This window comes from Triticum aestivum, chromosome 2B, assembly GCF_018294505.1.
Source record: "Triticum aestivum cultivar Chinese Spring chromosome 2B, IWGSC CS RefSeq v2.1, whole genome shotgun sequence".
In the NCBI taxonomy this organism is placed as follows: domain Eukaryota; kingdom Viridiplantae; phylum Streptophyta; class Magnoliopsida; order Poales; family Poaceae; genus Triticum; species Triticum aestivum.
Window position 1 is genome coordinate 246,490,047 of NC_057798.1, and position 72,089 is coordinate 246,562,135.

Consider the following 72,089-nt stretch of genomic DNA (forward strand, 5'->3'; position numbering starts at 1 on the left):
CCTTCTCTTTCCAAGAGGTGAGATGCATGGGGACACCAGATCTGAACTCAGGGGCCGCTGCCCATTTAGGGTCACCGGTGATGTAGAACCACCCCGATTGCCACCCCTTGACGGACTCCACGAAGGCCCCCTCGAGCCAGATGACGTTGGGCATTTTGCCCACCATGGCGCCTCCGCACTCCGCTTGGACGCCCTTCACTACCTTCGGCTTGACATTGAAGGTCTTTAGCCACAAGCCGAAGTGGGGCTGGATGCAGAGGAAGGCCTCGCACACGACGATAAACGCCGAGATGTTGAGGATGAAGTTTGGCGCCAGATCGTGGAAGTCCAGGCCATAGTAGTACATGAGCCCCCGGACGAAGGGATGCAACGGGAAGCCCAGTCCACGGAGGAAGTGGGGAAGGAATATGACCCTCTCATGGGGCCTGGGGGTGGGGATGAGCTGCCCCTTGTCGGGCAACCGGTGCGCGATGTCGCTGGACAGGTATCCGGCGCCGCGCAGCTTCTCAATGTGCTCCTCCGTAACGGAGGAGGCCAACCACTTGCCTCCCGCTCCGGACATGACTGGAGAAGGTCGAGACGAGATGTGCGGGCTTGGGCGCTGGAGCTCGAGTGCGCGGAGATGGATAAGCAAAGGAGGAAGAAGGCGTAGGTAGAAAGGTGGATCCTTATCCCCTTATATATGGACGGACGAAGACTATGCGTCCCCACCGGCCTGGTAAAACTCGCTTATCTCCCAAGCGCCACCAATGGCGCGGTTGGGTTACCCACGTCCGTATTGATGAGAATCCCGGAATAAGGGGAACACGATCTCTGCTTCGACAGGACGTGCCAAGGAAACCGCTTCGCTAAACGCGCTGAGGTGGTATGATAAAAAACGATTCAAGTAAAGGCTTGGTGGTGGTATGACGTCATGCCACAAGATACGTCAGCAAATTGAACTTGTGTACATATTATTCTCTCTACGGTGGAATGTGGAATTTATTTTGCAGAGCCGGACACTATCCTGGCGTTCACAATCTTCTTTGAGTTATTCGGAGGAGGAACCCGCCTTGCAATGCCGAACAATATGCGCGCCGGACTCATCGTCATTGAAGCCTGGTTCAGGGGCTACTGAGGGAGTCCTGGACTAGGGGGTGTCCGGATAGCCGGACTATCATCATCGGCCGAACTCCAAGACTATGAAGATACAAGATTGAAGACTTCGTCCCGTGTCCGGATGGGACTTTCCTTGGCGTGGAAGGCAAGCTTGGCGATACGGATATGTAGATCTCCTACCATTGTAACCGACTCTGTGTAACCCTAGCCCTCTCCGGTGTCTATATAAACCGGAGGGTTTTAGTCCGTAGGACGAACAACCATTACAACAATCATACCATAGGCTAGCTTCTAGGGTTTAGCCTCCTTGATCTCGTGGTAGATCCACTCTTGTACTACCCATATCATCAATATCAATCAAGCAGGAGTAGGGTTTTACCTCCATCGAGAGGGCCCGAACCTGGGTAAAAACATCGTGTCCCTTGTCTCCTGTTACCATCTGCCTAGACGCACAGTTCGGGACCCCCTACCCGAGATCCGCCGGTTTTGACACCGACAGCAAGGATAAGCTTCAAGAGGAGATTGATGCATTTGAAGAAGCTCCTAAGGCCTTGGTCAAGTGGGTTCCCAAGACTACATCAAGTTCTACTTCATCGAGTACGACTACAACTCCAAGGATTACCATCAAGATGATGTGGATCCTGAAGAAGAAGAACTAGAGAGTTCTTGAGGGTGACTCCGCCAACATACTTCACTCTTATCATTTTGGCAAGAACAAGTGCAATCAACTTCCACATCTTGCACTAGTTCATGGAGTCACAAACCCTCTTGTTGGTAAGGCAAGGGACAAGGTAACCTAATGCTTTCATAGACATCATCTTGTGTGTGCATCACTCTATGTCTATGGATATCCTTGTATGTTCCTTGTGGGACTAACCCGTGTAGGTATTGAAAGTGCAACTCACTCCAAAGGATTGCTCCAAATGATATACGTCAACATTGAGCATCCACATCTTCAACACCTACATGAAGTCATCATGGACAAAACCCAAGGTTAGTTCATCCCTCTTAGGGGGGATCTCACATCTAGGGGGAGCTTTACTCTAAGAATTGAGTCAAAGCAACTCTAATGGTGTGAACACAACAATGCTTTATGTAAAATTGGTAACCCCACTTGTGCTTAAACGATGAGTATGACCTATGATCAAATGTTCTCATTTGACTCCTAAGTCAATATACTCATATATACATGACCTAGTCATCACCAATTGCTTCATAGATGCTAGATTGGTTGTGCATGCTTTGCCACATATTCCATTTGCCATTTTATTGTGTGAGCATGTTGGTTGCATATTTTAGTCATTCGAGGACATCCACTTGTAGTTTTGATTGTTTGGTTTCTTTTCTTTTGCCAAGTGGATGGACAAGAATGCCTAAGAACCTTCTCTAGCTATCTATGCTTTTCTTGTCTCAAACTCTATCCATGCTACATCACAAAGTTTGATCAAGTCAGATTCGAACCACTCTGTGTGAGGAGCACTCGGAGTCCCCGATTTGTCATAGACTTAAACTTCCAAAACTTCTTTGTGTGTTTCGGTCTGATCGATTCTTCCATTTCGGTCATAGTGAGATTACTAAGTCGATCTAGGTTTTCAATCTCGGTGGAACCGATTTGAACTTTTCGGTCACACCGAGTTGCAGTAACTGCTTGCAGTTATGCATCTCGGTGCCACCGAGTTGTTCCACTCAGTCACACCGACAGGGTCAGGCTATATATATCCCCGGGTCAAAATTTGGAAATTTCTCCGAACCCCTTCGCCCGCGCTCAGCCTGCTCTGCCTCCCTGGGTCTCCGGATCGTCCTCCTCGCCGCCAGCTGCCTCCCGCCGCTGGTCTCCGCCGCCGTCAACGGGAATCGTCTCCGCCTTTGCCGTCGTAGCAGGTCCATCGCCGCACTAGGGTATGGACTTGATCCTTGTGCTAATATCACTCCGATTCCTAGCACATTGTTTTGCCATGTATCTTGCCACGATTGAGATCACCCTATCCAGCGAAATCACTCCGTAGTTTGGTTGTGCATTGAAAATTTAGGGTTAGGTTTCCGCCGAAATCATCTCGGACCAACTGAGTTGTAGAACTCGGTTCCACCGATTTTGCTAAGGCCATTGCACATGTGATTCTCGGTCTGACCGAGAATTGCAAATCGGTGTGACTGAGTTCAGGACTTTGTGAAACCCTAGCAGTCTTGGTGCCACCGAACTGTGACTCGGTCTGATCGAGTTCACTAGTTTAGGTTCCAAAAGCTGCTTCGGTATCACCGAGTTTTCAAATCGGTAGATCCGAAATGCTTTCTGTGGAAAACTAAAACTAAGTTTTTGACTCATTCTTTTGCAAAACCCTTGGTATTTTGTGATGCTCATCCTATCTATCTCATCTATATCCATTCACAGGGTCTGCTGTCAGTGTTTGCATCATGTCAGATCAGAGTGACAGTCAGAACTAGTCTGAGGAACAAGTTCAGATGAGTGAGGACACTAGTCCCTCTAGCAGCTATGATGATGGTAGCAGGAGCACACCCAGAAAGGTAGCCACCAGGGCCAGAAAGAAGAGAACCTCAGATTCTGAGGATGAAGACTATGTGGTTGTTGAGGATGAGGCCACTTCCAAGAAGAAAGTTCTGAAGAAGGAATATGGCACAACTGCTGCCACCAAGCCAGGAATGTAGAAGAAGGCACCTGCAAGAAGGATTCCCAGTTCCAAACCTAGGAAGGTTGACACTAGTGAAACCATGAAGTTCACCATTGAGTCTAAAGATGAAGCTACTGGCCAAGACAAGAAGAAGAAAAGAGTCAGAACCACTACTGCCAAGGTTCTTGGCAAGCCCTCTATGAGGAGAGACTCTGAAGAAGAAGAGGAAGAGGTTGTTGCACCAGCACCAAAAGCTCAGAAGCTTATGGGAGATGTCATAAGGTCAGGGGCTGCTCCATCCAAGCCCAAAGAAGCTCCCAAGGCAGCTGCTCCAAAGCCCAAGTCTGCACCCAAGAGGAATACAAGGAACATTCCTGCTGGAGAGAAGAACAAGGCCCCAGTGCTTGAAGCTGTTGTAGAAGAAGAAGAAGATGATGAGTCACATGTCTTGAGGAAGCTGAAGCCAAAAATTCTAGATCACAATGATGTTCATCCAGTAGCTGAGGGCGTGAAGCTCAGGAAGGATGCAGGACTCAGACAGTGGAGATTGACTGATCCCTATGCAGTCAGGAGGAGAACTACTGTGGACTACAGATTCCATACAAAGGAACAGCAGGACTTCTATGAGACAGTGTTGCTTGACAAGAAGCCAATAGTCTGTGATATGAGATGGGTGTATTGGAAGTACATCAGGGAAAATGAAGAGCACTATCCTGGAGTCTATGATAGTTTCAAGTCTTGTGGAGTAGAGGACTTTGTTGGGCAGAAGCTCACAAAGTGGAATGATGAGCTTATTATGCAGTTCTACTCCACAGCTCACTTCTACCCAGATGGAAGGATTGTCTGGATGTCTAAAGGTACTAGGTACCAATCAACACTTGAAGAATGGGAAAAAATGATCAAAGCTCCTAAGGAGAATGAGGATGACTTGGATGTCTATGCCAAGAAGAAGAAGGATCACAACTCCATGGCACATATGTACAGAGAGATCCCAGATGCAGCTGTTGAGACACACAAATTTGGATCAGTACATTACCTTCTGTCAAGTTTGCCAACAATCAATTGGATCCTCAGGCATACTCTATTGCCAAATCGGGTGATCACAAGATGATCAGAGGCCATGCAATTAACCTGCTTCACATATTTGATGTGCCTCAAAAGTTCAAAGTCATGAGCCTAATTGTGGAAACTATCAAGAGGACAGCTGCAGATTAGAAGAGAAGTTGTGGATATGCCCCACAGATCCAGGAGCTAATCAACTCCAAGATGGGCACTGGCACATATCTCTTGGACAAGGATCACATGCCCATCTACCCAGACTTTGAGGACAACACTATGGTGATGGATGAGAATGAACCATCCTCTGTGCAAGCTCAAGAAAAGAAGGAGAAGGCAAGGACTGAAAAGGCTGCAAAGATGCCAACCATTGATGAGGCATCTCAGTATTTCCTGAAGAACAAGCAAGATCATCTTGGCTACTTGATTGCCTCCACTCCGAGGATTGAGAAGGGATTGGCCACCCTGACTCAAAACCAGGAGAGCTTGGAGAGGATCATGGAGCAGAAGTTCTATGATTTGGATGTGAAGGTCACTAAGATATAGTCAGTTGTTGAGCAACTTCAGGATAAAGTGCAGGAGAAGAAGGGCAAGTCTACCACTGATGCTTTTGCTAGAGTGCCCAGGAGTCAGAGATCTGCTGCAGTGCTTGTTCCAGACACCAGAGCCACATCATCTGCACCAGCTACAGCTTCTGTGCATCCAACTCCAGCATCCACTCCACCAGCTCCATCTACATCTACTGTTGCCTTCGTCCTTGGAGTTCTATCTACACCACCACCTGAAGACCAAGCCTGAGAGTCGATCTAGCACTATGCATTTTTTATGAACTTTTGGTAACTTGTTACTAAAGGGGGAGAAAATGTATAGATCATAGGCTTCGAGAGAGAGTGTTGCTTTTGTTCTCTCTTGTTTTGATTTTTGGTGGTTGAACTTTGTTATTTGCTTGTTTGAGATACTCTATGCTTGTGTGAGATACTTGGATGATCATGTGTTTGATCATATGCTGTCTATCCTCATGCGCGGCCCGTCAAGCAGAAGGTCAGGAAGCAAGCTCTGGAGAGGCAGGAGTTCATCACGGAGGAAATGATAAAGCTAGAGGTGGCAGGCTTGGTGAGAGGGGTACTCCATCCGACGTGGTTGGCCAATCCGGTAGTAGTGCACAAGGCAAATGGGAAGTGGAGACTGTGTATTGATTACACAGACATCAATAAGGCCTGTCCAAAGGATCCCTTCCCGCTACCGCACATCGACAGATTATTGACTCCACGGCTGGATGTGACCTGTTATCATTCCTTGACGCCTACTCAGGATACCACCAGATCTTCATGACAAAAGGAGACGAGGAAAAGACAACATTCATCACCCCATGTCGTACGTATTGCTTTTTACGGATGCCTTTCGGGTTAAAGAGTGCTGGCTCAACCTTTGCAAGGGCAGTCCAAATTGGTTTTGAGCCCCAGCTACATAGAAATATGGAAGCTTATATGGATGACATAGTAGTCAAAACCAAGGACAAAGCAACCCTTGTGCAAGATCTGGAGGAAACATTTGCAAACCTGCGCAAGATCAACCTCAAATTGAACCCTGAGAAGTGTGTCTTCGGCGTCCTGTTTGGCAAGCTTCTCGGGTTCTTTGTGTCCCAGCGCGGGATTGAAGCAAACCCAGATAAGATCAAGGCCATCGAGCAGATTGAGGCACCCAAACGGATCAAGGACGTGCGCCGGCTCACTGGCTGCGTTGCTGCCATGAGCCGGTTCATCTCCAAGTCCATGGAGCATGCCCTTCATTTTTTCAAGATCTTGAAGAAGGCAGGGCCAGTGGAGTGGACCCCAGAGGCCGAGGTAGCGCTGCATGATTTGAAGAATTACCTCTCCTCTACCCCAGTGCCGGTTGCGCCCAAACCACAAGAACCGTTGCTGCTTTATTTAGCGGCAACAAATCAGGTGGTTAGCGCCACACTGGTGGCGCAGAGAGAGGTCGACGAGAAGGCAGCGGCAGCGGCAGAGTCAACAGATGGCAAGCCGGAACCCTCTCCGGCAGGGCTCGATCCCGGCACGACTGAGTCCCCGGCAGAGGCTGACGCCAGCGTTACAGGACCCACGCGACCGGGTGAAGAGGCGCATAAGAAGAAAATGGTACAGCACCTAGTTTACTTCATCAGCTCCATCTTGCAAGGGATAGGTCGAGGTACTCAGGTGTGCAAAAGCTGCTCTTCAGCCTCCTTATGGCTTCGAGGAAGCTACGCCATTACTTCCAAGCGCACGAGACCACAGTGGTCACCCGCCTCCCATTGCAATGGATACTGCATAACCCAGATGCAACGAGGAGGATCGTGGAATGGGCCCTGGAGCTGTCAAGTTTTGGTTTGAAGTTCGAAAGTACCTCGACGATTTAGAGCAGAGTCTTGGCGAAGTTTGTTGCGGAATGGACCTCGACGCCCGACGAAGAGGTGCATGAGACCACTCTCCCCGGCAAGGAAACGAGCCGCAACTGGATCATGTACTTTGATGGTGCCTTCTCGCTGCAAGGCGCCGGTGCTGGTGTGCTGCTTGTCACACCCACTGGAGAGCACCTCAAGTATGTCATCCAGATGCACTTCCCCCGGGAGATGTCAACCAACAACACTGCCGAGTATGAGGGTTTGCTTGCCGGTCACAGGATCGCGACAGACCTCGGAGTTAAAAAGCTCATCGTCAGGGGCGACTGACAGCTCGTCGTCAGGCAAATCAACAAAGATTATCAAAGCCCGTTGATGGAAGCTTACGTAGATGAGGTGAGGAAATTGGAGGAGCGCTTTCACGGTATACAAGTGGAGCATGTCCCTCGGGCGGAGAACGACATCGTCGACTACCTGTCAAAGCGCACTGCCCTCAAGCTACCTGTGGAACCAGGTACTTTTGTGCTTCAGTTAACTCAACCATGCGTTGAGCCATTGACCGGGCAGAACAAGCGGAGGAAGCTAGGCCCCGGCAAGTACTTCCCCACCGAGCTCCTCGGAGCCGTCGGCGAAGATGTTGCCGTGGATGCCGATCCTACCGCAGGATAGCCAACTCCGGCAGGACCTCAGGTCATGGCCGTGGAGACGACCGCTCCCGTGGCAGAAGAGATGCCTTTGGTCCTTGTCGTCGAGCCATAGGCTCCGGCATGGGCGCATCACACCGTCCGATTCCTTCAAAAAGGAGAGCTTCCTGAGGAGCAGGGAGAGGCAGAAAGAGTAGCCCGCCGGCCTGCTCTGTACCAATTCGTTGATAACGTATTGTATAGAAAAAGACCGAATGGGGTGAAATTGAAGTGCATCTCCTGGGAGGAAGGACTAAAGTTGTTGGTAGAGATACATGGAGGCATATGTGGCTCCCACATAGGGTCGAGGGCCCTTGCCGGCAAGGCTTTCCGGCAAGGTTTCTTCTGGCCCACCGCCCTCCAGGATGCGACGGCACTAGTAACCAAGTGTGAAGCGTGCCAGTTCCATTCGAAGAAGCTCCATCAACCAGCTCAAGCCCTTCAAACTATCCCTCTCTCCTGGCCCTTCTCGGTCTGGGGGCTCAACATATTGGGCCCTTTCCCCCGTGCTGTCGGGGGCTTTGAGTACTTGTATGTCGCAATCGACAAGTTCACAAAGTGGCCAGAAGTGGAAGCAGTGAAGAAGGTGACAGCGCAGTTAGCCATCAAGTTCTTCAAGGTACTAGTGTGCCATTTTGGGGTGCCCAACAAGATCATCACCGACAACGGCACACAGTTCACAAGCCATGCCTTCATGCAATACATTGAGGATCTCGACAGCAGGGTTTGTTTTGCTTCTGTGGCACATCCACGGAGCAACGGCCAAGCGGAGAGAGCAAATGTTGAAGTCCTGCGAGGCTTAAGAACGAAGACTTCTGCCAGGCTGCGCAAGAGTGGAAGGCGCTGGATTGATGAGTTGTCGGCGGTTCTTTGGTCGATCAGAACGACGCCAAATCGAGCCACCGGCCAGACACCCTTTGCCCCGGTTTACGGGGCAGAAGCAGTTCTCCCCACAGAACTCATATACGGGTCACCTTGAGTGCTCGCTTATGATGAGCTTGAGCAAGAGCGATTGCGGCAAGATGACGCGATGCTCCTTGAGGAAGATCGTCTCCGGGCGGCTGTGAGAGCAGCACGCTACCAGCAAGCCTTGCGCCGCTACCATAGCTGCAAGATTCGTGCCCGGAGCTTTGAGGAAGGCGACCTTGTTCTTCGGCATGTTCAGTCGGCCAAGAATTCCAACAAGTTGACACCAAAGTGGGAAGGCCCTTATCGGGTAACACGAGTCACCAGGCCCGGCGCAGTCCGGCTGGAGACCGAAGATGCCGTTCCAGTGAGCATGAGCAACTCCTGGAACATAGAGCATCTCTGCAAGTTTTACCCATAAGGCGCGGCTGTCGGGCCTCCCGGCAAGCCACCCTTTTGTACAAGCCTTGTCGGCAAATCATGTAACCCTTTGTACAAAGCCAGGCGCAGACCCTGAGCATAAATAAATGAAGCGCTGGCGCCCTAAGTTATAGCATGCATGCTAGGTTGAGTCTCTTCCTTGGTTAGGGTTGATAGTGCTTAGCGGCGGCTAACCCATAGCTTAGAGGCCGAGTGCGCGTCTCTCTGTTCTTCTGTGTCTTCTTTGGTTCGCAGGACACATGAGTATTCTTGTCGAACTGCTTTGGAAGAAAGGGGACAGACCGACGTCCGGGCCCCGACAAGCCAAAGTTGCCGGGTGCTACAAGAGCAAGGATCCATCCGCGGCAAGCCAAGGTTGCCGGGGGCTGCAGATCCAGATAAGTCTTCTATCCTCTATCATGCATTTCGTTATGGACTGAGGTATGTGAAACCTCATTTTATCCTTAGGCTACCGTGCTCCCCTCATTCCGGACCCTAGGACTCATCTCCTGGGGCCGAGTTTGGTCGTAGTCGAGGCAGCAAGGAAATGAAACAAGGAGCCTAAGCCCACCTCATTCCTGCCTCCGCCAAGGGCGTGAGAAAGGTCGAGCGAAGTGGGGGGACGGCAAGGCCTGTTGCCGGGCGAAAAAACGTTTATCTTAAAGGTAACAAGGATTCACTCCTTGTTGTGGGTTCCACCTGCAAACGAAAACCCCGGCAAACATCCCTTTTTCAGTAAAAAACATCCCGTACAGGTACAGTTAATACGAAATGAAAAACATGAGCAAGGGGATTACAAGTTATAAAGTTAACAGAGGCCCGAAGCCTTACAAGACTAAAAAGAGATAAGGTGCCCGTAATCCCTTTCTTGTCCCTCTCCTTAGGAAATGGAACAAGAAAGCAGAAGGGCAAAAGGGGCGCCTAGGCGAGCTACGAGTGGCAGAAGACACCAAGAGAACATCCCGGTGGCCGTCTGATACGTCTCCAACGTATCTATAATTTTTGATTGCTCCATGCTACTTTATCTACTGTTTTGGACTATATTGGGCTTTATTTTCCACTTTTATATTACTTTTGGGACTAACCTATTAACTGGAGGCCCAGCCCAGAATTGTTGTTTTTGCCTATTTCAGTGTTTCGAAGAAACAGAATATCAAACGGAGTCCAAACGGAATGAAACCTCCGGGATCGTGATTTTCCAACCGAACGTGATCCAGGAGACTTGGACCCTACTCCAAGCACTGTCCGAGGAGGTCACGAGGGTGGAGGGCGCGCCCCCCTGGACGCGCCCCCTACCTCGTGGGCCCCTCAAAGCTCCACCGACGTACTCCTTCCTCCTATATATACCTATGTATCCTTGAACGATCAGAACGGGATCCAAAAACCTAATTCCACCGCCGCAACCTTCTGTATCCACGAGATCCCATCTTGGGGCCTATTCCGGAGCTCCGCCGGAGGGGGCATCCACCACGGAGGGCTTCTACATCATCACCATAGCCCCTCCGATGAAGTGTGAGTAGTTTACTTCAGACCTTTAGGTCCATAGCTTGTTCTCTTTTTTTGGATCTCAATACAATGTTCTCCCCCTCTCTCGTGGAAATCTATTCGATGTAATCTTCTTTTTGCGGTGTGTTTGTTGAGACCGGTGAATTGTGGGTTTATGATCCAGTATTATCTATGGAAAATATTTGATTCTTCTCTGAATTCTTTTATGTATGATTGAGTTATCTTTGCAAGTCTCTTCGAATTATCTTTTTTGGTTTGGCCAACTAGATTGGTAGTTCTTGCAATGGGAGAAGTGCTTAGCTTTGGGTTCAATCTTGCGGTGTCCTTACCCAGTGACAGAAGGGGTAGCAAGGCACGTATTGTATTGTTGCCATCGAGGATAACAAGATGGTTTTTTTTATCATATTGCATGAATTTATCCCTCTACATCATGTCATCTTTCTTACGGCGTTACTCTGTTTTTAACTTAATACTCTAAATGCATGCTGGATAGCGGTCGATGAGTGGAGTAATAGTAGTAGATGCAGAATCGTTTCGATCTACTTGTTTTGGACGTGATGCCTATATACATGATCATTGCCTAGATATACTCATAACTATGCTCAATTCTGTCAATTGCTCAACAGTAATTTGTTCACCCATCGTAGAATACTTATGCTCTTGAGAGAAGCCACTAGTGAAACCTATGGCCCCCGGGTCTATTCTCATCATATCAATCCCTATCACTTTATTTACTTGCTTTGTTTTTACTTTGCCTTTTACTTTTTACTTTGCATCTATCTATCAAAAATACCAAAAATATTATCTCTATCAGATCTCACTCTCGTAAGTGACCGTGAAGGGATTGACAACCCCTAAGCGTTGGTTGCGAGTTGCTATCGTTTTGTGTAGGTACGAGGGACTTGTGTGTGGTCTCCTACTGGATTGATACCTTGGTTCTCAAAAACTCAGGGAAATACTTACGCTACTTTGCTGCATCATCCTCTCCTCTTCGGGGAAATCCAACGCAGTGCTCAAGAGGTAGCAAGAAGAATTTCTGGCGCCGTTGCCGGGGAGGCTCACACAAGCAAGTCAACCATACCAAGTACCCATCGCAATCCCTATATCTCGCATTACATTTTTTGCCATTTGCCTCTCATTTTCCTCTCCCCCACTTCACCTTTGCTGTTTTATTTGCCCTCTCTTTCCCAATCTCCTCCTCTCTTTCCCGTTTGCCTTTTCTCGTTGCCTTTCTGCTTGCTCGTGTGTTACTTTGCCTATTTGTTGCGATGGCTCTACCTAGATTTGGTGACCTTCACCTTAAAAAGGCTAGAGGATATCGAAAGCAATGTTAGGAAGTTTATGGTTCTGCAATTTGAGCACAATAATTTCTTTAGAAACGAACTTAAGGAACAAAAAAGTTTTATGAGCTTTATGAATAAAGAACTCGATGATATGTCTAAAGAATTTGATGGTATAAGGGCCTAAATTGCTCGTCTTGAAAAGATGACCGCTGAAATTTCGGATATGCAAGCTACCTTAGTCAATAAGATGGCCGCTAAACCAAATTCCTACGAAAATCAAGATGAAGATCTAAAAGTTATTGATGTGTCCCCCATTAAATCTTTTTTTTTGCAATATGAATCTTGATGAATCTGAATATGATCTTCCTTTACCTAGAAGGCGTTCTAAGAATTCGGAGTTTCTAGATCTTGATGATGAAATTGATGAAAGTGGGATTGAAATAAATAAAAATCGTGATGTTGCTAAACCCACTATTTTGGATCTCAAGGAATTTAATTATGAGAATTGCTCTTTGATTGGTTGTATTTCCTTGTTGCAATCCGTGCTAGATTCTCCTCATGCTTATAGTCATAATAAGGCCTTTACCGAACATATTGTTGATGCTTTGATGCAATCTTATGAAGAAAAACTTGAGTTGAAAATTTCTATCCCTAGAAAACTCTATGATGAGTGGGAACCTACTATTAAAATTAAAATTAAAGATTTTGTCTTTCATGCTTTGTGTGATTTGGGTGCTAGTGTCTCTACTATTCCCAAAACTTTATGTGATTTGCTAGATTTCCGTGATTTTGATGATTGCTCTCTAAACTTGCATCTTGCGGATTCCACTATTAAAAAATCTATGAGAAGAATTAATGATGTTCTTATTGTTGCAAATAGGAATTATGTGCCCGTAGATTTTATCGTTCTTGATATAGATTGCAATCCTTCATGTCCTATTATTCTTGGTAGACCTTTCCTTAGAACGATTGGTGCAATTATTGATATGAAGGAAGGGAATAATAGATTCCAATTTCCCTTAAAGAAGGGTATGGAACACTTCCCTAGAAAGAAAATAAAATTACCATATGAATCTATCATGAGATCCACTTATGGATTGCCTACCAAAGATGGCAATACCTAGATCTATCCTTGTTTTTATGCCTAGCTAGGGACGTTAAACGATAGTGCTTGTTGGGAGGCAACCCAATTTTATTTTGTGTTTTTTGTTTTTGCTTCTGTTTAGGAAAAAATAATCCATGTACTTTCTGTTTGGATGTGGTTTTATGTTTTAATTAGTGTTTGTGCCAAGTAGAACCTATAGGATGACCTACGATGATAGTTGACTTGATTCTGCTGAAAAACAGAAACTTTGCACGCACGAATTTAGTTATGATAAATCACAGGGACGTACTTTTGCGTTGATTCTTTTGATGATGATCAATAAACAAATTGTCCAGGACTTCTATTTTGGTAGAATTTTTAGAGTTCCATAAGTTTGCGTTAGTTACAGATTGCTACAGACTGTTCTGTTTTTGAAAAATTCTGTTTTTCGTGTGTTGTTTGCTTATTTTGATGAATCTATGGCTAGTAAATTAGTTTATAAACCATAGAGAAGTTGGAATACAGTAGGTTTAACACCAATCTCTACTCCTAATGGAGCAGTTGGTAGGTCGCGTTCCGGGTTTTATTTTCGTCCCACCTAACCCGGCCTATTTTGGTACTTCTTTGGTACTACTTCCCACCTCCCTCCCAACCGCGGAAAACCAAAAAAAACCCGAGATGGAGTCCCGCACCCGCACAACCTCCCGTTATTATCATCTGAGATGAACGAAAAAATAGAAAAACCACCGGCCACGGACCGGCGAAGATTAACCAGCGAAAAAAACGGGATTGGTCTCGAACGAGTACTCGTGCCCTGTTCTTGCGAGTACCAAACGCAGACATCGCCCTCCTTCGCCCGCTGCCGCCCATCGGTCCTTCCCCGCCATCCCACCGCCTGACTCCATTGCTCCGGCGCTGGTCCTGTGCACAACTCCCCGCTGAGCGCTTCGAGGATCCGGCGCGGATCAAAACCGCCGGTATCCATCGCGCCGGCGCGGATCCCCTTCTGGACCTGAAGCTGGACAGGTCCAGGACGTGGCGCCAACGCCAACGGCGTACAAGATCCGCCCTCCAGGTATCACATATCTGAAATTTACATCCATACACAAATACAATGGTATGAACCTACAACCTACATAACAAACAGGTCCAGGACGTGGCGCCAGCGCCGACGGCGTACAAGATTCGCCCTCCAGGTATCACATATCTGGAATTTACATCCATACACAAATACAATGGTATGGACCTACATAGCAGATCTGAAATTTACATGATTTCATATACACAGCCATCACATACATACTGCCAGCACATACACACTGCCATCGCATACACACATTGGATACTTTGTCGTAGCCTGCCATCGCATACACACTGCCAGCACATACACACAGCCATCGCATACACACATTAAATACTTTGTCGTAGCCTGCCATCGCATACACACTGCCAGCACATACACACAGCCATCGCATACACACTTTGCATACTTTGTCGTAGCCTGGGTCCAGTTGGAGCACCATGATCCTTAGAAGAAAGGTGGAGGGCTGGCCTGACTAATAAATGACCCATAAGTAAGAATACCATCACCAAACGGCATTGCAAGGAATGAAAAGATGGAACCAATGTCCCTAATAATTTTGAATTGTAGCTGTTATTTTGAATTGCATATTATGATGGAACCAATGTCCCTAATAATGTTTCAAAGATGAAGCTCTCAAAGATGTACTTGTGCCTTTTGCTGAATGTGTTTTATGTTTAGATTACCATACTTGATTTGCTGTTAAGGCATGAATGAGAATGTGCAAGATCACATTGTTGCGGGGAGTATGTAAAGGGCTCAGCCTGCGGGAGTGTAGCGGCCGGAAAAAAACATCATCTAAGATGCAACTTTTGATGAAAAAAAGAAGGAGAAGTATTTTTTCTTTTATATTTTTTGCGAGAAAGTAGGAGCTATAACTTAAAGATCATGTCAACATAGCAACTTAAAAATGCTTTGAATGCATGCTTCAGCGAAGTCATCTCATAGATGAAGGAAAGAAGGAGCTATAACTTAAAGAGCATGTCAACATAGCTACTTACAAATGCTTTGACTGCATGCTTCAGCGAAGTCATCTCATAGATGAAGCAGCCTAAAAATCGCAGATATTAGCCAAGAGAACAAGCAAGCAAGACATGCAACTGAATGTTAGATAGGAATGCTTGCCTAGCAACCATATGTTGGACTTGGAGCCATACGAAATATAAGCAACAAGTTCAGTTATTTCAAGTATTTTTCCTAAATGATTTTCTTAGAGCATACTTACCGAGCCATATATTTATTAGCTGAACAAATATTTCTTAGAGCATACTTAGTGAGTAACCTTCTAGTATTAAGTGAACTGTTACTATCAAATAAAGCTACTGCTTATCAGAAGCTGACCAAATAAAAATGCAGACAGACTTACTCAATTTATTAGCAATCTAACTAACCTGAAGAAGTCCGGTAAGTAGAACAAGTCGGGCAGGAGGCACAAGCATGAGTGAATCTACGAACTGTTGCACTCAAAATTTGCTTAAAGTTCAAGATAGAATAAAGTCGAGGAACTCAATGATTGACTATTGATGCTTTGAATTAAAGTACCTTCTTATTCATGCCTTCAAGTTCGCCATCTCTCTTGCGTTCATGTTGCATCTATTATATCCATCTGATCATCTCCCAGGCCTCAAAAACACCAGAGCTAGCGGTCATTTCATTTGCGAATGGGTAATGCAAGAAGCAAAGCCGGTGAACATGAACAAGAAGACGACATAGCTACAGGTAGTGTTCACTGTACTATGAATACTTGCTTTTCTGCTAATATTGCGCCTCTTGCATAATGTATTGCAGATCAGACGAGCGTAAAACATGCTGAAGAATACAATGCAAACTTGATACCCGTTGATGAACAAGTAGATGCTATTCGCGCAATTGAACCCGGTATATAAAGTGTGAAAATACTGTGATGTGATGCCTGACATGCAAGTCTAACAATGACTTGTACCATGCTTAATGTCTTGCAGCACCTACGAGCGAAACAAAAATGAAAGATGGTAATCCAAACATCATATCCATAGCTGCAGATGTTGATCCTTTTTACACGACGGAGACAGGTACATGATTGATTGCGTGCATACCAGACAAATATTGAAGTTGTATTCATGCTTACTATACTCTACAGATGGACCGGAAAGGGTAAGGCCTGGGTACCATGATGATGGTCAAACATTTGCACCTACGGATAGCCTAACACTCGATCATGGTATTCATAACATGCAGCTACGAGATAATTCTCAAGGTATCCATAGGCATGATATCCACCTTCCCAACCGTCGTTTTATTTGTTTTCTTATTTGTATTTATACATGCAGACGACACTGCTTCCGAACATCATGAAACTCTATCATTAAATAATGAATGCAATAAATATGCGGATAATGCATTGGAGCAGTACAATGCAAGGAAACGTGCAGCTTATCGGATTAAACGAAATGAGGATATTGTCAGCTTACAGAATGAGAATCAGCCGGTAGTTGCAAAATCTGGTAAGCTTGATGGACACTCTTAGTTTGATGTGTATACGTATGTTGCTTAGTAGGTAATATTGTGCTTATATCCCGGTTAACAGAATATACGATGCACAATAATTTGCCACTTGTTAGATCATAGGGATCTTATCAACGCTCGTAGGCGGGCTGCTTATCGCAACAAGTTGTCAGATGATTTGAGTAACCAACAAGTCATTGGGAAGTCCGCCCGTCGCCGGTCTCTATGTGATATCACAAATGTTCTCGAAGATAGGGAGAGAACTAAACCTAATGTCCAAGATGAAAATGCACTTGCCCTTCAATCATCAGGTAAGCTTAAAGAGTATTATCCATGATATTCGATATGTCAAAACCATTTAGCTGACATGTGTTTGGACAACTTTTTGTTCACCAGACAACCCAGCTAACTCTAACTATACAACATTCTCGCATGATGCGTCAACGTTTTCTATTACAACTACGGGCCTTTCTGGTCTCGTTAATGAGAATGAAAGTCAAGGTGATCATATTTTGAGTACTCATTCAACAAATTGCTCACATGTTTCTGTTATATTCTCTAATATTTGTGTTTGCCCCTAATGACATCTAATGCAGTAGCAGTCCATAATTACACCCAAGAAATAGAGGATAGAACGGAAGCAGAACGCAAGAGAGACCATAGAAACGCACTGAGAAGGGCCTCCTATCGGCAGAAAAAGCTACCTAATGTCCGAGATGAAATTGCAAAGACCCTTGTGTTAACAGGTATGGTTCAAAATGTTTTTAACATTATAGTTGGTATCGTCTTAACCAATTAGCATAATTTTGTTTGGTCAAATCTGGTTCACCAGACAACCCAACCAGCTCGGAGTCATTTCCAAGTTCAAATACGGTGTCATCTGGAATCATCTGTGACACCGAGCATCAAGGTGATCATATTGTTCCTAATCATCCACCAATTTCGTGGGTGTATCTGTTTTATTCTCTAATATTCGGGAATGTAATCTTGTAAGACACCCAAGAAGCAGAGCTTAAAACGGAAGAAGAACGCAAGAGAGACCATAGAAACGCCCTGAGGAGGGCTTCCTATCGGCAGAAGAAACAATCTACCGTACAAGTTGAACATGCACACAACCTGCATTTATCAGGTATGCTATTAATGATTTAACCATTATGTTAACAACCGTTTTTATCAATAAGCAATAATATGTCTGGACAACTTTTGTATGCAAGGCAACCACACTAGCTCTAACTATACATCATTCTCGGATGATGCGTCGGCATTTCCTGATTCAACGGAGGTCTCGACAGGGATCGTTAGTGACATAGAGCTACAAGGTATTGTAATTTTGTTCTACTATAACAGAAATTGCTTCCATCTTAGTTGCATGTTTTTTTATTTTCGGTAATGTTTGTAATGGCTCCAGACGGGATCTTGAATGACATACAAGAAACAGAAGAAAGAACTGAAGAAGAACGCAAGAGAGACCATAGAAACGCCCCGCGGCGAGCTGCTTATTGGAGGAACAAGGATAAGCATATCCAGGATCAAAACAAACATGCATCTGCTACTTCAGGTATGCGCTTACGTTTAGTATCTGTTTCTATGGCAGTCCCTGCTATTCTATATGTGACTCCTCCAAATCCGATAAATCAAAATTAACTAAATATGAATTTAACTTATTTTTGATCCAGACGACCAAAATAGCCCTAGCGTTACAGAATTAATGAAAGAGGGAGCAACATGTCCCCCTTCAACTTTACACGCGTCTGTCATTCAGGACACTGTTCTAGCTAGGAGGTAGACTGACAATAAGCGGAAACGTAATTTAACAAACGATCAAAGGGAGGCAAAAAACGCAAGGAGCAGAGCACGCCATCAGAAGAGATGTGACGAATTAACGTTGGAGGTCAGAGAAATAATGAACGAAAAAAGACGCGAGAGGAGCGTGCAACGCCGCAAACTCATGTCGGCGAATGAGAAGGGGGAGTCAAGTGCACAGAGGAAGGCCAATTATGACCGAAGGAAAAAAACGTGCAAAGAATGCATCGCAATCCCCCTTACAGACCTAGCAAACTCAGACTCCGAATGTCCCACATGCCCAAGCCGCGCATCACCCATCTCCCAGGCCGCAAAAGATGATTCATCTGATGACGATCCGAGGATGAATATGCCGACATACTCTGCCGGTGCCACTGGTAAGAATTTGCGATTGTCACTTTCTTAAGCTCATTCTCAGCATGTCGTTCTAACATGATTGTGTCCGTTGTCACTATCTGTATGATGACAATGTAGAAGACATCGATGTTTTCCAAAGCGGCACCATGCGTCATGAGCAGGAAGCACATGAATTGATTGATGAGGAGTACTACATGTTTTGCAACGAAGGTATTGCAAACCCTACACTATTGACACTTTGGAGCTCTATTGTTGTCTCATTTATTTGTTGTTAGTGAATTGTACGTGATTTTGCAACAAATCACCATAGGATCCGATAATGACATATTGGATGATGATGAGGAAGCGAGCAAGTCTACCGATAAACTTAGCGAGATTGATCCATTTGACACTGTCTACTCAAACATTCCAGACAGCACTCGCGTCCTGAAACTCGATGAAAATTGCAAACACTGTATGGCCAGGAAGTTTGAATCTGAGACTGACGGCTTCTGCTGTCGCAATGGCCAGATCCAGCTTAAGCAACCGGAACCAATCCCAGAGCTTGTGAGGCTATGGTCCAGCATGGATGCAGATTCGAGACATTTTCGGGAGAACATGCGGTTCTTCAACGGGCATTTCGCCTTCACCACCCTTGGCGTCAGCCTTGATGAAAACTACACAAACATGAGGTCTGGGGTGTACACATTCTGAGCTCACGACACCATCTACCACAATGTCCATTCGCTCGGGCCTAGCTCGCGTCCAGAACATCTGCAGTTGTACTTCTATGACGACGACCCTAACCTAGATCATCGTAAGGCGGCCACCAAGCAATTAGACCAAGATGTCGTGAAGAGGTTAGTAGACATACTCAAAGAAAACCCATACTCCCAGCAATTTAGGAGTTTGGGTGCACACAAAGACAACCTCGATGATTATAGGATAGACCTAAACACCGATAAGAGGATGGACCAAAGAAGGTATAATAGACCGGTGTCCTCTGAGGTCGCTGCAATTTGGGTTGAGGGCACTGACCTAGCAAAAAGGTTTGACCGCAAGATAACACTTTGTGGTAACAACAACGAAAGGCATAGTATTCGTGTGACCTCAGGGGCATACGACCCGTTGTCTTATCCATTATTCTATCCAATGGGGGAGCTAGGTTGGCATCCGAAGCTACCCAAACGTAATGTTGATTGGAATGTTGTCCAAAATCCTCGTTTGTCTCATGATGATGAGGATGATGCAGGTATGTCGTATTGTGTCCCACTTTGTTAAAAATATCTTGTTGTTTTTTAAGATAATGCTCACGCGATCTAAATCAAACGTGTGCAGAGGGGAATAGCAGGTTATGCGTCTCCGTTAGAGACTACTACTATTACATGTTGCAAACAAGGCCTGCAATCTTTAATCCAATTCTCTGTGGAGCACGCCTACTGCAGCAATGGGCGGTTGACATGTACATTAAGATTGAGAGATGTCAGTTGAGGTGGTACAGGAAGAACCAGACGCAGATCCGTGCCGATCTGTATAAAGGAGTTGTTGATGCGATAACATCCGAGGAGACCCGAGCAAGCGCTGTTGGGAAGAGAATAGTTCTCCCTGGAACTTACCCTGGTGGCGACCGCGACATGAAGAAGAGACATATGGATGCCATGGAAATTGTCCATACATACGGGAAGCCTGACATCTTCTTGACCATGACTTGCAACCCTAAATGGGAAGAGATAACAAATGAGTTGCTTCCTGGACAGACGGCGCAAGACCGACCAGATATTGTGGCTCGCGTGTTCTATGGCAAACTAGAGGCTATGAAATATTTGTTGCTCAAGAAGATGGTCCTGGGTGTTGTTGTTGCTTATGTTTACGTAGTCGAGTTCCAGAAGAGAGGCCTCCCCCACGCACATTTTTTGTTGATCGTGGATTCAAATTATAAGCTTCTTGTCCCAGAGCAGTATGACCGACTCATTTCCGCAGAGCTCCCAGACAAGCAGAAGTATCCGGAATTGTATGCAATGGTGGTAAAACATATGATGCACGGACCATGCGGTGCTCTCAACCCGAAGAATGTTTGCATGCAAGATAATGAATGAAAGTGCAGATACCCGCGGTCGTTCAATGAAAACACGATACAAGGCAAGGACTCATACCCAGTTTATCGTCGTAGAGACGATGGTAGACGCGCTAAGGTTCGAGGGAAAATGTTGGACAACCGATGGGTTGTGCCATATAACCCTTACCTTCTGCGGATGTTTAATTGCCACATCAACGTCGAGGTCTGCTCTAGCATAAAGGCTGTAAAATACATTTATAAGTACATTTATAAGGGCCATGATAAGGCTTCTTTCAGCATTGACTAGCCAAACGCTGATGGTAACATTGATGAGATCAAGAGATACATTGACGCAAGATGGGTCACCCCTCCGGAGGCTATGAGGAGGATATTTGGTTTCCCACTGTGTGCCAATTACCCGCCTGTCTTGCAGTTGCCTCTTCATCTCCCGAATATGCACAGGGTTACATTCAATGCACATGCTGACTTGAAGAATGTTGTATCCTCCGAGAATGCTTCAAAATCCATGTTAACGGAATATTTCAAGGCAAACGAAAAACACCCTTGGGCAAGGCATATATTGTACAAGGATTTCCTCGGAAGCTTCACGTGGGAGAAGAAAAAGAAGTTTTGGAAGATGCGGGTGGAGCGTTTTCAAATAGGTCATATCGTGTCTGCCAATCCTGCCGAGGGGGAGCGATACTACCTTCGTGTGTTGTTGAACCATGTTACGGGGAAAACATCATTTGAGGACTTGCTCACCGTCAACGGCGTGGTATGTGGGAGCTTTAGAGAGGCCGGTGAAAGGTTGGGACTCATCGAGGCAGACAACACGCTCAACAACTGTCTTACTGAGGCGGAGCAGTGGGCTATGCCATGTTCTCTTAGGAGGCTCTTTGCAACAATATTGGTGCATTGCGAGCCAGGCGACGTGCGTGGTTTATGGGATAGACACCTCGAGCCTATGTCCGATGACTACCGTCGGACACGCACATCCCCGAACGAGGTGGAGCAGATGGTGTTGCTTGACATTAGGGGGATGTTGCATTCTATGGGTAAAGACATTATTGATTTCGCTCTTCCAACGATCGATGATGTGTTTGACCCAACCGAGGGCGAGGCCAGAGAGATCATCGAGGAATCAACTGTTGAGTTTGACGAAAGTGACACTAAATTGTCATCTTCCCTGAATTTTGAGCAAAGGGCTGCATACGACGAAATACTAGCGTCTGTTGAACGTGGTGATGGGGGTATATTCTTTGTTGATGGTCCTGGAGGTACGGGGAAGACCTTCCTCTACAGAGCGATGCTCGCCAAGGTGAGGCGCAAGGGCAAGATTGCTATCGCTACCGCGACGTCGGGTGTCGCTGCTTCTATCATGCCTGGCGGCAGGACTGCCCACTCAAGGTTCAAAATCCCACTAAGTTGCGATGATGGAGCGTCGTGCAACTTCACCAAGCAGAGTGGGACCGCCAAGCTGCTAAGGGTGGCCTCATTGATACTATGGGACGAGGCCAGCATGACTAAGCGACAACCGGTTGAGGCATTAGACAATAGCATGCGCGACATCATGGGAATACGCGATCGACCCTTTGGAGGAAAGACTGTTGTTTTTGATGGGGACTTTAGGCAAGTGCTTCCAGTCGTCAGAAGGGGGTCACGGGGCCAGATAATTGATGCAAGCCTCCGAAGTTCTCATCTATGGAAGAGTATGCGGCAGCTTCGGCTCATCACCAACATGAGGGTTGGTAATGACACTTGGTTTGCAGATTACTTGCTCAGGGTCGGTAATGGCACTGAGGAAGCCGATGACCAAGGCAACATAATACTCCCTGATGATATTTGTCTGCCATCAACAGGTGAGGTTGACGACCTGGAGAAGCTGATTGACCACGTGTTTCCAAGTCTAGATGACAACATGGCAGATTCGAGTTACATGACATCTCGCGCAATCCTTTCCACGACAAATGACAATGTCGACAAGATAAAAATCCGCTTGATAGAGCGTTTCCAAGGAGATGAAGTAATCTACCATAGCTTTGACAGTGCGGAGGACGACCCATATGGCTACTACGCTCCTGAGTTTCTAAATGGATTGACTCCCAATGGTCTTCCTCCGCATGCACTCAAACTAAAGCTGAACTGCCCTGTGATACTTCTAAAGAACATTGATCCAGCTAATGGTCTGTGTAACAGGACTAGGCTTGTTGTTAGAGGTTTTGAGAGGAACACCATTGATGCAGAAATCGTGATTGGACAACACGTTGGTAGGAGGGTCTTCCTTCCTCGAATACCTCTATGCCCATCTGACAACGACATGTTTCCTTTCAAGTTTAAGAGGAAGCAATTTCCTATAAGGCTTAGCTTTGCTATGACGATTAACAAGGCTCAAGGGCAGACCACCCCCATTGTTGGTGTGTATCTACCTAATCCAGTGTTCTCTCATGGTCAACTCTATGTTGCTTTGTCTCGAGCCACCGCAAAGAGAAACATTAAAATACTTATTCAGAAGGAGAAGCCAAAGGATAAGGCCAACAAGCAACATAACAACCCGAAGAAGCGTAAAAGACCGACCGTTTCCTTGCTGACTTCAATGAAGAACATCGTCTACAAGGAAGTACTTACAGGATGAAGTTAGGTCTTATAAGACCTGGTGGATTTATATATGCAATTTACTCTTCTGATGGTCAAGAATTGCTGTAATTCGGTTGTATGACATATTTTTTCATTTGGTATCTCGGTTGTTAGAGGCATACACCAATAATTTCAAGTAATAAATCCATTTCAATAAATTTATACTGTGTTATGTGTAATCTGATTTTGTACATGTCACACAGCGTACTGTGTTATGTGTAAGACTAGAATCAGAAATAATGATTGGCTTCATGAAGATCTGCATCATGTTTAATTAATATTTAACCTTTATCACTGTTATTTGCTTTCCACTATCGCAATTTTTCTGGCAATTTATATGTCACACAGCGTACCATGTTATTTGTAATTTGATATTCCGAAATAATGTTTGGCTTCATATAGAGCCGCTACCTGTTACATTTACTTTGTACAGTTTGATTAAAACCTGTAGCATGCATGTGATGTCATCATTTAGCATGCATATTATATTTGATACATTGAATTTCAGTGTGTGTGATAAATTTATTTACATACTCATTAAATGGCTAAAATCTTACATGTTGGCCTACTGCCTTGAGCTTTATGAGTGTGTATGACTGTGTAATATATCCTTTGTTCAACCCAGTTTTATTTGGTGTACATTTTTCATGTACAGCTATAGCTATGAAGGTCTCTTTTTATTTAGTTCCCTAATTCTTGTTTATTTTTTGATGTTCTCATCCCTCTTTGAACAAGGAAATGTGCACAAACTTGAATGAAGTGTTAATGCATTCAACGTAGACTTGGAAATGTTACAGCAGGCACAAACAGTATTCAACGTAGTTCTAATAAAATCCGGTGTATAAGGAAATTTTAAAAGTGTTTATGAAAAATGTACAATACGTGCATGTTAACTATTTTATTTGCTTCCTTTTAAAAACATTCCTAATCGGTTTATCACACATGAAGTGTACGATGCGTCGCTTTGTTAAGGGTAACACACCAAAGCCAAAAATATTTAGGATGCATAATCACCTCGAGCCTATTAACCTGCCTATTAGTAGTACATATCCCGTTACGAAAGACGATAGGAAATAATGTTTGGGGGACGGTTGGGGTTCTAGAAACGATCTAATTTTGCAGGCAACCAAGGAAACATGTCGCTAATTAAAACTCTCATAGAGAAGATCAATCAGTTGGAACATAGGCTTGTGAAGCACATGCAAGCATGCGACAAGAAGACGGAAATGCCTTGAAAGGAGCATTCATGAGTAGTTATACAATATTCTTTACAGCTTTTTATGTTTTATGTTTCAACGCTACTTAAGAGCATTTTGCTTTGTAATCGATTTGGAGTCAAACTATGATAGTGTGAATAAAGAACAGATATTGTTTAATGCTTACCTTTGAGCTTTGTCGCCTAACATGCTATAATTTTTTTTCTTATATGAATACGCGGTACAAATGCTGTAGTCCGTACTTTTCTCGAAATTTTCTTTTTATTACAAATGGCATTGACTGCGTTTGTGCTATATTAACTAACTTACGTCATAAAATGCAGGCTTCTCAATTAAGCATGCTGGTTTTGAAAGTGCGGCTGTTACAATGTGCATATAGAATCAAATTAAAAAAGACACGCCAATTAAAAAACAGAACGAAACAAGCCATCAAAGATCGACTAAACTAATCATTACTATTGCTACTAACTTCGATTTAATTTTTTGTTACTATTTAAAATGCCCGTAACATAGTCGTTGCAAAGTAACAAAACGACGTCTCATCACATGTAATAAAATCAAATAAGTTGGGATTTTATAAAATAACATATATAGTATAATAAAAGCTGAGTAATTAATCGATTTTTACAATTGCAGCATGTTGGTAATTAACGGTAAAATATTTATTCGAAGAATCCATGGTAATATATTAATTGCATGACTACACTTACCTTAACGCACTATCACCTTAATTATTTTGATATATCCTATTATTGCGTTCCTAAATAAAAATCTGAAGTCATCGTTATATTCCCGCAGTTTGTTATATTGAATATAGCGTATTCAGAGGCGAAAAGGAAACAATGATACTGGTGAGATAATTGACATGATTTCGATCAAATTAAGAATCTAAAATTTCTATAAATAAATAATTGATTCAAAATGTTTTAGCAATAAATTATTTGTTGCCAAAGAACTCTCAGAACATACTATTTATTCGATAGTAGAGGTTTTTTGACATAACCGGCCACATTCAAATGTTGAAAGAATATTGATTATCCCGCCTGTTGGCCCCTTGGACTATATATATAAAAACCAGCACCTGTGCCCGTGCGCCCCTCTATCTTTCTTTAACACTTCATCCAATAGCTCCCTGACCATGGTGATATCTTACAGCTCGAGGCCCTCGAGGAGGGTGATGGCGAATCCACCGGATACCATCATGCCTCTGCCTACCATCCCTCCGATGAACAGGCAAGTGTACAGATCTTCATGCACGCTTATCTGACATCACCGTTTGTTGATCCCATCATTTCGGGTTATTTTATGTAGGTTCCTGAATTTTCAAAGTGTACAGATGGAACATATCTATCAAAGATGTTGGATCATCCGAGCACGGGTGATGTGGAAGTCCCATATCAGGGTGCATGCAATGGAAAACCCATACTTTCGTTGCATACTTCTGGACCAGGAAGTTAGTGATCACTAAATATAGCAAACTTTTTTAATGTATATACACAGTCTTGTTATCTGATTTTTTAAAAAATTCCAGGGAACAAAGATTGAAGCAATTGCCTTCAGCAACCAAGCTTATCGATTCAACGCCATTCTGCAGACCGGGCTAACTTATGACTTCAGTAGCGTCGGGATAAACCCCACGGAAATGCTAGATGGTCACTTCTGGTATCTATGCAAGGAGTTTGTCGTTCAACTAAATGATATAACCATGGTTAGGACATCGGTGCACAGTATTGCATCGACAATTTGTCCACCTTTTTTCCCACAACTTGGTGCCATATCCTTGCTACGGGACAAACAAATTACCGGTACAACATATTTTATTTTGTTTATGCATATTTATCGATTTAACATTTTGTCTCACCCAGACTTAATTTTTTCCAGATGTTCTTGGTATTCTTGTCTATGCTGGTAGGATACAACATAGGTGGGATTTAGTATATAGACGGCAGGTCCATTTTGTTGAGATAGGCATCATAAATTTTCAGTAAACTCCAATCAATTCTTGAGGTTTTATATGATTATTAATATTTGATAGTTGCCTACCATCAACATATCTTTATCATTGTAGACGGGAGATACTTTTTATACGCCTAAGCTAAGAGCATGCTGGTCGTCACTTGTACCACTTGCAGCGCACTGATAATTTGTTCGAGAAAATTGCAGTTACGTACATACAGGTTAACCGGAGGGATAAGTGCATGGAGACTATGAGGGAGAGCACATTCTTGTTCTCCCCCGATATTAATGATGATGTTCATCATCTTCAAGGTGAGTTCTATAAACTATTTCGATTTTTATGGCTTTTTTGTTCTTTTCTATATTACGATGTTATCAGTACTAACAAATTGTTTTTTCGTAGATATCCACGAAGCCTGCTTAATGACACTTGACGAAACAGTATCATATGTCAATGCTGCAGTTGTAGCCTGGAAAAATGGACAGTAGATGAATTTGTTTTTCCACACGGGTCAATCAGAAGCTCGTTTCCCTCGGTCCTTTTATCTACATTTGTAATAATAATGTATTCATACAGAACAAACATTTCTTTTAAAGTGTGTTTTCTTTTTGCTTGACAACTCTAGGTGTAGCCATTATGGCAATATGTATTTTCTGTACGCGTACTTACTTGGGGATATCTGGTTTTATAAAAAGGTTGTTTTTTTCTGATTCGTTGAGATTGAACTGGAAGAAAATATTCAACTATAAAAAAAGGAGAAAGATCTGATACACCCCCGTTACGTTTTTTATAATTAGAAAGAATCATTTACGTCTTAAGTACGACTGGACATATTTGACAGGCAATAAAAAGCATTACTAATATATCCTTTTATATATATGCTGCTTCGACATCCTAATTGGCAGCGCGCAAGATATGATCCGTCCAAAAGCTTAATTTATTTTATACTAGGAAATGAATAATATAGACATGCACGGATGGAATGATATGGGCACTTTCCATCGGCCTTATGTACCATCCGATGCTGAAAGTCAGGCGTAATTAAAACTTTGCTTATTATTTGGCTTACAACAATGGAAGTTTCCGTATTATTTGGACATCCTATAAGTCTATATGATGCAGCTGCCAAACAGGAAATGATCCTTTCATATAACCTCCGACGAGCTCCTGTTTGAACACCCACCCCAGTCTTCACCAATTTTCGATCACTCACGACTCTCATCAATGGAGGTTGTGCACGAGCCAGTTGATGTTCAGCTCGCACCACAAGAGGCTTTTCCCGCACCTCAGGAGGCTGCGGGCAACGTTAATGCCGTATAAGATGCCGTTGAATACATTTTTCAATTTATCACTGTTGTCTAGGACGATGAGGCACTAAAGTAAGTTGTATTGCTCTTCATATTACTCTCATACACATCAGGCTAGATATTAGTTGGGCAACACAGCAGGCTAGACATAATTAACCATAATAAATAACTATATTATGTTTGGTTGTCTAGGTGTTATTTATTTTAGTGTATATATTTTTTGCACTGTTACACCGTTTTTAAATATTTTATGTGTGACTCTGTATCCCAGGTTATTTTTATTCATCTATAACATTATTAAAGACAAAATAGCTAACAGGCAAAAGAGCTAGCATGTTTTAAATTAAGTAATTTTTTTCACTGCTTTATATTATACAAAATAGTTAGTCTAAATGTGATATAATGAGGGATAAATGCTATTTGGTAAAGATTGGTTTGCATTTTTTGGGCAGCACAATCTGGATTAGAAGCGAACGACCATATCATATTGAAATCAGCCTATGGATGCTCCAGGAAACAATTAGCCTTTTTGGAATAATTCATCCTGAGTGCTTCAATCTAGCAGTTCGTAAGCTTGCTAGCGCTGAAGTAGAGAGCAATGCAGGTACAAGAATGCTTGGAAACAAACATTTTTTCGACTTGCAGTTTCATTCTCTGGCACGGGCCCTCAGACACTCTTCGATGGAGCAAGAAACACGCACCACGGTGTTGATTGACAATGCCATTGTTCGGCCGTTTCCTAAATATGATGTGTTCAACTCTAACATTGTAAGATACTTATTCTTTAAATTTAATTTGCTTATTCTATTTTGTACTAACATGTGTCTATTGACGACAGTATCTACTACCATTTGTTTCCGTGGATTCTTCGTACGGACTACTTGTAGTCGACATGGAAACTAGGAGGGTTCTCCCAATCGATCCATCAATCGACGTCTATGGTGGACCATACAACTTTCATAACACTGAGACGAGGAAGGAAATCACAATGTTGAAAGAAGAGTTCAACAATGTGTTGCAGATGAGGATCCCTGGTTGGAATTCCAATCTCGATGACTGGTCAACGCACGGCATCGCTTCAAACGGCAGGCGGTAATATAGTAAATCGATCACACGCGTTATAAGCAGACCGTTATAGTTATAATATAGATATTTTTTTGTAACAACAAAGACTCCGCTTTACTTGTCCTACAGGAGATGGCTCACCAGAATGGTACTACTGATTCTGGTAGGAAGACCGCTCGCATAAGTACACAATAACGAGGTTTATCGTGCAATTTATTTTCGAGCAATTTATAAATTACTATTTTTCCATCTTCTCTAGGATTCAATACAGCTCAGAAAGAACCTGCTGGTCCAGATGCTGACGATAAAAAACAATGAAGCAGCTGGAAACATACCAGATGAAATTAAAGCGGCATTGAGGGTTTTATACGACTGAATATGGTCCATTGCATTTTCGTACGTCACAAATAAATGGCTATTACATCTTTGTTAGGGATCGTACTGAGAATTATCTATTTGGCAATACTTTTTTTGTTTTGGATATTAAACATTTGTTTTGCGACACACGCTATAACTCCTGTGCGTTAACGTCAATTATAACAGTAAAGTCATGAACTACATAATTGGCAATACAAACTATATATAACTAACATGTCAATGCCTACTTATCAACATCAGCGCTAAAAGAAAATCACTTGTCGTAAATCACGACGCCTAAAGGCGATAAATGTCAACTGTCCCCACACAGAAACCTTGAATGATTTGACACACCAGCCCATGCAGCTAAGGACAAAACTTCTTGTAGAAGGGAATAAAATACCCATCAGGGCCAAGAGGCTGCCTTCGGGTTGGCAGAGTTAATGACCTCCCAGATCTTCATCAGACAAAGGAATCATTAAGGCCTCATTCTCGGTGTTTGAGATCATGTTACAATTGTCCCATAGAAAGGGAGAGATAGAGAGACGACCCTACTGCTTAGCCCCCAAAAGAGAAGAGAAGAATTCCATAATGTGGGATATGATGAGGGATTGATCCGAAGCCCTAACTCCATTGATGATGAGGCTATCTAAAGCAACTTATTCTGGTGAGGGGTCTAGCTTCTCAAGCTAGCTTCACATTCCGGTTCCGATCAGTGTTGCAATCGAAATAAGATGAGGGAGAGAGACGCCATGATGCATCAAGGATAGAGGACGAGGGGGAAAAGTGGCATCAGTAGACTATGCACATACCGATCTTTAGTAGGGGAACCACAATATGTCCCTGTGTTTAAGTGGGCCAGGGCAGACCATCTTGGCTATTTCCTCACACTAAAGAAATAAAGCCTAACGCTTGTGACGTAGATATCTAAATATATGGTGGCTAAATGCATGATTAGCGCGTAGCGCTTTCCTGATAATTTTTCCTGAGGCGGCTGGGTTATGACGGGAGTGCAAGCTCAGACAGATTCACTCAACTAGGTCCAGGCTGTTAACACCAGCGACCTTGACCTCGCTGCCAATGGAGTGCTGTTCAAATAAATAATATTCTTTGCTAGATTAAACTTTACCCAAGTGGTATTTTCGTTTTGCCCCAGGATGTGTAATAAAGTAATGGATGCGTTAGCCCCAGTAATGTGGCAGGATCAAGCACCTGAGTTTGTGGACGCTCTTGTAGCTAGCGACTCTGCTGAGCTGTCTGGTTAATGGTAAGCTTGATTCCCGCCACAAAAAAAATGTTGGGAAAATATTTATTAGAGGAAAGGCACCGGCCCCCACTGTTGAAATCAGGGGGGGCAGATTTGATAGGGAAATAAATCAGGGCCCCACCATTCAAATCATGGGGTCGAAGATTTATTTAGAGGGGGACAAACACTGGGCCCCATAAAACACGCAACCATCAACGCTTTCCGGGTGGGCATCGAGTGTTGCACTCCCTCACGACAGAGTAAGTCCGGTTTCTTTTTTTTTGTTTGGGAAAGTTATGGGGTAAGGGAGACATAATTTAGGCAACATTTAATCTGTTACTGGTTTTATGCATAGTGTAATCAAAATAAATATCTTGCCGATTTTGTTGATAGTATTTTTTTATGGAAACATGCAAATAAGGAAGGACATGGTGCACCTTCCTAACTGTTGTCGCACAATTCCCCACGGCCTCATATCTACTCAATAAAATCCTACGGGCTCCTTCCTCTCTCGCTTTACCAGTTGTACGACCGACTTTTTGCCCCGTCAATGGAAGCAATGGCGAATTTTGGGGGAGTGCGACACGCAGTCGACTACGTGTACGATTTCATAGCACTTTCCTCAGACGAAGAAGTACTAGAGTAAGTTCTCACGGCCCGATAGATCTAATATTTTTTGCTCTTCATCGTCTAAGTCCACTGCCATGTACATGTATACTTTGCATTTAGAAGTTATACCCCCATAAAAAATCTTCCTGCCCTGTACATATATACTTTACGTTTAGATTAGAAGATATACCCTGGTCAGGATCACGTGATCTTTGTCTAAGTTCAGATTTCTGTTACAAAGGCTGAATGTGTAGTTATTTTTCTTATACAAGTATATAAATACATATTGAATGGTTGTTACTAGATATTATATTTGTATTGGTAAATTGTGTCTAAAACCAGTGTTTTGCGGCGTCTAACATAAATAGCTGATAAGTATGGAACAAAATACGTATGAAACTGTGGTCCAAAACTATGGGGTCTAACACCTTTTACAACAATGTTGAACAAGCTATAAACTACATGTTGAATTTTTCATCCAAAATCTACAACAATTTTTATGCAGGTCCATGTACTACTACGAAAACACTTCAATCTGTTAGTTTATTGCCCGTACATAATATTAAAAATACTTAACTTGGTAGAGATTACAATATCTTTTAGGTCATTTAATGTGATATATACTACTGTTTAATTATTCATATCTTATAGACAGCAACACAGTTTTATCGTTTGAGTTTAGGATTACTTGAAGTCATATAATTGGTATGAACCTTGATCTTCATTTTTACAGCACAATCTGGATTAGGAGCCCGCGCCCATTCCCTATCGAGATTAGCCTACGGATCATCCGAGACACCATACTAGGAGATGGACTTGTCCATCCGTTATGCTTCAATTTAGCTGTGTGTAAGATTACTACCGACGCAGCAGAGAGGAGCGCAGGCACCAACTCTGTTGGAAAGACACATTTTTTCAATTTGGGATTCCATGTGCAAGCACAGGTGCTAAGGCAGACTTGGTTAAGCCAAGAACAGCGCACGAATGCACTGATTAACAATGTCGTGCTTGAGCCTTTTCCAAGATACTGCGTGTTTCACACCCCTACAATTGTAAGTGTTCTCTTTCTTACAAATTAGTTGGTTACTTTGTTTGACATTTACCTTTGTCTACCAAATGCAGTATCTTCTACCACTGTCACTCGTGGATTCGTCCTACGGTCTTTTAGCAGTGAACATGGAAATGGAGAGGACTATCGTTATTGATTATTCGAACCAGGATGTGTTTCATTTTGAGGAGGACCCCCATGGCACTGAACTTCAGAGGGAAGCCCTTTTAGTGAAGCAAGAACTTAGCTCTGTATTGCAACAGGAGGCCCCTGATAGGAACAGCCAACTTGTGGAATGGCCCGAACAAGATAACATTCATGTTTCACCTCGGTGGTACTATTCTAAATTTGGCTTGCATATTAGTGTGTGCTCTAATATAGCTAATACAATATGTTTTGTTTGGTGACAGTATGGACTCCGGATTCAAAGTTCTACAGGAGATGGCCCATCTGTATGAAACCATCGGTAATGACATGGTTCATAACATGCCTAGGACTGACGTAAGTGATTTTGTAATGAGGTTACATATTGCATATATTTGCTAAATATATCTTCTGACTTTGTTTATGCATAATTTGTAGGATCCACAAAGTCTCAGGAAGCGACTAATGGTCCAGCTGTTGATGGTTAGGGATAACCAAGCAAAGGATAACATTCCAGAGCAAGTTAGAGCAGCGTTGAGATTTATTGGTGGCTAAGGATGACTTCTCCATCGATAAATACCTTATAATAAAATGATGTTTAGTTGCTTTCTAGGAAATATCTGTTTCAATGCCCGTGCTGATGATCAGTTGACATTTTCTCTTATATTTATGTTGGTTGGTATCCACTAGCTATAGATTGATGTTGGCATCCCCTAGCTTTGTTGGTTATATATCTATCCTTCCATCCGTCTAAATATTACGAGAAGAAGGCCATATTAGTTTGGACCAGGTTTGGTGCTCCAGGTGCACCGGCAGGTGATGTTTTCAGATATTCAGTGCCTCGCAACATATACTACTACTACCTCGTATAGTATAACTCCATCCATACATGCACTGCTATACTATACGAGGTTTTCTTCGTAGTAAAAAACACATTCCAGCTAGCGAGTAGTAAATAAAAATATGATTGTCATACGACACGTACCTTGCATATATTATATAAGTTTCAAGTTCTCCTTTATCTGCCTCTCTCGCCGATTCCTTCAATTCCATCCTTGCAAATAAACACTGATTATCTTTTATGTGTTCCTGAATAGAAAACAAAAATTAGAGAGAGCAATGGGTTTTCTTATTGATCAGTACATATAGATAAAACCTAAAACTAAAATGGTAGGTATGTTAGAGCCAGACATATATATATATATCGCATCTTTGACTAAGTATATTGGACGAAAACGAATCCTATTTGTGAGCTAGATGTCTATTTATCATGTTGCTATTTACCTCTTCAAGTGTTTGCCTTATTTTTTATTCTAATGTATGGCACTCTTATGGGCCCGCAGAAGGTTTCTTTGTATGCTTTACCCAAATTCATGTTTTTTTCCCGCCGAAGAAAAAACTACTCAACTTAGTTTTAAAATTTTGTCATGCCTATTAAAAAATTGTATATATGTATTTTGAAATATGTTCATCATGCATTCAAGAAAAATTTAACATGTACTAAACAAAGTAATGTTCAAAATTACTCTTACACTTGTACAAACACGTTCTTTATGTTTTTACATATTTATAGAGTGATGGAACCTATGTACCTCAGGTGCAAGTGTTTCTGAATTCCACCGATCATTTCCTGCATTATTTGCCTGCAGATTATAGTTTAACTTGACCCTATTAGAATGATGTAATGGACTCACTTATGAAAATTGAGTTGAGCATACTCTTACATTAGAAGGCTTCAAGGCTCCCCATGATTTTACATTCACCCAGTTTAGTTGATCAAGGGACACATTTGCACTGAAAACAGACATTTGTACAGGGAAATCAAATAGCCACCACGACACCAAAGTATAAGAATTTTGATTAAAAAAAGAGACTGATATTCAACAGCCAGATACATTTGAAATTATAAATTTGATTGACGCCATTGTTATTTAAAAAAAATATGATTATGCCATAATTGAGCTTAGCAATTTTAATATTTCAAATGAGGAAATCATCAAGCAATTTAGGTTTTAGTTCTCATTTAATTAAATTCGTAGTGTTTGTTATAAATTATTTGGAAAATAATGAACTCTATGGCTCTTATTACTAAACAGACTATCCTGCTAATGTTTTATATATGGGATTTGGGTTGGCTAATTGGATCCTAGCAAACCAAGACAACGATGCATCTTGCTTTGCACGTCAATGAGATTTTAACAAAGCAAACAATCTGTTTGTCTTACACAATTTGTGCATTTATCATCAAGCTTAACATATACAAGACCACTAACAATATCGAGACCCTCACATATATTATCCCAGGCCTGCATATCTGGTTCAGTGATTGTTCGACATAAACAAGACCACTCACAATACTACTACTAAGCTACTATACTAAGTTGATACCGTTTAGTCGTGTAGAGGATGTACCTGGCTGGTCAAATTTGCTGGAGTCAGCTCTGTCTCACCACAGTCTTCACCACCGTGGCCTTGTCATGGCCGTCGGGGATACCTCTTCGCCCAGGCCCTGCCTTTGAGGCCCGGTCACGGCACCTCGATACATCATCGAGGAGGATATCAGGTCTTGGAAGCAAAAAAAGGAATAATTTTCTTCAAGTTGATACCATGTAGTCGTGTAGAGGATGTACCGACCTGGGCAAAGTCGCTGGATTATGCTCTGTCACAAATGGTCTGCAACAGTTCCACGCCCCCTTGTGACCTACGGCCGCTTGTACCCAGACGATGTTGACGTTGTAACAGGTCGATGATGCATTAGATGCATCTGTGTTTTGATTGTGCATACAACAAAAACAGAAGGTTCTTAATTGCCATCTATCAGAAACAAAACATTTTAGATTATTTTAATGTTTATTTAACTTGATTTAAACGTATGAAAAGTCATGTTTACCTATTCAAACTGAACAATAATAAAAATAGAATCAATATTTAAATAGACAAATAAGATATTTGGTTTTTATATGGCATGCAATCAGTAAATTATCTGCCATGATAAGTTCTTTATTTAATTAATACAACAATTTAAATTTTTAGTAAGTTCTGATTTCTGACATCTTTTATAATTTATTATGAGGTGTGTTTGATGAAAAAAGGAAAGATATCTACAACATACGTAAGTATATATGGTAAAACTTGAAATATATCAGCTACTCAGCCTTCCCCTGCATGGCCTACCTATATATGTTAACCTCCTCTGCCATCCCTCACCCCCCCTCCTTACTCTCCCTTCGCCCATCACAGATAGCAAAGGATCATAATACCCATACTTGGAGCACCAATTCCCTAGGAGTACCTTATGTAAGCAAGGAGCACCAAGAAGGTGAGGTCCTCTAGGTATGTGAAAATTTCTGGATATTTGTATTCTGTAAAAGGGCAACAGTTACTAGATTAGGATCATGCTTTGGTCAGGCATACCATCAAAATCCAAAAAAAGAACACCATTGGAGATAGTGCGAGGTTAGAAAAATATCATAGCCAATACAATTGATTTTAGATCTAATCAAGCAGTCCTATTAGATGGGATGCAACTGAATACAAACAGCTATTTCAGATATTATAGGCTAACAGTCTATTCTGGACATCGCAAGTGTGGCATACACCTAACTGTTTAAGTTATGACCATGGTTTGAGCCAGAAAAACAAACAATTAACTTCTTAAGTGTTTCAACATGCCAGAAAACAAACAAATTAAATCATCTTCTGAAGATAAATATCATCAGAGTCATAATATAAAATCATTACATGTAATAGAATTTGCATGAGACATAATGCTTCGATGGAATAGTCTAAAAGTATTCATAAAGCCAAATTTATTAATGGCAGTGCTTCCTAATTTTACCCTAAGAAAGACATCTTGGCTGGACAGACTTAAGAAGGATTTCTCTCTCCTTACCTATAGGGTCAATGAAAAACACAAACATCTTATCCCTCTCATACTTGCCTCCATAGCTTAGTTCTCTCTCCACCCCCCAAAGTGGCGGGTAGATACATGTAAAGATATCATGTAAATTGTACAAAGTTTTTCTAATATAAGTTTAAAACAGTAGGAGGTTCTCCTACTATTCAAGGTTCAAAAAAAATAACACTAATGTCTAATATTATAAATAGCACAGAGTGGGTTGTAACACGATGGTATTTTACGTAGCATAGAACATTTAATATATTTAATATATCCAGAGAAGAGGTGAAGCACCGCTACAGTTTTATACCAACAAAATAAACAAACATGCAGATTCAAATTATAGCCATTGCATATGAAGGCAAGACCGCATTATAAAGAACATGTATTCTGCTCCTACAAATAGCATGTAAAGAAAACCTCACTATCGTCCTGGCGCTGGCCTGAGCGCTCCAGACAACGAGGATGCCGCTCCCGGTGCCGGCATCAACAACCACCTGACAGACCCACCGAATCAATCAAGCCGGAGCCAGCAAGATATATACATTGATCAATAATCAAATTTTCATTAATATACTGCGCTGACTTCCAGCACCATCTTATTGAGAGCATATTGCCAGTTCTTCTCTACTTTATTTCAACACTGTTGTCTGCTCACATATATTATAATAGACCAGAAAAAATAATCTACATAGTTTATTATGTCCACTACCACCAAGTTGGGAGTCAAAAATGTTACATACTGTGCGGCATCTTGAAAAAGTACTAGCTGAAAGAATAAGCAACTCGTTTGAGGCCATTGTAACCTACTTTTGATGTTGTTTGCACATGACCCGACCTCTCCCTCTCTCTTCCCCTAAAGCTAATAGTAGCAGTACACACTCACAATAGCTAGCACATACATTTGTACATCTCCCTCTACCTCTCCCTCTCTCTTCTCCTAATACTAATAGTAGCAGTACACGCTCACATAGCTAGCCACAAATTACAGCAAAACGTGGACCGTAGTCCATTCGCGGGTACTGGGCAGGGGGGAGGGGCCGTTTGTCTCACCTTGACGCGGAAGTGGTGGGGGTTGCCGAAGACGGCGGAGTGGTAGACGATGAAGACCACAGGCTGCACCACCGTGACCCGACCTCGTGGTGGTTCTTCTTGCCGGCGATGTGGACCACAGGCTGCACCACCGTGGCCGTGTCTTCGCCCTGGCCCTCCATGTGTGGCCGTGCCATGGCGCCTCGATAGAACAGCGAGGATGAGATCAGGTTAGGGAAGCAACAAATGGAAGAAGTAGAGGAGGAACCACCACGGATCGGCGTACCGGGGCTTCTGGCGTTGCAGATCAGTGTACCTTTTCTAATATGGAATCTTATGGAGCTCTAGGTGGTTAGACCAATACTCATCCAGGATAAGAAACCGTTCATGTGCTCTACCAAGAGCATATGCCGGGATAAGAACACGCCCCCCTTGAGAAACAGTGTTGTGGATGGCATCAGTGAAGCGCTTTTCTCTGACATGGCGGGGTTGGTGTTGCTGCACGCCATAAGTTGACTCAATAATGCAAATATCAGGGGAGAATTGGGGGATCTCAGCAGCTTTTAGGTGCCGGTCTTCTTCACGGGAGTAGTCACCGGTGTAAAGAATGCGAACACCGGCAATATCCACCATGAACATGGCAGCACCAAGTACATGGCCAGCAGTATAGCACCAGAAGCGTATGCCATTAACTTCAAGTGTTTGGTGGAAGTCTATGACCTGCATCACAATTATATATTAATACAATGTCCATTCTCCCTGTGGACTTTCAATCCTCACAAGCAGAATCAGGCCTCAGCTGTAAAGGTAAAAAATCCTGCTATTTCGAAGCAATGCCCAGATAATATAGGGTTCTTAAATCTTAATTTTACCAACAGCACAGCGACTTTTAAATGTTTTGACAATTCAGAATTAATACTGACACATAAGCGCTCAAAAGGCGGGAAGCAGGAGCTAGCTAGATGGGGGGGACTGAATCTAAGTTCACTTTAAAATATTACCCAAGCATGTAATATATATGTAGGCAACAACTCCATGTACCTAAAGAACAGAGTTTGACTGAATTTGTAGGAAAAACTATCAAGAACTACGATACCAAATTAATATCATTGGATACGCAACAAAAATATATATTCTTATTAATGTAGTTGTTGATGGTTTTTCCTACAAACATGATCAAACTATGCACCATTTGACTTCAGACAACATTTGTATGCCTTCTTTTCAGAGACAGGGGGAGTAGTATCTTTATTTGTTCTTCTTTTTCTTCTCTAAATATAGTGTTTCCAGTTTTCTACCGACCAGGCTTTATCAATCATCATCGTATTGGCTACAGGCATTCCATACCAAACCAAATGGGTCTAGTCGTTCACATTTACACATGCCCGAAACAACGAGATAAGCAAAAATAAGGTACTGTACCTCGATCTTGTCCATGGAACGGATGATGTCCTGCTCGTCAAACAGCATGTCCTCCACCGACACCTTGCTGACCTTGACGTAATCCGAGAGCAGCAGCCTGTAGATGGCCTTGGTGGCGTGGGTCATGAACACGCGGCCCTTGAACGTCGTCTCCAAACAAAAACAGAGCAAATTCAGGTACCAAACAGCATAAGAACATCGACCTCCGACGCGTATTACCTACCTACCTTCTCGAGGAAGTAGGGCAGCGAGGCGGCGTGGTCCAAGTGGAAGCTGCAATTCCAATCCAAGGCCGGAAATTAGGCGTTAGGAACGCAGATATGCGCAGGTGGGGATGGAGGCGCGGTTGCTTACTGGGTGACGAGGAGGACGTCGATGGCGGAGGGGTCGATCTCGTCAAAGTAGGGCAGCGCCGCCATGCCGGAGTAGGCCGGGTGGATGCCGCAGTCGAACCGGGCACCAGCGAAGAGTCAGTCAGTCGGATTCCCCCAACAAGATCCAAGTGGAAGCTGCAATTCCAATCCAAGGCCGGAAATTAGGCGTTAGGAACGCAGATATGCGCAGGTGGGGATGGAGGCGCGGTTGCTTACTGGGTGACGAGGAGGACGTCGATGGTGGAGGGGTCGATCTCATCAGAGTAGGGCAGCGCCGCCATGTCGGAGTAGGCCGGGTGGATGCCGCAGTCGAACTGGGCACCAGCGAAGAGCCAGTCAGTCGGATTCCTCCAACAAGAACAAGGAGAGCTAAGCGGGCAGAGAGAGGAGGGGTTTGGATGCGAACCAGGACGGTGCGGCCCTTGAAGTTGCCGAAGATGGCGGAGTGGTAGACGATGAAGGGGCGGAGGAGCGCGGCCGGCAGTTCGTCGACGCGCGCGGCGATGCGGCGGCGGAAGGGAAAGGGGCAGATGAAGTGAGTGGAGTGAGGAGTGAAAGGATAAGGTGAATGGGGCGGGGTAGGTGGCCACGAGTTATGCGGGAGGCGGGGGAGGTGTGCCGTGGCGCTAGGGAGGTGGGCCGTCGCGCGGGGGAGGTGTACTGTCGCGTGGGGAGGTGGGCCGTCGCCTTGATGCACTTGTGCTGGGCCTGGCCCAGCTTGTTCTGGCCCTGTGTAATACTGTGGATAAAAATCAACTGTGCATATATAATAAAAACTATACATACCTCACAAAATCAATAAAGGTGAATAATAATATACATGGTTCATACTAATATACATTTTTTATACTTACTAAATAAACCAAGGCCATCACAAAAAAATAAGAGGGGGTAAATAATAGAAAACACAAATATACTTTGTTAAAGAAGGTTTGTTTGCATGTTATATTTTCTTTTGTTGGACAGATTTCCACAGCCTACATAAATAATTTAAATAATTTTCAAATGATTACTTACTTATATAAGAACATTATATTTAGTTGTTTTTCCCGAATTTTCATGTGGTAGGACATTCATTTAATGGTAATGTATTTATAATAATACCAATTAGGTTTCTTTTTTGCATACAAATAGTTGTGTCAGTTTCACTTTTACTTTTATTATATATTATATATAATTATATGCTGTACTAGGAAATATTATTTTTATTTCATCATGGTATAGTTGTTATTAGTGCTGTGATGAAAATTTTTAAATTATTTTTATACCTCACAAAATAACATGTATATTTACATTATACATACCTAACAAAATGTACAAATTTTACAAAAGAGTAGGAAAAACAAATATAATTTGTTAATGTTGGTTTGTTTGTTTTAGTTTTTGTTTGACAATTTTCGCTATGCTATACAATTAATTAAAAATAATTTAAGCAATTTCAGACCCCTACTTACTTATATATAAACATTATAGTTTGTTGTTTTCCCAAAAATGTTGTGTTAGTGAAATGATTTTTAATATTTATTTTTCTAATAAAATCAAATGCCTTTTTTAGCAGATAAATCATTTGTGTTGGTTTCACATTCAGTTTTATTATATATTTTAAATAATATTATGATGCAGTGAAAATTATTAATTATATTTTACCATAGATATAAATTGATGGGTTCCGACATACACACTGATGCAACGATGACAGAACACACTGAAACACCACGAGAAGAGGTGCGTATAGCTAAACTTTCTTTGTACGTATCTTATAGATGATAATACAGAAGGTTTAATTTTGTATTTTTGTTATTTCAGATTACAGAAGTCATGGATATTGACTTTGAAGATGCACAGAAAGAATACATTGATGGTTCGGATGTGATGTCGCTGAAAGGGGACGAAAATTCACAACATAAAAATGTCGACGAGGTTATATGTCATAACAAACCCAAAAAGGATGCCAATTTACATGTTCTCCCACAAGGTTTTTTTATCATTATCAATTATTTTTTTGTGATATTTCCTTTTGTATTCAACTAATTTTGCTCATTTTGATTACTAAGTTGGCTCACTTTATTACCATTTCGACAGACTATGTTTGTACCCTTAGAGATATTACAGTCATCGAATCAATCAAGGCTGCCCCCAAGAATACGCAGTTTGTGGACATTGGAGATGCCTTGTTATCAACCGACGATTTGGAATGCCTTATGAAAGATGATATGTTCTTACATGATGGTGTAAGACCAAATGCACAAACTTTGTAATTAATAATTTGAACAAAATATAATATCATAAATTGTAAATATAATGTAAATGTTGGTTATAGGTGATAAATGCTTACATATATTGCATGCTTGCTCACGACCATCTAAAAGTCAGGGCGGGCGAAAAGGTAGAAATTGTTAGCATGTTTGTATCTGGCCAGATAAAAGAAGACAGGAAAAGAGACATAGACCCATCAAAATATTACCGTATCGTGCATCATGTCAATACTTACCTACAACAAGATATGGTTAGTTTTTGTATCGTTATCCATGCATATAATTATGGATTGTTTTTATTTAATTCAAAGTTATAATGAATTATTAATATTTATATCTAATCACGATCGTGACTTGTATGATATTTACACCAGTTATTCATTCCGATTAACATGCCGGGCTACCATTGGTATCTAGCAGTCGCCAATGCAAAAAAACGTGAGATTCAAGTATTGGACTCACTTGATTCTCGGGTCAAACGCAATGACCTTGCTACTACGGTAAGTATATTTTTTTTTACTCATCTTAACATATGTTTTGTTTGCCTTGTTCCCTAATATTTCTCATATATAAAATAGTTACTAGGACTTGAGAACCGTCTAAAATTTGTAGAGCATAGTCCGGAGTTTATCAGAGGTCATAAGTGGCCCGATCTTAATGTTACAAAATGGACGGTTGTAGAGCAGTTTCATGAGGCAATACAAACCGATGGGTAAGCACATGTTACAATGTTTTGTTTATTTGATTTATCTGTGTGGTATTGTAAAGGATTGTTTTATAATATTATAGTGTATCATGTGGACTGTTCATGTTAAATTATATGGAATACTGGACATCACATGGACTGTCAGACACGTTCACCCAGGTATTCCATTTTTATACATTATCTCGTTATTTTATCTCAAAATATTATACAAATTTATTTTATATATTTTTTGTAGGAGAATATGAAACATTTTAGGAAAAAATTGGCTGTCATTTTGCTCAATTCAGAGCTGAATAAGCTAAAAGGAGATCCCATATACCATCAACCTGACGTTGAAGAAACTTTAGCTAATTCTGATATCGAGATCCTGGAGAATCCATCAGACGTAGTCAAAGACAAATGTCCTGCCCCAATCACTATCATACCCATGGACCAACGTGAATTACTTGCCGGCCTCTGCAACTACATCATGTCTATCGATGATGCTGGGTGTTTGGAGTAAGTATCATGCATTAGTATTTAATGTGCGGAATTATAATATTATTCTTCTTATCATCCAATTTATAGGAAGGTATGGGTCCGGAGCTCGACACCCGATCAAATGGGCTTAAGTCTTAAGAAACTTCAGTGCATACTTAACATGGAGCAGACCATGGACAATGACTCAACACAGCCGTGCGTATGCTGGCATGTGACGAGGGAGTATTGTTCACATACCCTCCTGTGCACTACATGGATCTACGATTTTGTGTAAATTATCTTAACTCTTCATTCTATGTGTCATTATTATCAACATGTTGAAACAATATTTCTTTTTTTACTTAGTCCATGATGCTAGAGTCAACACGAGGTCAGAAGTTTTGCGAGAAGGAAACTATTCAGAGTTTGGCAACATTATTTGATAGCTGGCCTGAGATGGACAACGACATCTCATCGTGCAACAAGGTAAGTAAATTATTTTGTCAATTTTTATCATGGTTTATTGTTGTTTCTAATACCTGCACTTGTAGATTTATCTTCCCTATGCATCCATCGGCCGATACATTTTGTACGTCATCGATAAAGAAGCACGTCGTCTATATATTATGGATCCTATTCAAACATCACAATCGTTAGAGGAGAAAAATTTGAGGCATGCACTGAAATTAAAAAGTTTTGCAAGGGATTTCAAAGAAGCACTCGAAATTAAGCTGCCTAGTTGGAATTATGATCTATCTAAATGGCAACGTTTATTTCCGTCCGGTGTTCCAACGAGTATAGATGGGTAATGAATTCGTAACAAAAACATTTACTTTTGTTATTACTATATTCTTTACATTGTTAATTTAATGTTTTACAGGAATTTGTCTGGCTATTTTGTTTTTCATTTTATGCTCTGGTGGAACGGTGAAGATTTGGTCAAGCCGATTTGCGCAGTGAGTATTGTCCGTTACATGTTTTAAGACCTTCGGCATGAAATTTTCATACTAACTACATGTATGCGTTTGTGCAGGATGGGTATGAATTGAGGAAGCAGTTTTTGTTATACTTGCTAAAACATCGTGGGAATGAGGCTAAAGGAAACTTACCGGATATTGTGCAAGAATTTCTTAAGCGCATCATCTAGATATTAATAGCTTTGTAATAGATGTTTAGTTGGAACATCGCTCAGTTTGTTACATGGACATGTCTTTAATTTTTCTTATGTTATCAATTTACATTGCAAAAATAAAGTTCAGTTATTAAATAATTATGTTTCTATTATATTGTTTGTACGTGTGGAATTTAACATGTAACTCCTGCGAACTTTTTCAAGAGCCCGTGGCAACGCACGGGCACTCTACTAGTATAAATAAAGAATGAGTTCATTACAGTACCTTGAAGTAGTCTTTTGTTTTCTTTCTCTAACGGAGCTCACGAGATTTCTGTTGAGTTTTGTGTTGTGAAGTTTTCAAGTTTTGGGTGAATTCTTTTGATGGATTATGGAACAAGGAGTGGCAAGAGCTTAAGCTTGGGGATGCCCATGGCACCCCCAAGATAATCCAAGGACACCAAAAAGTCAAAGCTTGGGGATGCCCCGGAAGGCATCCCCTCTTTCGTCCACTTTCATCGGTAATTTACTTGGAGCTATATTTTTATTCACCAACATGATATGTCTTTTGCTTGGAGCATCTTGTATTATTTGTGTCTTTGCTTGTTAGTCTACCACAATCATCCTTGCTGTACACACCTTTTGAGAGAGCCATACATGATTTGGAATTTGTTAGAATACTCTATGTGCTTTACTTATATCTTTTGAGCTTGATAGATTCGCTCATAGTGCTTCACTTATATCTTTTGGGCGTGATAATTTTTGCTCTAGTGCTTCACTTAGATCTTTTAGAGCACGGTGGTGGATTTGTTTTAAAGAAACTATTGATCTCTCATGCTTCACTTAGATTATTTTGATAGTCGTTAATAGCATGGTAATTTGCTTGATGTTAATATACTTGGTGTTCAAGATATGTGAAACCTTCTTTTGAGTGCGTTGAATACTAAGATAAGTTTGATGCTTGATAATTGTTTTGAGATATGGAGATGATAATATCAAAGTCGAGCTAGTTGGGTGATTATGAATTTGAGAAATACTTGTGTTGAAGTTTACAAGTCCCGTAGCATGCACGTATGGTTAAAGTTGTGTAACAAATTTGAAACATGAAGTGTACCTGGCTTGTGCATCCTCATGAGTGGCGGTCGGGGACGAGCGATGGTCTTTTCCTACCAATCTATCCCCCTAGGAGCATGCGCGTAGTACTTGAATTTTTGATGGATTCTATATGTTTGCAATAAGTATATGAGTTCTTTTGACTAATGTTGAGTCCATGGATTATACGCACTCTTACCTTTCCGCCTTTGCTAGCCTCTTCGGTACCGTGCATTGCCCTTTCTCACCTTGAGAGTTGGCGCAAACTTCGCCGATGCATCCAAACCCCGTGATACCATATACTCTATCACACATAAACCTCCTTATATCTTCCTCAAAACAGCCACCATACCTACCTATCATGGCATTTTCATAGCCATTCCGAGATATATTGCCATCCAACTTCCACCATCATCATGACATACATTACTTTTGTCATATTGCCATTGCATATCATGTAGTTGACATCGTATTTGTGGCAAAGCCACCATGCATTATTTTCCATACATGTCACTATTGATTCATTGCACCATCCCGGTACACCACCGGAGGCATTCATATAGAGTCATATCTTGTTCTAAGTTTCGAGTTGTAATCCTTATGTTGTAATCAATAGAAGTGTGATGATCATCATTATTAGAGCATTGCCCAAATAAAAAAAGAGAAAGGCCAAAAAAAGGTCCAAAAAAAGAATATAAAAAGGGCAATGCTACTATCTCTTTTTCCACACTTGTGCTTCAAAGTAGCACCTAGTTCTTCATGTAGTCTCATATCTTGTGCTTCAAAGTAGCACCTTGTTCTTCATGTAGTGAGTCTCATATATTGTGCTTCAAAGTAGCACCTTGTTCCTCATGTAGTGAGTCTCATAAGTTGTCTTTTCATACTAGTGGGAATTTTTCATTATAGAACTTGGCTTGTATATTCCTACGATGGGCTTCCTCAAATGCCCTAGGTCTTCGTGAGCAAGCGAGTTGGATGCACACCCACCAGTTTTATTTTGTTGAGCATTCATAGCTCTAGTGCATCCGTTGCATGGCAATCCCTACTCCTCATGTTGACATCAATTGATGGGCATCTCCATAGCCCGTTGATTATCCTCGTCAATGTGAGACTTTCTCCTTTTTTGTCTTCTCCACACAATCCCCATCATCTTATTCTATTCCACCCATAGTGCTATATCCATGGCTCACGCTCATGTATTGGGTGAAGGTTGAAAAAGTTGGAGATTATTTAAGTATGAAACAATTGCTTGGCTTGTCATCGGGGGTATAGAAGTTGGGAACATCTTTGTGTTATGAAAATGAAGCATAGCCTAACTATATGATTTTGTAGGGATGAACTTTCTTTTGCCATGTTATGTTGAGAAGACATGATTGCTTTGCTTAGTATGCTTAAAGTATTATTATTTTTGCGTCAATATGAACTTTTGTCTTGAATCTTTCGGATCTGAATATTCATATCACAATTAAGAAGATTTACATTGAAATTATGCCAAAGTATCACTCCGCATAAAAAATTCTTTTTTATCATTTACCTACTCGAGGACGAGCTGGAATTAAGCTTGGGGATGCCTGATACATTTCCAACGTATCCATAATTTTTGATTGCTCCATGCTACTTTATCTACTATTTTGGACTATATTGGGCTTTATTTTCCACTTTTATATTACTTTTGGGACTAACCTATTAACCGGAAGCCCAGCCCAGAATTGATGTTTTTTGCCTATTTTAGTGTTTCGAAGAAACAGAATATCAAACGGAGTCCAAACGGAATGAAACCTTCGGGATCGTGATTTTCCAACCGAACGTGATCCTGGAGACTTGGACCCTACTCCAAGAAGTGTCCGAGGAGGTCACGAGGGTGGAGGGCGCGCCCCCCTACCTCGTGGGCCCCTTGAAGCTCCACCGACGTACTCCTTCCTCCTATATATACCTACGTATCCCCGAACGATCAGAACAGGAGCCAAAAACCTAATTCCACCGCCGCAACCTTCTGTATCCACAAGATCCCATCTTGGGGCCTGTTCCGGAGCTCCGCCGGAGGGGGCATCCACCACGGAGGGCTTCTACATCATCACCATAGCCCCTCCGATGAACTATGAGTAGTTTACTTCAGACCTTCGGGTCCATAGCTAGTAGCTAGATGGCTTCTTCTCTCTTTTTGGATCTCAATACAATGTTCTCCCCCTCTCTCGTGGAGATCTATTCGATGTAATCTTCTTTTCTCGGTGTGTTTGTTGAGACCGATGAATTGTGGGTTTATGATCCAGTATTATCTATGGAAAATATTTGATTCTTCTCTGAATTCTTTTATGTATGATTGAGTTATCTTTGCAAGTCTCTTCGAATTATCTTTTTTGGTTTGGCCAACTAGATTGGTAGTTCTTGCAATGGGAGAAGTGCTTAGCTTTGGGTTCAATCTTGCGGTGTCCTTACCCAGTGACAGAAGGGGCAGCAAGGCATGTATTGTATTGTTGCCATCGAGGATAACAAGATGGGGTTTTTATCATATTGCATGAATTTATCCCTCTACATCATGTCATCTTGCTTACGGCGTTACTCTGTTTTTAACTTAATACTCTAGATGCATGCTGTATAGCGGTCGATGAGTGGAGTAATAGTAGTAGATGCAGAATCGTTTCGATCTACTTGTTTTGGACGTGATGCCTATATACATGATCATTGCCTACATATACTCATAACTATGCTCAATTCTGTCAATTGCTCAACAGTAATTTGTTCACCCACCATAGAATACTTATGCTCTTGAGAGAAGCCACTAGTGAAACCTATGGCCCCCGGGTCTATTCTCATCATATCAATCCCTATCACTTTATTTACTTGCTTTGTTTTTACTTTGCCTTTTACTTTTTACTTTGCATCTATCTATCAAAAATACCAAAAATATTATCTCTATCAGATCTCACTCTCGTAAGTGACCGTGAAGGGATTGACAACCCCTAAGCGTTGGTTGCGAGTTGCTATCGTTTTGTGTAGGTACGAGGGACTTGTGCGTGGTCTCCTACTGGATTGATACCTTGGTTCTCAAAAACTGAGGGAAATACTTACGCTACTTTGCTGTGTCATCTTCTCCTCTTCGGGGAAATCCAACGCAGTGCTCAAGAGGTAGCACCGTCCGAGGGCTGGATGGCGATGGCGGCGTCGGAGGAAGAGCTCGAAGACGAGGCGGTAGGACGTCAATACGCGACGAAGGCGTCGGTGCCCGCGTACTCCGACTTGACGGCCTTGCCGCCCGCCGCCCTCCTCTTCCGCAGCCTCCCAATGACAGCCGCCCAAGGAGACAACCCCGAGAAGTTCAAGCAGCCGGCGACACATATGATGGGGTCGCCGGTGCGGCTTAGAGCGGCGCCCGACGCCTAGTCGGACCCGTCATCCTGCCGCCCGCTGGCCTCGTCATCGCTGCCGTTGTCTTCCTCGCCACTCTCGCTCGAGGAGGAATCTTCAACATCAGAAGAGCTCTCCACACAGCACCTTACGCGAGTCCCAAAGTGTCCGAAGATCTTGACGGAGAGGAGGCTACTCTCCATTAGTTTGAAATGGAGAGTGAGCCCCTCTGTCAAGCTGTGGAGGCGAGCGAAGGTCTTCCACCCTCGGTGGAGATACATGACGTGAGGGGCGGGGAACTCGACGTCGGCCCATGTGCCACTGTTCCCACAACCCCTCATGTGCAGCCGCAACACCTGCGGCGGATCCAGCTCCATCTCCCGCGCAAATGGAGTCGGGAGGCGAAGGCGATGACGCGGTGGCTAGCGCAGCCTGATGAAGAATTTGCAAGGGTTGTCCCCGGCGTGGCCCTCCACGGAGGAGGGGCTGTTGGCGGAGGCGAGGCTGATCTGCCGCCCCGTCCTCCTCTCCCTGGAGCACCACGACGGCCTTGACCTCGACCTAGCCTCGTCCCCCTTCCTCTAGCGGCTGGCTCCGCCGCTACGAGCTCTTGGGGAGGAGCGATACGCTGTCTGGCCAAAACCCTCGCCGCCACCGATGAAGCGTCGCCATGCCCCCTCGCCATGACAGAAGAAAGGAGGAAGCAGGAATGGGGAGAGGCAGGTGGTGAAGGGTTGAGAGGCACCGTCCCTCCCCTCCCCTCAATATAAAGGGGCGGGGGCGAGGCTCGGCCGCCCCCTCTCGGCCAATCCGGCCCATTGAAGTGATAGCGAGCGGGGCCGTCGACCGCCCTCCCCGCTCCATTGAAGGTGCGTGGGAATCGACCCATGTGCGCGCACAACTTCTCACATACCGCGTGCCTGTCATTCGCCCTGCGTCGTGCATGCAACGAGCGTGGCGCGAGGGATAGGTGTAGTGGGACGCGTGGAGCGACGGTTCCCAAGAGAGGGCAATAAATGAGCGGCGGCCCTGCGGCTTCAAGGAGACATGCAAGCCGCCTCTTTACTGTCCGCCATGGGATGACACCAGCATGCTTCCATCATGCGCGCGCACGACCCCCACGTCGTGCATTCAACGCGGGTCGTAGGGAAGCGCAGCGGACGGAGCAGTTACCGCCATAAAAATCTGCCCCAACTGCCCGCGCACCATTCTGGGCCTGGCCCAACAACGTGCTGCGCTTATGTATGGCCCAGGCCCGGGGGCTCCTGTCGGTGTACAAAAGTAGGGGCTCTCCTTTTGACCCCTTTACTTGTGCACGGGCAGTCAGAGCCACCCGCCATGGCCATGCATAACAGGGCAGGAAAGGGAAGCCGGAGAGAAGCCGAAGGCACAAGACAAACAAAGCAACGACAAGGACCAAGGCCACAAAGATTGGATGGACGAAGCAGGTTTCCCCGGCAAGGACCCTTGCCAAGGCAGCCTCAGCAGCCCCGGCAAGACCCTTGCCGGGGGAGCTCGCCTCCACCAGCCGAGCGAGACACCTTTGAGCCCACCAACGCTAGACAAACGCATTGGGACATGGCTCGGGAGGCACCTCCGTGGTGGCATGCAGATCTTTGTGAAGACAAAGAATAGTCAAGATCAAATGAGGATAGAAATGCAACAATCCTCACCAAGATCCTCACCGAAGAAACCCACAAGACCCCCGGCAAGATCCTTACCAAGGACGCCAGCGCGCCACGGCAAGACCCTTGCCGGGCCACCCGACAAGACCCTCGCCAAGCATGCCAGCAGGGCCACTGCCAGGCCCACGCCATCCAAGTCTCCGCCACCGTTCGCATGCAGCTGCCGACCCAACCAGCTGGGCAAGCACCTACGTGGCAACATGCAGCCCTTCATGGAGGCTCCACCACCGTGCCACCTCAGCTGCCTGCCTGCCTACATGGCACCGCATGCATCGCTAGCCAGGGTGCATGTCAAAGCAAGGAGGAGTGGCGACGGACGGGGCGGGCCTTGCTCCTGTCCCCGATAAAGTGAGGGACACCTAAGCCTCGCATTAAATGCACTTTGTCCTGTAATACCAGCGATAAGCTCACAACGCTGTAGCACTTTCCACCTTCTGTGTGCCACTGTGGCAGCCCCTTTCGCCTATAAAAGGAGGCCCATGGTGCACTGGAGAAGGATTCGGCTCTTTCGAACCTAGCAGCACCCAGAGCTGGTTCAAGAGCTCAAGAACACTAAATACATCCACCAAAGCAGGATCGTAGGGTTTTACGCATCTTTGCGGCCCGAACCTGGGTAAACCCCCTTTGTGCTGTCTACTAGTCCCGCTCTTCTCACGATCCCCGCGCCCCGCAACCGTAGTAGGGATTCCAGTGATCCCATAGGTGTCGTTTCCCACCGATGGAGGTCCTTGAAATCGACACATAGGCGCCAGGATTGTCCTTCTTTGGTACCATCACCAGGTTTGCTAGCCAGTCTGGGTGTTTTATTTCTCTGATGAATCCGGCTTCGAGTAACTTGGCTAGCTCCTCTCCCATGGGTTGTCGTTTAGGTTCTGAAAAATGCCGAAGAGTCTGCTTGACCGGCTTGTATCCCTTTAGTATGTTTAGGCTATGCTCGGCCAGCCTGCGTGGGATACCTGGAATGTCTGAAGAGTGCCAGGCGAAGATGTCCCAATTCTCGCGCAAGAACGCCCGCAATGCGGCGTCTATTGTGGGGTTCAGTTGTGCCCCGATGGATGTTGTTTTTGTAGAGTCCATTGGGTGGACTTGGAATTTGACTATTTTATCCGCTGGTTTGAAAGAGGTGGACTTTGATCGTTTGTCGAGTATCACGTCGTCCCTGTCCACTGTGGAGCGCAGCGCAGTTAGTTCTTCGGTCGCGAGGGCTTCGGATAATGCCTCAAGGGCCAGGGCGGCGGTTTTGTTTTCGGTGCGGAGTGCTACGTCCGGATCACTGGCTAGAGTGATGATTCCATTGGGCCCGGGCATCTTGAGCTTCACGTGCCCATAATGGGGTATAGCTTGGAAGCTCGTGAATGCATCCCGCCCTAAAAGGGCATGGTATCCGCTACTGAATGGGGCCACTTGGAATGTGATTTCTTCGGACCTGTAATTCTCCGGTGTGCCAAATACCACATCTAGTGTGATTTTTCCCGCACATCGTGCCTCCCGACTAGGGATAATTTCTCTGAAGGTCGTGTTGCTTTGCTCAATGCGGCTCTTGTCTATTTCCATTTTGTTGAGGGTTTCCTTGTAGATGAGGTTTAATCCGCTGCCACCGTCCATGAGCACTTTAGTAAGCCGGAAGCCGTCCACAATTAGACTAAGGACCAAAGCGGCTGGTGCTCGGACTGCTCGGAATTGAGGTTCATCACTGGCATTGAAGGTTATGGTCGTGTTGTTCCATGGATTTATTTCTGCAACATGGCAGACTTCGGCGAGGCTGCTGAGTGCTCTCTTACGCCTGTTATTTGAGGCGAAAGTCTTGAAGACTGTCAATATTGTATAGTTGTTTTCTGCGGGATGATGCTCTGCGGTATCGTTCATGAGGAGATCCTCGCCGCTCTTGGCCACCTGCCGAAGTATCCAACATGCTCTAAGGCTGTGTGTTGGTATGGTATCCGGTGTGCTGTGAATTTTGCATGGCCATTGAGCCATCCCTCCAATACGGTTCCACGCCCTGTAGTGGGCTTTGGTTTCTTTGTGATTGGATCAGGTGACTTGCGAGAGTGCACCATTTTAGTTCGGACAAGGGGTTTAGTGAGAGTCGGAGGATCCCAGAATTTTGCTTGGGTTTTCCAGGCGCTTTCCATCGCACAGTAATTCTGTACTATGGACGCCAAGTCAGTGAAGTGTGCTATGTCACGGTGACTTATAGTGTTGAGGATTCCCTTGTCCGTGCAATTTTTGCAAAAGAATGAGATTGTGTCTTCCTCGCGACAGTCCTTGACCTTGCTCATTACAAGGAGGAATCTGGCCCAAAAGTGATGTACTGTTTCTTGGGATTGTTGTCTAATGTGGGAAAGATCGCTTGTATCTGGGTGGGTGGGTGGATTTAAGTCCGAACCCTGACCCGATCCGAGACCCAGGGGCAAAGGAGCTTCCGAACCTGGCAGTTCGGGTTCCGGGATGTTGCCTAATTTTTCTCGCCCGCTGTCTGATTCTAAGTTCGGAGTTCGGGTCATGTCCTCCCGCAGACGGGTATCCGGCTTGGAGAGCTCGGGAATCTGGACATAGTTCGTCCTCAAAATATTGGAAGAATCACTGCATTGCTCCTCCACCACCGCTATCTGATGGGTGACCGGCAGAGAGTTAATCTCTCTTTGATCGGGTTTAAGCCCAAGCCGATCATAGTCCGTAGCGACTCCCAAGGCGGTGATGCAATCCAAGAGCTCGTTCAAGGACGAGATCTCCATTGGATCCATCTGCTCGGTGTATTCCGAGCTGGCGTGGATGCTATTTTTGATTACCCGAGAAGTCATTGTCGGCGCGGCGGCCGAACGGGCGGTCATGACGAAGCCGCCTAGTCGGAGGGTTTGGCCTAAAGCCAGGGCTCCCCCAGAGGTGATGTTGTCCTTTATAACAAGGCGAGCCATCAAGCCTTATTGTGACGGCACAGTGGAACTCTCAGTGAAAGCACCAATGTCGGTGTCAAAACCGACGGATCTCGGGTAGGGTGTCCCGAACTATGCGTCTAAGGCTAATGGTAACAGGAGGTGGGAGACACAATGTTTACCCAGGTTCGGGCCCTCTCTATGGAGGTAATACCCTACTTCCTGCTTGATTGATCTTGATGATATGAGTATTACAAGAGTTGATCTACCACATGATCGTAGAGGCTAAACCCTAGAAGCTAGCCTATGATTATGATTGTTCTTGTCCTACGGACTAAACCCTCCGGTTTATATAGACACCGGAGGGGGCTAGGGTTACACAGAGTCAGTTACAGAGAAGGAAATCTACATATCCGAATTGCCAAGCTTGACTTCCACGCAGAGAGTCCCACCTGGACACGGGACGAAGTCTTCAATCTTGTATCTTCATAGCCCAACAGTCCGGCACAAGTACGTAGTCCGGCTGTCCGAGGACCCCCTAATCCAGGACTCCCTCAGCGAGAGCTGGTCAACCACTCGATGACTCATCGGAATCTTCGCGATTCCCTCCATATTAAACGAAGGACCGTTACTCTGGTCACGTATGTAAACGCACTGTATTCGGATAACCGCGGACATACCAGGGACTATATAGTAGCCCCACCGTCAAACTCCTCTGGCTAAGTGAAAGTGCTGCCTAATTCGCCGCACTAACACCTCCTTAACGGACCAAGACGTTGGGTCAAGTGTGATCAAGCGCTTTTCCGAACACCCCGGCGTTATACGCGAGGGGGCTGAAGCCGACGACTGCAAACTTTCAGATTGTATAGGCAATAAAACTTTTCGGGCAAAAAGTATAAAAACATAGCCTTAAATATATGATAATATTGTTATTACAATTTTGATGCACCTCACTCGAACATTTTATTCTTCGAGCACTGGCCCTCTATTAAGTGGGCACCCTCTAGGACATCTTCAAAGTAATGTTCTAGCATGTTAAGGTCCTTGCCCTCAGGTGGACTCTGCGCTGCAACATCGGTGGCCTTCATCTTCGCCCAGTATATCTTGACACGGGCAAGGGCCATCCGTGCACCTTCAATGCATGTTAACCGCTTCACAGCGTCGATACGTGGCACCGCATTAACAAGTTGCTGCACCAAACCAAAATAACTATTTGGAATGGGCTCATTTGTCCACATCCGGGCTATGACGTCCTTCATGGCAGTACCGGACATCTTGTGGAGCTCAGCCCACTGGGCCATCTGGTCGTTCAACAGTGGACTCTTTGGCATGTCAAATTGCAACCAAAGTAGCTTTTCCATCGCATGTCCTTCTCGCGCTTGGAAAAATTGATTCGCATTAGCAGCACTCTTCGCCAGGTCCATAAAGTCGTTCGGAGAACTCCATAGTTGATTAAGCGGCGCATTCTTCGGATCGCCAAACTTAGTTTGCAATAAAACGGGCTTACCAGCCGCGATCTCCCCAGCTTGTCGGATCTCCTCCCGAGATGCTCTGGACTCAGACCGAGCTTCCTTCGCCTCTTGTAAGGCCTTGTCAAGATCGGCTGCTTTGGCTTTGTTATCTTTCTCAAGAACTTGGCATAGACTAGTGGCATCCTTCAGCTCAAGTGCAATAGTCGATATTCTCTCCTCGCACTGACGCCGAGCAGTCTACTCGGCTTTTAATTCGGCGGCTACCTTTTCAGCAGCCGCATTACTCATCCTGGCTTGCTCCTTGGCCCAGGCAAGTTCGGCCCGAAGGGTCTCAACTGCGGCGGCACTATTTGCAGTTATACATATACAAATTTTCAGTATCACACTCATTTCACAATATTAGCATGTACTGAGTGCCCCAGAGACATACCTTGCGCCTCGTCGAGCCGCCTGTTCATAAGCGTGATGTCATCATCCGCTACATCAACTTTCTGCTTTAGATGTGCTACCTCCGTAGCTTGGGCAGTTGCCATGGATGTAACAACATGTGTTTCAATTAGTCAGATCATCTCCTGGGCATACATTTTTGATCCTCTAATCGCATCCCTTTGGATGTCAACCAGAGTCTTAGGGGCTACTGTATATACACAGGTGCAAGTTGCACTTATAATATAATGGAAATTACACTATGTACCTCGAAGCCTCTTAGTAGGCTCGTGAGGGCTTCATTCAATCCACTTTTCGCGGACCGAAATCTTTCAACCACCGTACCCATCAAGGTACGGTGTTCCTCGGAGACGAAGTCATGTTGCAATATGCCCATCAGAGTATCCGGCGTCTCTAGATCCGGAACGAGATGCGTCATCCCTCCGACATTGGATAGTCCGGGACTTTTGTTGTTCCCCTTAGGGGCCGCATTCCCCGGACCCTGGGCGGCCGAAGCATTATCTTCGGCCCCGGACTTCACTACCTCTTGCGCCACTCGTTGATCGGGAAAGATCCTCTGGGATGACACCTCCGCGTCGTCTGCCTTACCAGGCATGGAAATCTGTGGAGGCGTCTCGCTCTCCATCATCTACGGAAGAAGATCCCCCGAAGAGGAGGACTATTGAGGAAGGCTGCGTGTCGGACTGCAAACATGTGTTTAAAATGTTACCCTTACAGCCAGGAAAGAACGGGATATGTGTAAAATGCCCCGGTTCACTTACGATCCGGCTAGGGGCTTATCTTTACGGAGTGACTGCATGTCACCATCCTCCCCTGACTGGGATGTCTTCCCCCGCTTTGAAGCTTCTCTCTTCAAGTCTTCGGAGGCGGTCTGCTTCTTCCCATGAGGAGAAGGGATGTCAGCTTGCCCTTCCCTTCCACTTTTGGAAGGGGAAGTTCCAATCTCCTCGGACAAATTGCCTGGTGTGTCTATAGAATGAAGGTCACCTTGGGCCTCTTCTCTCTCCTCCTTATCTTCCCCCGCCGACACTTGATATGGCGCCGGAGCCAGCATCCTTGTTAGCATCGGATCGGCATAGTCTTTGGGAAGAGGAGTCAGACACCTGATTCTCTCCGCCTTCTTTAGCCAACCCTGGCCGAGTGGAGTTTTATCAATACATTGTTATGAGTAATCTAACTAAACTGTGTTCGGGAGTCAAGTACTTATCGGAGTATCCGGATGATTGCAGTCAAGACCAAGGTCTTCTGTTGTATCCGGCCACTGTTTTCGTGCGCCGAAGAACAATTTCCACATCTCCCTGAGCATTATGTCAGAGAAGTGCTGAAGGGTCCGTGGACCTTCCGGATTGAACTCCCACATGCGGAGAGGACGCCTCTGGCACGGAAGAATCCGACGGACTAGCATTACTTGGACGATATTGGTGAGGCCGGTGCCCTTCTTAATGAGGCTCCGAATACGACTTTGCAATGTCTGCACTTCATCAATGGAACCCCAGTCCAACCCCTTGTTGACCCATGATGCAAGCTGAAGCAGAGGGTCAGATCGAAACGCAGGTACAGCTACCCGGTTTGTACCACGGGGTTCGGTAATGTAAAACCACTCTCGTTGCCATAGATCAGAAGATTCTGCGAAGGAGCCCTTCAGCCAGGGGGTAGTGGTAAGTTTGCTTATTGAAGCACCTCTGCACTCCGCTTGTTTCCTGCCGATTATGTTCGGTTTGACGCTAAAGTTCTTGAGCCATAAGCCGAAGTGTCGGGAGATACGGAGGAAGGCCTCACACATGGTGATAAATGCCGAGATGTGGAGGAAGGATTCTGGAGCTAGATCATGGAAACCTAGCACATAATAAAACATAAGCCCTCGAACAAAGGGATGGAGAGCAAACCCAAGCCCTCGGAGGAAGTGAGAGATGAACATGACCCTCTCACTGGATCTGGGAGTAGGAATAACCTGCCCTTGAGCAGGAAGCCTATGGTAAATTTCCGCGGTCAAGTATCTTGCCTCCCTGAGCTTTGAGATATCTTCCTCTGTGATAGAAGAGGCCATCCATCGGCCTTGAAGGCTAGATCCGGACATGGCTGGAGGCTCGGAGCGGCTGGATTGACCCTTGAGTGTTAGAACTTAAGGTGGAAGGTAGAAGGAAGAACTAGCATGGAAGAAAGAAGACAGGCCTTAACCCCTTTATAAAGGCGACGAATATCAAGCGTCCCCTCCGTGGCCTTAAAACATGCCTATTCCCAAGGAAACGTGCCAACAGAAAGGTTGGGTTACCCACGCCTGTGTTGATGGAAATCCCGCAATAAGGGGACACAATCTCTTCTTTGATAAGACGTGCCAATAAAAACCGCCTCTCGGAACATGGAGTGGCAGGTTAGAAAATGATTCAGAATAATGGTTGGGTGATGACGTCATGTCTTGCCACCAAGATTGTCAGCGGTTTGGACTCGTGAAATATTATATTCTTTATGGGTGCATGAATTCGTTTTGCAGAGCCGGACACGATTCTTGTGTTCGGAATTTACTTTGAAGTATTCAGAGATGGAACCCGCCTTGCAATGTCAAAGACAATCTGCGCGCCGCACTCATCATCATTGAAGCCTGGTTCAGGGGCTACTGAGGGAGTCCTGGACTAAGGGGTCCTCGGACAGCCGGACTATATACTTTGGTCGGACTATTGGACTATGAAGATACAAGATAGAAGACTTCGTCCCGTGTCCGGATGGGACTCTCCTTTCCGTGGAAGGCAAGCTTGGCGATTCGGATATGTAGATTCCTTTCTCTGTAACCGACTTTGTACAACCCTAGCCCCCCTCGGTGTCTATATAAACCGGAGGGTTTAGACTTCTAGGGTTTAGCAACAACGATCATAACCTCATAGGCTAGACTTCTAGGGTTTAGCCATTACGATCTCGTGGTAGATCAACTCTTGTAATACTCATATTTTCATCAAGATCCATCAAGCAGGAAGTAGGGTATTACCTCCATAGAGAGGGCCCGAACCTGGGTAAACATTGTGTCCCCCGCCTCCTGTTACCATTAGCCTTAGACGCACAGTTCGGGACCCCCTACCCGAGATCCGCCGGTTTTGACACCGACAACAGGGGCTACGGATTGAAGGAACATTGGCTAAGGACGAGGTGATGATGCATGTCGGAAATGGTTCCAAGGTCGATGTGATCGCCGTTGGCACGCTACCTCTACATCTACCTTCGGGATTAGTTTTAGACCTGAACAATTATTATTTGGTGCACGCGTTGAGCATGAACATTATATCTAGATCTTGTTTAATGTGAGACAGTTATTCATTTAAATCAGAGAATAATGGTTATTCTATTTTTATGAGTAATATCTTTTATGGTCATGCACCCTTGTTGAGTGGTCTATTTTTGTTGAATCTCAATTGTAGTGATACACATGTTCATAATATTGAAGCCAAAAGATGCAAAGTTGATAATGATAGTGCAACTTATTTGTGGCACTGTCGTTTAGGTCATATTGGTGTAAAGCACATGAAGAAACTCCATGCTGATGGGCTTTTGGGATCACTTGATTATGAATCACTTGGTGCTTGCGAACCATGCCTCATGGGCAAGATGGCTTAACCTCCGTTCTCCAGAACTATGGAACGAGCTACTGACTTATTGGAAATAATACATAATGATGTATGCGGTCCGATGAGTGTTGAGGCTCGTGGTGGTTATCGTTATTTTTTGACCTTCACAGATGATTTGAGCAGCTATGGGTATATCTACTTAATGAAACATAAGTGTGAAACATTTGAAAAGTTCAAAGAATTTCAGACTGAAGTGGAAAATCATCATAACAAGAAAATAAAGTTTCTACGATCTGATCATGGAGGCGAATATTTGAGCTACGAGTTTGGTCTTCATTTGAAACAATGTGGAATAGTTTCGCAACTCACGCCACCTAGAACACCACAGCATAATGGTGTGTCCGAATGTTGTAACAGTACTTTATTGGATATGGCGTGATCTATGATGTCTCTTACTGATTTACCTCTATCGTTTTGGGGTTATGCTTTAGAGATGGCTGCATTCACGTTAAATAGGGAACCATCAAAATTCGTTGAGACGACACCATATGAACTGTTGTTTGGCAAGAAACCCAAGTTGTCGTTTCTTAAAGTTTGGGGCTGCAATGCTTATGTGAAAAAGCTTCAACTTGATAAGCTCGAACCAAATCGGAGAAATGCATCTTCATAGGATACCCAAAGGAAACTGTTGGGTACACCTTCTATCACAAATCCAACGGCAAGATATTCGTTGCTAAGAATGGATCCTTTCTAGAGAGGGAGTTTCTCTCGAAAGAAGTGAGTGGGAGGAAAGTAGAACTTGATGAGGTAATTGTCCTGAATTGGAAAGTAGTTTATCACGGAAATCAGTTCCAACCTACACCAATTAGTGAGGAAGCTAATGATGATGATCATGAAACTTCGGATCAGATTACTACCAAACCTCGTAGGTCAACCAGAGTATGGTCCGCACCAGAGTGGTATGGTAATCCTATTCTGGAAGTCATGTTACTAGACCATGATGAACCTACAAACTTTGAGGAAGCGATGATGAGCCCAGATTCCACGAAATGGCTTGAGGCCATGAAATCTAAGATGGGATCCATGTATGGGAACAAAGTGTGGACTTTGGTGGACTTGCCCGATGATCGGCAAGCCATAGAAAATAAATGGATCTTCAAGAAGAAGACTGGCGCTGACGGTAATGTTACTGTCTACAAAGCTTGACTTGTTGCAAAAGGTTTTCGACAAGTTCATGGAGTTGACTATGATGAGATCTTCACACCCGTGGCGATGCTTAAGTCTGTCTGAATCATGTTAGCAATTGCTGCATTTTATGATTATGAAATTTGGCAAATGGAGGTCAAAACTGCATTCCTTAATGGATTTCTTAAATAAGAGTTGTATATGATGCAACCAAAAGGTTTTGTCGATCCAAAAGGTGCTAACAAAATGTGCAAACTCCAGTGATCCATTTATCGATTGGTGCAAGCCTCTCGGAGTTGGAATATACGCTTTGATAATGTGATCAAAGCATATGGTTTATACAGACTTTTGGAGAAGCCTGTATTTACAAGAAAGTGAGTGGGAGCTCTGTAGCATTTCTAAAATATTATATATGGATGACATATTGTTGATTGGAAATAATACAGAATTTCTGGATAGCATAAAAGGATACTTGAATAAAAAAAATTCAATGAAAGACCTCGGTGAAGCTACTTATATATTGGGCATCAAGATCTATAGAGATAGATCAAGACGCTTAATTGGACTTTCACAAAGAACATACCTTGATAAAGTTTTGAAGAAGTTCGAAATGGATCAGTCAAAGAAAGGGTTCTTGCCTGTGTTACAAGGTGTGAAGTTGAGTCAGACTCAATGCCCGACCACTGCAGAAGATAGAGAGAAAATGAAACTCATTCCCTATGCTTCAGCCATAGGTCCTATCATGTATGCAATGTTGTGTACCAGACCTGATGTGTGCCTTGCTATAAGTTTAGCAGGGAGGTACCAAAGTAATCCAGGAGTGGATCACTGGACAACGGTCAAGAACATCCTGAAATACCTAAAAATGACTAAGGATATGTTTCTCGTTTATGGAGGTGACAAAGAGCTTGTCGTAAATGGTTACATCAATGCAAGCTTTGACACTGATCCGGATGACTCTATGTCGCAAAGCAGATACGTATTTATATTGAATGGTGGAGTTGTCAGTTGGTGCAGTTCCAAGCCGAGCGTCGTGGCGGGATCTACGTGTGAAGTGGAGTACATAGCTGCTCCGGAAGCAGCAAATGAAGGAGTCTGGATGAAGGAGTTCATATCCGATCTAGGTGTAATACCTAGTGCATCGGGTCCAATGAAAATCTTTTGTGACAATACTGGTGCAATTGCCTTGGCAAAGGAATCCAATTTCACAAGAGAATCAAACACATCAAAAGACGCTTCAATTCCATCCGCAATCAAGTCAAGGAGGGAGACATAGAGATTTGCAAGATACATACGGATCTGAATGTTGCGGACCCGTTGACTAAGCCTCTTCCATGTGCAAAACATGATCAACACCAAGACTCCATGGGTGTTAGAATCATTACTATGTAATCTAGATTATTGACTCTGGTGCAAGTGGGAGACTGAAGGAAATATGCCCTAGAGGCAATAATAAAGTTGTTATTTATATTTCCTTATATCATGATAAATGTTTATTATTCATGCTAGAATTGTATTAACCAGAAACTTAGTACATGTGTGAATACATACACAAAACAAAGTGCCCCTAGTATGCCTCTACTTGACTAGCTCGTTAATCAAAGATGGTTATGTTTCCTGACCATAGACATGTGTTGTCATTTGATGAACGGGATCACATCATTAGAGAATGATGTGATGGACAAGTCCCATCCGTTAGCTTAGCATAACGATCGTTAAGTTTTATTGCTACTGCTCTCTTCATGACTTATACATGTTCCTCTGACTATGAGATTATGCAACTACCGAATACCGGAGGAACACCTTGTGTGCTATCAAACATCACAACGTAACTGGGTGATTATAAAGATGCTCTACAGGTGTCTCCGAAGGTGTTTGTTGGGTTGGCATAGGTCGAGGTTAGGATTTGTCACTCCGTGTATCAGAGAGGTATCTCTGGGCCCTCTCGGTAATGCTCATCACTATAAGCCTTGCAAGCAATGTGACTAATGAGTTAGTTGCGGGATGAAGCATTACGGAATGAGTAAATAGACTTGCCGGTAATGATATTGAACTAGGTATGAAGATATCGACGATCGAATCTCGGGCAAGTAACATACTGTCGGTGTCAAAACCGGCGGATCTCGGGTAGGGGGTCCCAAACTATGCGTCTAGGCGGATGGTAACAGGAGACAAGGGACACGATGTTTTACCCAGGTTCGGGCCCTCTTGATGGAGGTAAAACCCTACGTCCTGCTTGATTAATATTGATGATGTGTATTACAAGAGTGGATCTACCACGAGATCAAGGAGGCTAAACCCTAGAAGCTAGCCTATGGTATGATTGTTGTAATGGAGGTTATGTCCTACGGACTAAAGCCCTCCGGTTTATATAGACATCGGAGAGGGCTAGGGTTACACAGAGTCGGTTACAATGGTAGGAGATCTACATATCCGTATTGCCAAGCTTGCCTTCCACGCCAAGGAAAGTCCCATCCGGACACGGGACAGAGTCTTCAATCTTGTATCTTCGTAGTCTTGGAGTCCGGCGGACGATGATAGTCCGGCTGTCCGGACACCCCCTAGTCCAGGACTCCCTCAGTAGCCCCTGAACCTGGCTTCAATGACGATGACTCCGGCACGCATAATGTTCGGCATTGCAAGGCGGGTTCCTCCTGTGAATAATCCAGAGAAGATTGTGAACACCAGGATAGTGTCCGGCTCTGCAAAATAAATTCCACATTCCACCATAGAGATAATAATATATACACAAGTTCAATCTGCTGACGTATCTTGTGGCATGACGTCACACCACTACCAAGCCTTTACTTGAATCATTTTTTATTATACCACCTCAGTGCGTTTAGCGAAGCGGTTTCCTTGGCACGTCTTGTCGAAGCAGAGATCGTGTTCCCCTTATTCCGGGATTCTCATCAATACGGACGTGGGTAACCCAACCGTGCCCGTCGCCACGCCTCCTCCATCGAAGGTGAATCCCAAACGGTCACGGAGACGGCTCTTGGTATTCCCCTTCTTTATAACAGGACCAAGGCTCGTTCTTTTCTTCAATCTTCCACCGAATCTTCTCCTTGCTCCAAGTTCCAACACCCAGAGCCCCAGATTCAAGCGCTTCGGACCATCAACAATGTCCGGCTCCGACCTCCAGGGCCGGTGGATGCCCTCCTCCGTTACGGAGGAGGACGTGCTAAAGCTGCGAGAAGCCAAGTACCTGTCCTACGAGATCTCGCATAGGCTGCCCGCCGAAGGGCAGGCCATCCCTACCCCCGAGCCCGGCGAGTACGTCGTCTTTGTATCCCACCTCCGTCGGGGTTTAGGCTTCCCGATGGATCCTTTTGTGAGAGGACTCATGTTTTACTATGGGTTGGAATTCCACGACTTGGCTCCAGAGTCCATCCTCCATATTTCCGCATTTACTGTCGTCTGTGAAGCCTTCCTCCGCGTCACCCCCCACTTCGGCCTGTGGCTGAAGACTTCAATGTGGAGCCGAAGATGATCGAGGGGCGTCAAGCAGAGTGCGGCGGGGCGGCCGTAAGCAGGAGGGCCGATGCCCCGTGGCCCGAGGGCTCCTTCCAAGAGGAGCTCGGCTTGTGGCAGCAAGAGTGGTTCTATATTACCGCTCCGAAGGGCAGCAGGCAGAAGCCGCCGCCCTTATTCCGCTCGGGACCTCCATGACGGTTGATGTCGTGGGTCAACCAAGGGCTCAACTGGGGGCCGTCAAAGGACGTGCCCCTACTGCAGGGCCGGATTCAAGACCTCCAAGCGAGGGAGATCGATCTGGTTGTGGTAATGCAGGTCATGCTGATTAGGCGTCTCCTGCCCTGCAAACTCCGCCCTCTCCGGCTGTGGGAGTTTAATCGAGAGGGACCACGGATTCTCCAACACTTCATGGGTATGACACCCGTGGAGATGTACAAATTATTCTTCGGATCATGAGAAGCGTGTCCGGAATTGACCGAGGACGCTGGCCTAAGCTGCAATCGCCCGGATACACAAGTAAGTAGCTCCGAGTCCGGACATACCGTTTGTTTGCCTTTCTATGATTCGCCTTTTGACCAATTTCCTTCTAAACAGGAGTGGATAGTGCAAGCAAAACTGATACGGTGTCCGGCCCCCCTCCCAGAGACCGCGCCGGATCCCGTGCTGGTCAGGATGCTGGAGGTTGCGCCTTCAGAGGAAGGCGAAGGGGAAAATAGAGGAGCTACCGCCTCGCCCAAGGAGGCTCTTGAAAGAGGGGGGATCGAGAATCCCTCCCTCCAAGGGGAGAAGAGGACCGCCTCCGAGGACCCGGGGGCCAAAGCCCCTAAGCGGGGGGGAAAATCTTCACCAGATGGTCCTGCGTCCGGGGAGGCCCCGGCCGCACAGTATCCCCTAAAGAAACAGCCCTCCAGCGAGCCGTAAGTAGAAAAAAGGGAGTTTTATAATAAGGGACACCCTATTTGTGCTTCTGAGGATAACTCAAGTTTTTACCTTGTAGTTCGGATCTCCGTCCTTGGCAAATGAGCTCGTCTTCGGGGGATCTTCGTCCGGAGATGGTGGAGAGCGAGACGCCTCCGTCCGCGGCGCCATCGGATAGGGCGGACGAGGCTGAAGTGTCATCACGGAGGGTACCCTCGAGTCTGGCAAAGCCGGATAGTTCGGCACCAACTAGTGTGCGGCTGAAGGATCTGCTTGAGTGGGCGTCTATCTCAGAAGATCACCATGCATTGATGAGTATGGTGATTGGAAGGATTTCGTCCGCCGAAGGCGGACTGCGTAATGCCGTCAGGAGTTTGCTGGCGGGGTTTGAGGTACGTAGAAATGACACACCTTTTGACAGTTTTACACATAAAGTGTGCCCTGTATAGATAGTAGCCCCTGAGACTCAGTAGGTTGTCGACAGCGACAGCGTGCCGAGGATCAAAATCGCAGGTTTCAATTTTCGCCGTTCCTATGCAGGTGGCGGATCGTCCGGGGGCCAGCCGGACTGATGGAGTTGCTGAACTAAAGCGGCAACTCGACGTTGCGGATGCGGACATCGCGCTAGTCAACAGGCGACTTGATGAGTCGCAAGGTAAGTGTTTCTTTGCGGTCACTTAGTAAGGGAGCTGAAGCCCACTCCTTACAACATGTGTGTGAAATGCAGATGGTACCGCTGCTGTGGAGAGCCTTCGGGCCGAACTTGCTCAAGCCAAGGAGCAAGCCAGAAGGAGTAATGCGGCGGCCTCGAGGGCGGCCGAGGAGTTAGAAGCCGAAAGGGCTGCACACTGCCGAAGCAGGGAAGAGATGGCCGAAATGGCCATGAAGTTAAAATATGCTACCGACCGCAATGAGGCTCTTGAAAAGGAGCGCTTAGCGGGGCGAGAAGACCTGGGGAAGGCCACCGCTGAAGCCAAGGATGCCCGTTCTGTAATGCGGGCTATAAAGGAAGAGCTGCGCCAGGCCGGAGACATTGTGGCTGGCAAGCCTTTTCTGCTGCGCCGAAGGTTTACGGATCCTGAGTATGCTCAGCTTGGCCAGCTGTGGGGTCCGGAGGATCCTTATATGGACTTAGCAGCGAGTGCGGCGGATGTCGTTGTGCACTTCCGAAGCCAGAAGGATCACAAGACGGAAGAGCTGTTTTGGTCTCAATTCCATAGTCCGGAGCGTTCACTTCCGCTGACCGACCGGTTGGCCGAGTGGGCTGAGCTGAATAGGTTTTCCGGGCTTGCCATGACGGATATCGTGACTCATGTCTGGCCGGATAGGCCCAAGCCGAAGAGCTATTTTGGCTTATTGCAGCAATTTCTTGGGGCGGTGCCGCATATCCAGGCGATGAAGTGGTCGGCCTGCATAGAGGGTGCACGGATGGCACTCGCCCGTGTGAAGACACATTGGACACAGATGGATGCCACCGCTGTTGCGACCCAGGGTTCGGACGAGAGCCGGTTACCCGCCGAGCACTATTTTGGGGAAGTTCTGCATGGTGCTCGTGTAATAGAGTCGCAGTGCTCAAAAAATGTCACGTTCAAATGAACGTTTTATTTTGTAAAACAATGTTTATGATGTAGGCACTTTTTATACTTGTGCGTTCAAGTATTTAAATATCTCCTATGCGGTCGTTTATGTATACGTGTGTATAACCTGAAAGATGGCAGTCGTCGGCTTCAGCCCCCACGCACAAGGTGCGGGGGTGTTCGCAAAAATAGCGCATTTTCACACTTAATCCGATGTCTCGGTCCTGTGAAGGAGGTGGTAGCATAGCAAACGAGGCAACCGGACTATAATGTTTTATCACTTTCACTTAGCCATGGGAGTTCGAGGGTGGGGCTATGATATAGCCCCTGGGGGCACCACGCTCTCCGAATTCGGGGCGCGTGTGTGCCTGACCGGGAAACGGTCCTTCATTAAAGCGGGGGAATTCTAAACATTCCGGTTGTCGATCGAGTGGTTGACCAGTCTCTCGCTATATCATGACAGTCAATTTTCGGCTTTCTCTACTGAGGTGCTCGCCCAGCCAAACTGGGGCACAATCGCAGTAGTTCTCCTGGTGCCGCGTTAGCCGATGATACGGAACGTAAGGCAGCAAAACACAGGAGCCGGGCAAACCCAACATTTGACCAAAGACATGATTCGGAGCTGATGCATATAAGGCCTAACTCGAGACGCCGAACACTCCCTAAGGTGTTCGGTCTTTATAATAATGGGCAGAACAATGCCCTAAGCCCCTAGTGTCCAGGTACGGGCAAGGTCATCTGACGCGGCTGATGCCAAAACGTCAGGCTCCACGCTGGTTATAATGAGAAGCCAAGGGATTGTAGCAACAAGAGACAGTAAAAAGGTTTACGCATGGTCTTAATCTGAAAAGAATCCTTGAAACAGGTCCCTACTGCACGTCTGCGCCTGTGTCTCCGTTGTGTCGTATCCTGGACGGGTGTGCACATTGTTCATCTGTAAAAAGAGAGGAACTTAGTTTGAAAAGAAATCATGCGAAAAGTGCATAAAAATTGAAATATTAATAAATTAATAAAGTTGAGCCTATATTAGCTCATTATTGCTTATATGCACAGCCCCTTGTGAAGGGGTGTGCGGCTAGGGAGCCCCTAGCTTATTTATTCCGGACTCGTCCAGCCGTGTCTGGGGTCTTAGACGACCTTTTAATGAAATGATGCCGCGTGGGCCGGGCATTTTAAGTGTAAGAGACGCGTAATGTGGTATTGCGTTAAAGCGGACGAAAGCTTCACGTCCCAATAGTGCTTGATAGCTACTTTTGAATGGGGCGACATGAAAGATTAGCTTTGCGCATCGGAAGTTGTCGGGTGACCCGAACACACCTTCTAGTAGTAAGGAGCCTATGCACTTGGCGTAAGGGCCTGGCGCCACTCCTTTGAAGGAAGTGCGGCTATGTAGAATTTTAGTAAGGTCTATCCCCAACTTGCGGATTGTGTCCGGATATAGCAGGTTTAAATCGCTGCCGCCGTCCATGAGGACTTGTGTAAATTGCAGTCCGTCGATTATAGGATCCAATATCAGAGCAGTCCATCCTGCGTTTTGAATACTTCTGGAATAATCCAGGTGGTCAAAAGTGATTGGTTTTGACATCCAATCTCGAGGTTCCGCTGGGGTGGACCGTGCGACACCTATCTTAGCGGGTGCCGCATTGCTTTTCCGTACTATCACATGAAGTGAGTTTACTGCTTTGACTTCTTGTGGGAAAGTCTTTTGTTTTCCGGTGCTCTGCTGGTGGGGTTCGTCATCGTCCTCGCTTGGCGCGTCGAGCCCCTTGTGTTCGGCGTTGAGTCTGCCGGACTGTTTAAAAACCCAACAATCTCGGTGGGTGTGGTTTGCAAGCCTTCCGGAGGTACTGTGGATTTGACATATCCGATCCAAAATTTTGTTAAGTTGGATAGCTCATCACTGTTATCCTTAAGAGGCAGTGTTTTGTTGTTTGGCCGCGAGCTTTTGAATCCGGCGTTGACCGCCGTATTCTTTGGGCTTTTTTCTTTATTCCGGCGCTAATCCTTTCTGCGCCGTGATTTTCCGTTTCCATCTCTAGTCTCGGATGTACTCGGGTCGCTGGTGCTGCATCTTGCTAGCCAGCTATCTTCCCCCGCGCAAAAGCGGGTCATAAGGCTTGTTAGCGCGGACATTGTCCTCGGCTTCTCTTGGCTGAGGTGTCTGGCGAGCCATTCGTCTCGGACGTTGTGTTTAAAAGCTGCTAAGGCTTCGGCGTCCGGACAGTCGACTATTTGGTTCTTTTTAGTGAGGAACCTGTTCCAGAATTTGCGCGCTAACTCTCCGGGCTGTTGAGTTATATGACTTAGATCGTCTGCATCCGGAGGGCGGACATAAGTCCCTTGAAAATTTGCTCTGAACGCGTCCTCGAGCTCTTCCCAACTTCCAACAGTGTTTTCTGGGAGGCTTTTGAGCCAGTGTCGAGCTGGCCCTTTGAGCTTGAGGGGTAGATATTTTATGGCGTGGAGATCATCTCCGCTAGTCATATGTATGTGTAGTATGTAATCCTCTATCCAGACTCCAGGGTCTCTTGTTCCGTCGTAAGCCTCTATGTTTATGGGTTTAAACCCTGCTGGGAATTCATGATCCAGCACCTCATTGGTGAAACATAGTGGGTGTGCGGCGCCCCTGTATTTGGGTGTGCCGTTGTCTTCGAACACTTGGCGTGTTGTGCTGCTTCCTGGGGCCCTCTTTTTTGGCCCGTAAATGGACCTGGCTGGGCCATCTGTTTTCCCAGGGTCACGAGTTGGCTTATGTGCGGCGCCACTTGTAGATTTTGGCCTATCTTCTGGTCGTCTATCCGGCCAGGCGGCCTCTTTGCTTTTTGACTGTGGGGGCTCTATGGCTTCCTCGTCAAATTCTGGCAGCAGCTTGCGCTTCGGGTAGCTCTTTGATTGATGGTCATTGCCATATTTGTCTGCGGTCTTCAGTACTTTGCTCCACCTCATTCTGAGTATGTCTTCCGCTGTTTTGAGCTTCCGTTTTTCCTTCTTCAAGCTTCTTGCGGTGGCGACGAGTCTTTCGTTAAGGTTTTTATGCTCCGGTGGTATGTCCGGCGTGAGGTCGTCCGGACTGTTGGTTTCGCCGGGATTGGATTGATTATCCGATTCGTCCTATTCGGTTGGTTGCTTGGTTGCATGTTCGCCGTCCACCGATTTGCCCTGCTCTAACGCTGGGTCATTGGGAATGCTGTCTTTGCCGAGGCGGGGCTTGGGCGGCGCTTACGTCGCCGTTTTGGTTGTTTATCGGCGGGATTATCCTTTGTCGTGCCCCATTGTTCCTCGTCGTCGCTTCCTTTTGGGGTATCCACCATATATACTTCATATGCTGGAGTGTTCTTCCAGTGCCCTGTAGGCGCTGGTTCCTGTTCGTCTCCGGCATCGTCGTCCATACCGTCGATGTCTTCGGAGTCATAGTCTAGCATGTCGGTTAGATCGTCGACAGTGGCTACAAAGTGGGCGGTGGGTGGGCTCTGAATTTCTTCGTCGTCCGCATCCCAACCCTCCTGGCCATAGTCCGGCCAGGTCTCTCCGGATAGCGAGAGATGCTTTAGTGAATTTAGGATGTCGCCGAAGGGCGAGTGCTGAAAGATGTCCGCCGCGGTGAACTCCGTGATCGGTGCCCAATCGGATTCGATCGGCAGGGGCGCAAGAGGTCCGGAGTCCGACAGGGAGTCCGGCGCCTCGAAGTCACGAGCTTTCTGGGGGACAAGGTCAGAGTTCGGCTCCATCACCGTGGAAGTTGCAGCCCCCGAGGCGGTGTTCAGCCACCGGTCCTCGATCTGGGCGATCGGCTCCGGACTGAGAGCCGAAGCGGATTCGTATGCGGCCACCAAGGCACTGTCCGGCGGCAGAGCTAAATCATGCCCATCGTGGCAGCGCGGCACGCTCGGTTGTGGCTCGGGTACATCAAAGATCAAGTCCCCGCTGATGTCGGCCGTGAAGTTTAGGCTTCCGAACCTGACCTGATGGCCAGGGGCATAGCTTTCGATCTGCTCCAGATGGCCAAGAGAGTTGGCCTGTGTAAGTGCATCTAGTGCCCCTTAGTGATTTTGGTGGATTGAAGACTTATAGCTTAAGTGACTGATACGTTTGTGAGTGTACACAAGTCTATAAGTCTATAAGGAGTTTGATATTTACAGAGAAAGTCGACCCCTAAAAATGAAGTTCTTCGACTGAAGACTTTGATATTCTGAAGACTTTCTGAAGACTTTGAAAGTGAAGAAATTGGTGTGACCTTGAAGACTTGGTATTCACTTGAGGAACATGAAGCGTGAAGACTTTTGTTTTCGTAGTTTCATTTTCTCTTTCTTGAGTCATAGGAAACACCGTACTGTTAAAGGGGGTCGAGGAAATACTAAAGAAAAATTTCCATGTGATGCTCAACTCAAAATCCTACACCTACCAATCCCTTCGAGTGAAGCCATTGGAAATCTCATACAGTTCAGTCAATTTCTTCAGTGACAGAGACGCAGTTCTTCTGGTCACTGAGGACTTTGCTCTAACTGAGGAGTTAGGAATTCGCCAGTGCGAATTGCCTACACAGTGAGGAACATGATAGCCCTGAGGAATTTGAGAGTCAAATTTCTGACCGTTGCTGTGCTGCGCGCCGGCTGTCCAAAATATCTTATCCATCTAATGGTCATATCATTGAAGGGCATTTATGTCTTATCATGTCGGGCTGCTCCCTAGGCTATAAATAGCCGCCCCCTACAACCACTAGTTGGTTGGCTGCTCCGAGAGAACTTGACACTTGTCATCTGAGAGCAACCCATCCTCCGAGGACTTTGAGCGAAAATCATCAAGTGAGGAAAACCCAAAACCAAACCCCCACAAACCCAAAGTGATTGAGCATCACTGAAGAAATTGATCCTGCGTGGATCCGACGCTTGTTACCTTTGAAGACTGTGCTTCTTCCAGACGGTTAGGCGTCAAGGTCTAGAGCATCCAAGAGGAATTGTGGATCGCCGAGTGACCAAGTCTGTGAAGGTTTGGAAGTCACCTGAAGACTTACCACGAGTGATTGGATGAGGCCTGCATGGTCTTAGTTCAAGGAGAATACGGTGAGGACTGGGTGTCCTGAGTTGCGGCTCAGAGACTGGGTGTCCGGGACTGTGTGTCCTCGAGTTTAAATACTCAGCTGCTCCAACCAGACGTACAACTAAGACAGCAGTTGGAACTGGTTTACCCAATCATTATCTTCACCAACTAACTGGTTCTATTTCCTCAACTCTTTCATTTCCTCATTACTGTGTTGTATGTTGTTCATATCTGTGCTTGAAGACTTTGACTGAAGACTTTCACAAATTCCTCAGTTCAATTTCTTCAGTCTGTTTGTCTTCATCTTGTTATCCTGTGTTTACGCTTTCTGTACTCTGTGCTAGTCTTCATTTCATCATGATGACTATGTTTGTATCCTGTTATGTTTACTTCTGAGTACTTATTCCGCTGCAAGTAGTTCTTCGCTAAGGAATTTCCTCACCAGCAAATTCCTTAGTGAAGAATTCATAAAAATCGCCTATTCACCCCCCCTCTAGTCGATATAACGCACTTTCAATTGGTATCAGAGCAAGGTACTCCCTTGTTCTGTGTGATTTTGGTTTAACCGCCTGGAGTTTTAGTTATATTGACTGCAGGTATGATCAAGGTCTTGGCTGGGTGTCCCACCTTTGATGGAACGGACTACCCCTACTAGAAGAACAAGATGCGAATGCATCTTGAGGCAATTGATAACGATCTCTGGTATGTTGTGGAAAATGGTGTCCCCTCTGTCACTCCCCCACTGAACGCTACCGATGTGAAGAGATTCAAACAACTCGATTCTCAAGCGAAGAATATCATATGTGGCCATCTGAGCAAAGGACAGTATGGAAGAGTGAGTGCTTTGGAAACTGCTAAGCTTATCTGGGATAGGCTGTCCAAAGTAAATGAAGGAGTTTCAACTCAGCGTGACTCTCGAGTCGATGTTCTTCGGAATCTCTTCAACCACTTCAAAAGACTCGACAATGAGAATGTCCAACAAACCTTTGATCGCCTCACTGACATCTCAAATGAGCTTCAAGCCCTCGGTGCCACTGACATCACTGATCATGAAGTTGTGAAGAAACTATTGAGATCGCTTGATTCCTCATTTGATACTCTGGGACTGATGATACAAGAACGTGCTGACTACAAGTCGCTTGATCCTGCTGATATCCTCGAAAGGCTAAACACTCACGAGTTCCAGCTTGCTGAAAAGAGAGATCTCTATGGTTCAAACTATGGCAAACCACGTGCCCTGAAGGCCAAGGCTGTGTCTGACTCTGAATATGAGGACTCTGGTAGTAGCCTTGGTGATCCTGAAGAACTGAGCCAGGATCTAGCACTGCTTGTGAAGAAATTCCAGAAGTTCACAAGACGTGGTCGCTTTGGAAAATCCTCAAGAGCAATGATTCCTCATCCAGTGACTATAAGAGAAGGCTTTGCCACAAATGCAAGAAGCCTGGTCACTATATTCAAGATTGTCCTCAGTGGGAAAAGGAAATGAAGAAGAAGAAATACAAGGACTACAGTTTTGATGATGCGAAGAAGAAGAAGAAATCGTCAAAATCTTCGTCATCAAAATCCTCGAAGTCTTCATCTCACAAGAAGAGCAGCTCCAAGAAGGCTCGGGCATTCATTGGCAAGGAGATGGACTCTGAAGCTGAATCTGAGGAAAATGATGAAGAGGAGGCATCTGAAGAATCTGAGTCTGGTGTGGCGAGTCTGGCCGTTGCTACTGCCTTCGTCAGCAAGTCCATCTTCAACACTGAAGAAACTGACTCCACCGACAAGCCTGATGAAG

The 72,089-nt window shown here is 44.8% G+C and overlaps 1 protein-coding gene across 1 annotated transcript; it reads right to left on the minus strand.

Annotated features, from left to right (window-relative positions):
* Nucleotides 1–14,227: 14,227 nt before the first annotated feature.
* On the minus strand, nt 14,228–39,985 carry LOC123039187 (cleavage and polyadenylation specificity factor subunit 3-I). The gene is made up of 16 exons (XM_044462452.1): nt 39,968–39,985; nt 39,520–39,852; nt 39,330–39,427; nt 38,967–39,012; nt 38,740–38,889; nt 37,339–38,037; nt 36,706–36,782; nt 35,562–35,749; nt 34,800–35,151; nt 34,112–34,181; nt 33,980–34,030; nt 33,373–33,476; nt 15,667–15,747; nt 15,516–15,578; nt 15,126–15,175; nt 14,228–14,599 (listed from the first exon to the last, which is right to left on the minus strand). Exons 1-6 carry the CDS (start codon nt 39,983–39,985, stop codon nt 37,639–37,641), a joined length of 1,044 nt encoding a protein of 347 aa, XP_044318387.1. The 3' UTR covers nt 14,228–14,599; nt 15,126–15,175; nt 15,516–15,578; nt 15,667–15,747; nt 33,373–33,476; nt 33,980–34,030; nt 34,112–34,181; nt 34,800–35,151; nt 35,562–35,749; nt 36,706–36,782; nt 37,339–37,638.
* Nucleotides 39,986–72,089: the final 32,104 nt, after the last annotated feature.

Coding starts and splice junctions, on each gene's coding strand:
- LOC123039187 (XM_044462452.1), bottom strand. Junction 39,013..39,329: donor GACGTCCTCCTCGTCACCCA/GTAAGCAACCGC, acceptor TTGGAATTGCAG/CTTCCACTTGGACCACGCCG. Junction 38,890..38,966: donor TGCCCTACTTCCTCGAGAAG/GTAGGTAGGTAA, acceptor TTTTGTTTGGAG/ACGACGTTCAAGGGCCGCGT.